Source organism: Musca autumnalis, unplaced genomic scaffold (genome assembly GCF_047663935.1).
Source record: "Musca autumnalis isolate F117 unplaced genomic scaffold, ASM4766393v1 scaffold_1, whole genome shotgun sequence".
NCBI lineage: Eukaryota > Metazoa > Arthropoda > Insecta > Diptera > Muscidae > Musca > Musca autumnalis.
Window position 1 is genome coordinate 9,937,763 of NW_027411644.1, and position 72,089 is coordinate 10,009,851.

The window sequence follows — 72,089 nt, forward strand, 5'->3', positions numbered from 1 at the left end:
CACAATACTTTTCGTATACCTATGTATGCATGTAGATGTGAATTTTAAATAATTGTCAGCATTTCTAAAGATGTTGCCAATCCAGTTCATTGTGAACACAGCTTAATGCCTTTTGCCAAGTCATTTCAAGTACAAAACCTAAGATTTACTTTCAATCAAAGAAGCGCCAATGTGAGTGTCCATTTGAGCATAGCGCTAGACAAATGTTTGTTGGTCTATTTTAACTAGACGATTGTATCAATTTCAATTGAAATGCAGAGATTTTAAAGCATAACAAAAACTCATTAGTTGTGGTATTTATGTATGTAACAAAAACTAAATTTTGCGGTTTTTCATAATTGGACGGAACAATTATAATTAATAGAATAGACAAGCATTAAAAATGTCTTTTCTGAGGGACATCAAAGTGGGTATTATCTTGATCAGATATTAAAAAGGAACAAAAAAACTGCAAGTCATGTTCATTACCTATTTATTTCAAGAAGGGCATTATCAATGAAATGTCATTGGTCAAGATGTTATTGGAATGGAGTTATGGAAATGCCACTAAAATTTTGTCAATGCGTACAATTGTCTTTGTTTTATTCTTTCGTTTATTAAAAAATAGCATTACACTTGTTTATGCCTCTTAGGAACAGCCTCGACTTCTTTTGGTATACGTAAAATGATTTAATTTTGTCATTGGAAGTATGCGATAGTTGCTATGCTACATAGAACTATTTTTAATAATGCAAGATTTCCCAAAAACATATAATTATAGATCATATTTATGTCTGTCTGACAAAACTAAACAAACATTAACATTAGCATAAAATGGTAAATTTTTGGAAAAAAATATTTGCGAAATATTTCAAAACGAGAAGGCTATTTTATTATGTTTCATAATAAATCATATTTCTTCATAATAAAGATGTGAAGTGAAAAAGATTTTCAGTTAAACGAAACATTAATCATTAGTATTATGTTAACGATGTTTTATTTTAATGGGGGAAATGAGTTATGGGGAAATAATCAAATATGTGTATACGTATTATAATTTTATTTAAGTTCCAATACATATAATGTCATGCATCACTAAGAAGTCTCTTAGCCAGAAAACATCTCATTATCAAATAATGGGTTTTTATGGTATTTTATGGTAGCTATAAGCACTTTCGAAGCATCTATCCCATTACATTAACAGTAATTAAACAAGTTCATGTCGGAAAAAATAATTAATTATGAATCGAAATACTCATAACACTGTGTGAAATTTTTTGAGTCATGTTTTATTATCCATATTCTGACTTTACAGTGTGATAGAACACAAAAAACGAGAAGACACGTGTCTCGCCGGTTTTCCCTATTTCATCAACTTTCGCGGTTATAGGCCTCCAAAGGTTTAAGACTTTGATGTAAAAAGGGTCATTTAGTCAGGACTATATCTTCCAAACCGTTAGGAAATTTGAATTTATCTCAGAAGGAAAGTTGTAGCTCTTGTCTTCAAGAACAAAAATTGTGAACACATATAATCCATCAAACTTCATCGCCATGGTCAATCGCCATGGTCAAATTTCTTTTAAAATTTTTTCTCTAGTTTTGTTATACAGCTATCAAACGGATCAAATTTGAAGCAAACAAGCAACTACAAAATGTACCTCAGATCTCAATTAACATCTTTGTAGAAAATACGAACTCTGTAGAAACGGATCTTAATGATCAAAATAGCAAAACAATTGCGATTTTTATTCTCTTTTCTCGGCTTCTGCTCCTTAGATACTAAACCGTTCAAAATTCAAGAAAACAATCAACCACAATATTGTAGCAAAGGCATCAATAAACAACTTTCTGGAATACGCGAAATGTCTATGAACGGTTCTTAATGGTGAAAATAGCAAAAATTTTTTGAAAATATCCAATTTTTATACTTTTTTCTCCGACTCTGGTCCATAGAAACGCAACCGCCCAAAAATTAAGGATACAGTCAACTGCAAAAATGTACCTCAGATTTCAACAAACAAGTTTCTAGAACAAATGAAGATTCTAGGAACGATCCTTCAAGCTCTAAATTCGATTATTTTAGATCATTCTTTCCTGTTCAGGTCCGTAAATAACAAACTTTTCAAATTTCCTTGAGTTTTTGATAGTTTGTTATTTCCAAACCTGAGAGGGGGGAATGTTAAAAATAATTTAATTGTTCGTGAATTTCAGCCCTAAGAATCATTCCTAGAATCTTCATATGTTCTAAAAAGTTGTTTATTGAAATCTTATATACATTTTTATGCTTGACTGTATCCTTAAATTTTGGGCGGTTGTGTATCTTTGGACCAGAGTCGGAGAAAAAAGTATAAAAATTGGATATTTTCAAAAGATTTTTGCTATTTTTATCATTAAGAACCGTTCATAGACATTTCGCGTATTCCAGAAAGTTGTTTATTGATGCCTTTGCTACAATATTGTGGTTGATTGTTTTCTTGAATTTTGAACGGTTAAGTATCGATGGAGCAGAAGCCGAGAAAAGAGGATAAAAATCACAATTATTTTACTATTTTGACCATTAAGATCCGTTTCTACAGAGTTCGCATATTCTAGAAAGATGTTTATTGAGATCTGAGGTACATTTTTTGTAGTTGGTTGTTTGCTTCAAATTTGATCGGTTTGATAGCTGTATAACATAACTAGAGAAAAAATTTTTTAAAGAAATTTGACCATGGCGATTTTGACCTTGCAGATGAAGTTTGATGGATTATATGTGTTCCCAATTTTTGTTCTTTAAGACAACTTTGCCTCTGAGACAAATTCAAATTTCCTAACGGTTTGGAAGATATAGTTTTGACTAAATAGCCCATTTTACATCAAAGCCTCAAACCTTTGGAGGCCTATAACCGCGAAAGTTGATGAGATCCGAAAAAACGGCGAGACACGTGTCCTCTCTTTTTTGATCGTATGTATATCACGCTGCGGTGTCACAATATGGTTAATAATTTTCGTGTTGCACAGTGTAATGCATAAAGAAGCCAGTTTATATTACCTTGTAATGGACTCAATTGTCTCCCACATTTTGTAAATTCTTCATACATGTTATTTCTTCCTTCCTTCTACCAGACATACTATCTGTTATCGTATAATTTTTATTTTTCATGGTCAAGTTCATCCGTCTTTTGAAATCACTTTGACATCCAAGATAGTTGAGATATAATCAAACATTTTGCGTAAATGTGTCTTAAGAATGCTGGCAAACACAGCCTATAGCAGAATTTTTGAGTTATTGGCCATATTTCCTGACCGAATTTGCTGTAATTTGAATAGTTAAAAACGTATCCTCACCACGGTACAATTTTTTTGGGTCCATACTTCCTGAGAATTTGGCACTAAAAATTCAAAAAAAAAAAACTATAGAGGTCCGAGGCTGAGAGTATATCTCTGTCGGCAATCAGAAAGAGATATTTGCTCTACTTTCCCCAGGATCCTTTGAACCCCCGTGAACCAAAAATGGACCGGGTGGATCCCCTAAAATAAATAATTACGATGGGGAAGTCTAATAAATAGACAACACTTACGGTGCGGATCCTGATGGACCCAGTACCAGTGGCAAGCTTTGGTGTGACAACAAGCCATGTACATTAGGGTTATGACTTTTTGACCATTTTTCTGAAAAATTCCTGTAGCGAGAATGAATGAACTTTTGCCTATTAATGCCAAAAATAATCTCAAAAAATTATTTCCTGTTGCACGAATGAATGACCTTTTGCCTACTAATAACTAAAATAACTTTTATTCCATTTAAATATTGGCAAGTAAAAAGTTCGGCCGGGCCGATCTTTTTATATCCTCAACCATAAAATAGTCTTAATTAAAATGGGATAATTAGTTTCCCAAATACCTAAATTATCTAATCAAATCTAAAAAATGTGTTCAGCCAGGTGGAAGGTACCACCTACGGGGCTATATCAAAGTGTGAACCTATCTTTAAAATTTTTGGTAAAAAAAGTTTTACAACTACAGGGACCTCAAAAGTCAAATTACGGGTAGTTCCGTCAAACAATGTAGCTAAGACCTTGAAAATACCGAAAATCAGGAGGTACCGTTATATAGGAGCTATACAAAAACATGGACCTATGTTGACGATTTTTAGTGAAGAAGTTTCGCGACCTCTGAGAACCTCAAATGTCAAATTACAGCGGTTAAAAATTGTCGATTAAATGTTCAAAATACCGCAAACCGGAAGGTAGCGTTATATGGCCGCTGTACCAAAACGTGGACCGATATAGCCCATCATCGAACTTGACCTGCCTGCAAACAAAAGACACATCTCTTAACATTTCAGCGTCCTATCACCATTTTTGTGGATGCTAGAGTGATTACCACAGACGGACGGACGGAAATTGGTGAGAAACAAAAGCGTATGTAATTTTGGTTATGTCGAGTGGTTTTAAAGCTTGTTCTGATTTATATATGTGCCTTAAGTGCCTCCAAAAATGTTTAAAAAATCTATATGAAAACTTTAAAAGCTTTTTGTGCGTGAGCTTTTTTATTGTATCACCTCATAAACATCTGTACCTGATTCAAATACATTACACATTAGTGATACAATAGTTGACGATCAGGCGATCTCTTTAGACAATGATAGAGCTAAGAATGGTTTAAACGACAGGATCGAAATTATGGTCGGGTACGACCTACACTGGACTCTAAAGACTATTTAAAATAGTTTAGAAAAGCAAAGTAGGGAACTCCTCTACCAACTGAAAAAGCTTTTCCAGAAATTTTGAACCAGGAAGTATCCTCGGAGGACATGTTACCTAATCTGACCTAGAACGACGACGAGCTGGACACCACAATTATTCTGGTTAAAAAAGATTTCTTAGGTTGGATGTCAAATGCCATTTTTTAGTTAACGTTTGTTAATTTCGATATGGGACTCGATAGTAAACATATTGAAACTAACTAGGCGTTTACACACAGACAGTATTGGCAAGACAATAGCTAAGTTAAAAACCATTTTCACCAATACATTCATAATTTTCTCTATACATATCAAGGCATATCTAACAGGTAGTTGCATCGACATATTTGTAATATGTTATTTCAAAATTTTCTTTATGTTCTTGGGGAAATTACAACAAAAATAATTATTTTATAAAGGGGTTTGACAGTTCATATTCGAACAGCTCGTGTGATACCACTACCTTGGTAATTGTGCCATGATATATATTTAAAAATTTATAAATTTATTTGTGAAAAAGGTTTGTATTTTTGCTATTGTCCTGCCAATACTGGCATTTGTAAACGCCGGGTAAGGAAATCGAAAAAATTAGGTCAAAATATTGGAAGGTGTGGGCGTGGTGTGCTCCTACAGATAACAATTTCCCCATTTTGGAAAATACATACAATATATAGACTATTAAGAAGCCAATGTGGCTGGGCTGACTGAGAATCAATTATCTTTTGAGAACACGGGCTATGATCTGCAACAAAAAGCTGTGAAACATGTTCGGTCCATCACAAGCCCACAGCCTTCGGCCAAGAAGGTATTGAAGGCAAATCTACAGAAACAGCTCTTCATGATGTGGTCGGTTCTCCCCCGTCGCTGAGATCAATAATATTTTGATGGAATTGGGCAATAAAGGTGTAGGCTATTTGGACTGTGTAGAGTTCCTCTCTACAATTTCGGAAATTATGCAAAGAGCCTAACAAGGCAAGGAAAAAATCCAGCGAAAACAGAACTCGTATCAATCACTACAAACCGTAAGTCCAATGATTTGTGCTATAAGAACTGGACGGATTGACGTAAGCTAAGAACAATTTACGACTGACAACTGCGATGGAAAAGGAACATTAATGGGCGAACGAACTCGATTGGGGAAAATCTGGGGCTGAGTCCTGTGGCAAGGTCCATATTATCCAATGGGTATCTTGTCTGCTGGCACTCATTATGTTATAAATCAGCTTCAATACAAAAACCGTTTTTAGAAGTACTCCACAAACAGTTCTGAATGCAATGCTGAACTTCTGTTCTATGCCACTCAATATTAAATGCCAGGCAAGCACTTAGGGACATTGATGTATATTAAGGAAGTTAGAAGGAAAGGTGATCGTGGGAATAGCGGGTCGAAGTTATCGAAGTCGTTATCCCAAGTAGAGATGACTTGAATCGAAGTAACCAGGGTTTAAAAGCCAGCATCTAAAACCATTAGCATTAGCGGTACACTTCAACTGCTACACAATATTGACACACACGGCTAAATAAGCAACCGAACGCATATTTATTTTTGTGAATTTTTGCTTATTTCGTTTTCGACGCCTAATCTTTTTTTCGTTAGCCATAATCGACAACAACGCTACATATTTAGCAGTCGGCTGACCATACGTCGCAGGAAAATAGCAACACAGTGTGTTTTTCTGATTAGAGTTGCCAACGCAGTAATAAAAAATGTAGCATTTAATGTCAAAATGTGTCCATCATATGGTAGAACCTAAAGTTCTACTAATAATTATTGTTTAAAAATAAAAAATAAATATATTGAACGGCTTCATTAACAATTCACATGACCTTTGAACGAAAAATTGGAATTAATTATATCGTGATTTTTAATGCATTACACTGGTAACCCTGATCTCAAAAACAATTGTTTGCTGAAAATCTGGCTAAGCCGTTGAAACTTTGTTGCTTATTGTCTTTTCTGATATGTGTTGATCTTGTGTGCTGCAAAATATGAGTATGCGTGTATGATACTATTTTATGACAGCGGCGATATCAAATAGCATCAGCATCGCTAGCAATATTTTTGTGAAATTTGTTGCTACATGTTGCCGTTGTTCATTGTTGCTAAACATATTTCGAAGAAATTTTAGCAGGCAAAGCTGCAAAAATTCGGTGCTTTTGCTAATATGGCGTTAGCATTTTAAACCCTGGAAGTAACCTTTCTCTGGACGGTCGGGCTTTTGTACAGACGCTTCAAAGATGGAAGAAAATACCGATTCTGGTCTACTCATATAATATGGAAACCGATTGAATTTAATGAAAAGTATGGAAGGTGAAATCTTTAAACCGGTGACTATCTCGATGGATAGCCAAGCTACTCTTAGAGCCATCGAATCTTTTAGCATTAAATCTGAAGCCGTTCTTGAGTGCATAACAGCCTTGAGAAACCAAACGATTATGTTGGTTAAACTATGCAACACGAAAATTATTAACCGACACCGCAGCGTGATACAAGACCAAAAATAAGAAGACACGTGTCCCGGCGTTTGCCCTATCTCATCAACTTTCGCGGTTATGGGCCTCAAAGGCCTGAGGCTTTGATGTCAAAAGGGATAATTTTGTCAGGCACATATCTTCCAAGCCGCTAGAAATTTGGGTTTACTCGTGGAAGCAAAGTTGTAGCTCTCGTCCTAAAGAATAATAATTGTGAACATATAAAATCCATCCAACCCCATCTTCAAGGTCAAAATCGTCAAGATCAAATTTCATTATAATTTTTTCCCGGATTTTTGTCTGCAGATATCAAACCGATCAAAATTGAAGCAAACAACCAACTAGAAAAATGTTCCTTAGATCTCAATAAACAACTTTCTAGAACATATGGACGCTGTAGAAACGGTTCTTAATGGTCAACAAAGCAAAACAATTGCAATTTTATCCTCTTTTCTCGGCTTCCGCTCCATAGACGATGACTGGACTGGAGTCAGCCAAATACTAGTTTGCAAGCTGTATGACATACTAGGTGCTCAGTTTCCTCAAAGTATCACCTTTTATTTAATCATGGAGTTAGTTACCATCAGTAAGAGTTTGAAGAGACGGAGACGCCTGAAGTCGCAAACTTCTTCTCCGAAGAATTTCCTACCTTCACCATTCTAAAATTCGTTTATAACTATACAAAATTCCACCGTTTATACTTTTATTATACCCTCCACCATAATATGGAGGGTATAATTAAAATTGTCATTCCGTTTAAAACTCATCAAAATATTCGTCGGAGACCCTATAAAGTATATATTTTCTTGATCAGCATCTTGATCAGACCGATATAAACATGTCCGTCTGTTGAAATAAAGATACAGCTCGCAATTTTTAAGATAAATCTTTGTAATTTGGTACAGAAGTTTCTATTACCCAGAAGAAGTTTCTATCCCCATAGAACGGCACCTCCCGTTTTCAGTATTTTTAAGATTGTGGCCTCGATATCCCACCGAAATGGCTGAAATTTCGTATTTAGTGTTCTTTGGGGTATACAACTTTCCATTCGAAATGTTTCGATATATATTGGTCCTCATCTTCATCCCGATTTTCGGTATGTATTGCGGCCTCAATATCCCACCGAAACGGCTGAAATTAGGTACTAAGTCTTCGTTGGGATTATATATGCTTCGAAATTAAATTTTTCGGTATTTCTAGCGGTCTTCATATAGCCCCAATATAAATGTTCCTCCAAATTTTCGGTATTTTGAAGATTTTGACTCCAATATACCTCGAATGTTTTAAAATTGATTCGTTGGGGGCATAAAACTTTCCACCAGAAATTTGTCTTACAGACCTTCGTTCTGAATGTTTTAAATTTGGTATTTAGTCTTCTCTAAAGGTGCAAGACATTTATACAGGTACATAACATCCCTTGCAAAAAATCAGATAGCGTAGGTTCACGTTTTTGTATAGCCCCCATATAAGCGTAGCCACCATATAAGTTTTTTTTTTTGAAGAATTTTGTCACATTTTTCCACCGAATTGGTCGTTAATTGGATTTTTGTGTTCCCAGAGGATAGAAGAAGATTAAGATTGTCAGGTGTTCAAAAGCTAAATTCGGAAAATTATAAATATTGATCCAATGTTTGGAAAGAATTACGATGACGCCCCATATGATCTCTTTTGAAGGGAGTATTACAAGTTGGGATATACTACTCCTGCAATAAAAGGTAGAGCTTAGCTCTTTCATAAACGAAAGGAAACTAATTGTTCTTATTCGCTTCAATACTGTTCGGGGTGGAGGGTACAAAAAGTTCGGCCCGGCAGAACTTAAGGATGTCCTTACTTGTTTTCACAGTTTAAAAGTTTTACATGTCCTTTTAAAATTTTACATTTTTTGTTCCAATTAGAGTTAAATTCAATACATTTTTTATTTCTACAAAAAATGCGCACTTCACAAATTGCGACAACAATAAATTCCTATTAGAAATCCCCATAACAATTCCAGAAATGTTTTTATCAGAAATACCATTATCATGAAAATATTACAAAATATATTTTTTAATTTTTATTTAGTTGTTAATTTTCTTTATAAGAACAATATTTTCTTTGATCGAATTTTAAAATATAGATTATTAATAATAAATTAAGTCTTAAATTTGCATTGCGTGGCAAAGCAAGAATCACATATTGATTAGCAGGAGATTAGCCTAAACGACGGGGAAATGGAGTAATTGTGGGTAGGCCATATTTAGGAGGACGAGGAGTGGTGGAACCCAAATAAATATCAAATCCACTCAAGCTGTAATTTACGGTTGAGCCGGAGGCAGCGGTGGAAATTGTGTTCTTTGCCTTTTTCTGGGCAACCTTTGAAATGACTTGATTTGTAATTCTCTTTTCAATGTTGCTAATGACATGTTGTGGAATTGGTTTCGTTTTGCCGGCATCTCCGGCAACATGTTTGTTGGACACCGATTGTTTCGTGTATTGCTTAACAACATCCTTGGAAGGTTTTTTCGTTGGTTTCGATAGTTCAGTGGGTTTTTGAGTGTAAGATGTAGTTGTAGTTTGTGTGGCTGTTGTTGTTACGGTGTTGGTGGTTGTAGATTTCGTTGTTGTCTCTCCGGATTGTTTATGTTTATCCTCCGCCTTTTCAATTTTAGCCTCAAATAGAGGTGGCAATAAGGCTTCAATCGATAGTTCAGGTACTACGACATTATTCACAGGCTCTGCTGTCGTTGTTGTTGTTGGTGCCCTTGTTGTTGTCGTTGGTTTTCTGGTAGTAGTCGTGGCAGGAGTCTTAGTCGTTTTAACAGCATCTTGTGGCTTATCTTCGAGTGGCGGTAACAACATATTGGATGGTTCTATAACCGTATTGGTGGCAGTTTTGCCATTTATTGCCGTCACGAGACAATTTACAGTCACAGCTGCGATTAATACCTGGAAAAAAGTAGAGAAAAAAAAAATAAATAAACTGAGAATAAGAAACCAAGGCAAAAAGGAAGACAATTTTTGTTTTTAAAATGGCATATCAGTGGTAAGATGTGGTAAATTTTACACAACAAAATTGTAATTTTCAAAAGAAGAAAACATAAATATGTTGAGGGCCCAGATAACAGTGGCTCAAGGCCAAAACACAGAAATTGAACATAAACATTAATGACAAGCCGATGTATGTGGAAATGTTTGATAAACTAAAGGGTGTTTTTTTAAGCTAGATAGAACTTTAAATTGTAAAAAGTATCACAAAAAATTAAATTTTGATGAAACTTTTTTTATTTGTTTCAGTATACTCTGACAAATCATCATGAATGGACTCACGCTTGAACAACGCTACGAAATTATCCAAATTTACTTTGAAAATCAGTCGTCGATTCGCGCAACTTATAGACGACTTCGTCATTTGTATGGCGTTCAGCGATGAGGCGCATTTTTTGGCTTAACGGGTTTGTTAATAAGCAAAATTGCCGCATATGGAGTGAGACCAATCCACAAGAGACCCTACAGACTCCATTACATCCAGAAAAATGCACCGTATGGTGCGGTTTTCACGCTGGTGGCATCATCGGACCTTATTTCTTCAAAAATGAGGCCGGAGCTCGCGTTACGGTCAATGGAGATAGTTACCGCACCATGATCAATGATTTTTTGTTTGAAAATATGGATGACATTGATCCGGAGGAGATGTGGTTTCAACAGGATGGCGCTACGTGCCATACGGCGAACGCAACCATCGACTTATTGAAATCAAAATTTGGCGATAAGTTGATTTCGAGAAGTGGACCTGTCAATTGGCCTCCAAGGTCGTGCGATTTGACACCTCTCGATTATTTCCTGTGGGGTTACGTGAAGTCACTGGTTTATGCTGATAAACCAGCAACAATTGATGCCTTGGAGGCCAGCATTGTTCGTGTTATTCGTGACATACGGCCAGTAGTGCTCGAAAAAGTGGCCAAAATTGGACGTCCAGAATGCACTTCGTCAAGAACAGCCGCGGTGCCCATATGCCCGAAATCATTTTCAAATGTTAATGTCCCGTATTGATCTTTCGAATAAAAAAAAAATTTTGATTACAATTTAATTTTTTGTGTTATGTTTTACAATTTCAAGTTCTATCGGGCTTAAAAAACACCCTTTGAACATTAAAACAATTTTAAATGTCATTAAAATTGTTTGTTTCGTTTATTGTTGAAGATTCAATCTCATTTTCGATTGTTTGAGTGGAGTATTCCCCCATTGGCTCAACTTCATTTATTACCCTCTATTACAGAGAGTAATGTTTTTCAAAACGAACTGACAGTGTTGCAAAATTTTACTGATCGCTACCAATATCATGATTTCATCCCGGCGAAGGGAATTATCAATTGGCTTCTCAGTTTTTGAAATGATGCCTTTTTAGCGAAAAACCGAACTCTTTAAGTGTCTAGTATTCTCATATGAATGAGAATCACACTCACTTTTCGGCTTTTCCAAAGAAACACCAAAATCAAAATATTTTGCAACATGTCAGCACGTATCAACTAAGAATTCTTCGAATTCTGTGAGTTGAAAAGAACACCAACACAGTTGCCTGTGAGGTTGTTATTGGAATTTTGTTTTTTTGTTTTTAACAAAGCTCCATTCATTCGCCCGTGCCTCGGCTGTTTTTTGTTTGTTTTGTTTATTGTTGAAGATTCAATCTCATTTTCGATTGTTTGCCGGGATGAAATCATGATATTGGTAGCGATCAGTAAAATTTTGCAACACTGTCAGTTCGTTTTGAAAAACATTACTCTCTGTAATAGAGGGTAATAAATGAAGTTGAGCCAATGGGGTCATTAAAATTATTAGTAGAACTGAGTTAAAGAAAAAACAAGTGAGCCAAGGCTATAGTCGGGTCGGGGCCGACTATGTGATACCCTACACCACTACCCCTGTTCATAAGCTTTTGACTAATAAAATTCAAAATATTAAAATTGGGATAGCTTAGCGCCTTTGCTCTGAATGTCTTCATTAACGCAGGTCTATTTTTTGAAACGCATTTAAGTGCATCGACAGTACAACCCAAATAAAAAATGGAAAAGTGGGATGTATGCCAACCATCAATAGGCTTCTTTCTGTGTTAGACCCCCAAATTTTCGTGAGGATCCGATCAAAATTTCGTAGTGTGATTGCACAAAAATGAAAAAAGGGATTCATTACCGACTATTGCGATATCTCTGTTGTTTGACCACCTATGACAACCTACTTCATATCGTTGTAAAGGTGATATTTTCTACTTTCCTTGACAGGTTTTGCTTTCGATATACCTCCTACAGAAGGGAGATATTAACTTTGAAATAAAACGTTGGCCTTTTTTCCAAATATTTTTTTTTTGTCACATTCCGACCCCTGAATAATATCCGACCATTATCAAAAATCAAAAGGTTTTTTCCTCTGTGGGACCCCCAATAACACCCAAAATTTCGTGACGATCCAATTAAAATTGCGACCTGTAGCGTGATTTCCAAAAAAGTGGAAAAATGGGATGTATTACCGACTATTGCGATATCTCCGTTATTTGGATACCTACGCCAACCTGCTATACATCATTGTAATGATGGGATTTTTTACTTTCGTTATCAGACATTGCTTTTGGAAGGTCCGGAACCAAAGCTGTGATATTCGTCATTATTATTAAAATCGCAAAAATGAAAAGTTGTGTTCTATTAGCGGCTTTTGCGATATCTTCGTTGTTTGACCACCTACGACAATCTACGTAACATCGTTGCAAAGTTGATATTTTCTACTTTCATCACCAGGTTTTGCTTTTGATATACCCTTTTTAGAAGCAGAGATATTCGCTTTGAAATAAAACGTTGAGTTTTTCTCCAAATAAGTTTTTTGCCCATTCCGACCTCTGAATATTATCCGACCATCACCAAAATCAATAGGCTTCTTTCTCTGTAGGATCCCCATTAGCCCCCAAAATTTCGTGACGATCCGATTAAAATTGCGACCTGTAGCGTGATTACAAAAAAATGAAAAAAATGGGATGTATTGCCGACTATTGTGATATCTCAGTTATGTGGCCACCTACGCCAACCTACTTTGTATCAATGTATAGATGGGATTTTCGACTTTCATAGTCAGACTTTGTTTTTGGAAGATCCCCAACCGAAGCTGTGATATTCGTCATTATTATTAAAATCGCAAAAATAAAAAGTTGGGTTCTATTAACGGCTATTGCGATATATTCGTTGTTTGATCACTTACGAGAACCTACTTTACATCATTAGAAAGGCGATATTTTCTACTTTCATGGCCAGGTTCTGCTTTTGATATATCCCATGTTGAAGCTGAGATATTCGCTTTGGAAAAAAACGATGTCTTTTTCTCCAAATAAGTTTTTTGCCCATTAAGACCCCTAAATATTATCCGACCATCACCAAAATCAATAGGCTTCTTTATCTGTGTGACCCCCATTAACCCTCAAAATTTCGTGACGATCCGATCTAAATTGAGACCTGTAGCGTGATTTCCAAAAAAGTGGAAAAATGAGATGTATTACCTACTATTGCGATATCTCCGTTATTTGGTCACCTACGCCGACCTAGTTTACATCATTGTAAAGATGGGATCTTCTAATTTCACAGCCAGGCTTTGCTTTTGGAAAGTCTCCAACCAAGGCTGTGATATTCGTCATTTTAATTAAAATTGCAAAAATGAAAATTTGGATTTTATTAGCGACTATTGTGATATCTTCGTTGTTTGATCACCTACGAGAACCTACTTTACATCATTAGAAAGGCGATATTTTCTACTTTTATTGTCAGGTTTTGCTTTTGGTATACCCCGTACAGAAGCTAAGATATTCGCTTTGAAAAAAAACGTTGTCTTTTTATCCAAATAAGTTTTTTGCCCATTCCGACCCCTAAATATTATCCGACCATCACCAAAATCAATAGGCTTCTTCCCCTCCGGGACCCCCGTCAACATCCAAAATTTCGTGACGATCCGATCAAAATTGCGACCTGTAGCGTGATTACAAGGTTTAGATGGACAGACGGACAGACGGACAGACGGACGGACGGACGGACTGACGGACGGACACACATAGCCAGATCGACTCAGCTCGTCGAGACATTCATTTTGATATATATAAGTATGGGTCTACGACCATTATTTCGATGCGTTACAAACTTTTTGGCCAAAACCAACTTATAATACCCTCCCCACATAGTGGTGTAGGGTATAATAAAAAATTAAAGCGTATGACAAAAATTTAGCATGGGAACAAATAACCTATGGAATATCTTAATGGTGATATTTTATACATAAACTTATATTTTTTTAATTGATATTTAATAAGAAGTTTTAAAAGACAATTTAGATCAGAACATTGTTTCCGTTTTTTTACTTTCTCAAAATAGTATGACTTAATCCCATTGCTGTTGTTGTAATATTTTAAAACAACGAGATTATTAGTGGAGAAAATTTGGCATTATTCGTCAAGGGGTAAACCAGGGACTAGATTGATGTTTGCACAGGTTTTTTTTTTTTTTTTTTTTTTTTTTTTTTGTAGAAATTATTGATATATTTATTACCTTGGGCGGAGAATATCCGCAAACAAAAAAGAAGGAAACTGATGAGTTTCTGTTGCAAGAATCGAAACTGTAGTATTCGCTGTCTTACTCCTTGGAGAACAATGCCAAATTTAGTCCACTAATAAATTCGTTGTGTTATAATATTAAGACAATTTAGTTCATTATACAGTTTGAAACATAAATATTTTAATACTCAACATTAACATTCGTTGTCGCTAAAAAAAAGTCATAAAATTCAAAAATTAAAAGAAAAAGTGGGACGAATCATACTTGAATACTTGGTATAATAGGGAACGGGGCCGACTAAGTGATACCGTACACTACTACACTTGTGCAAAAGCTACTACATATTTTCAAGCTATTTCCTATAGAAAACGAATTGGGCAGAGAATAATACACTGATGCCCCTTGCTATATACTTATGTACATATATTACATATGTGGATTTGTGAGTGAAATCGGACACTTTTTCAAAAAGTGGTTTTTGACTTCCTTTATTTTCTGTTATGTTGATGCTGCTCATCAGCAAAACATTTTAGTATACACATTTTCAGATTTTTAAGTAGCTGTTCCAGAGATATCGCATCTTGAAAAAGTCGAATTCTGTAAAAACTATATGGAAATAAATACTCATAACTTCTTTAATATTGGTCCAAATAGAATTTTTTTTATCAGTTATCTAATAGAACATAGAAAAATAAATTACATAGTGGGCTTAGATGCTATTTTCGCGATTTAATATTTAAAATCAATTTTTATCAGTGATTGCACTCTTCGATTTTGCTGATTTTTCTTATTAAACAAAACTAAACTAATACTAAAAATTATAAGTGCTATTTGGTAGTGGGACTCGAATAATTAATTTTTTTCTTAATTTTTTAAAATGTAACCACAGTTAATGTCCTACTTTGTGCCGATTGATATAATGATCTGCCTTCTTTGATTAGCAGGTTATTTTTTAATACATCAAACGACGGTATATACACTTTCATACGGGCAAAATGTGTCTCATCGATATAATGGTCCGTCTGTCTGTCTGGCTAGCTGGAGCGCACGATAACTCTCGAACGGATAAACCGATTCGGTTCAAATTTTGGCTTTCGTAATATTTTACCCAAACTTAGTTTAAGTTCGAAGATGGGTTACATCGGTCCACTCGTTCCAGTACCTCAGCCACAAAAGTTCGAAAATGTTCGGAAAATTTGTGTGTACGATAACTCTTGAAGGGAGTAACAGATTTGGTCCATACTTTACACATCCTAATATATTTTTGTTGAAGCAACTCACATTCCCTGCCAGACTTAGATGGGGTTCCAATATAGACTCAATCGGTCCACTCCTTCGGGTACCACCCACACAAAATTTCGAATAAGTTCAGATTAGGACCTGTTTTCGAATCGCTTTGATTTTTATTGCAACAACTTGTATTCATTGCCCCCCATACGACGGTACAAGTTCAATCGGTGGTAAGTCCATACTTCCTGAGAAAATAGCCTGAAAGATGCAAAAAGCCCCAATGACACCGTGTGTAGTGGATGGAGCGCAAGATATTTCTCGGACAGATCTGCCGATTCGGTCCAAATTTTGCCTTCGTAATATTTTGTCCAAACATAATTTAAATTCGAAGATAAGCCATATCGATGCACTCCTTCAGGAACCTCCCCCACAAAACTTCAAAAATGTTCGGAAAAATTGTGTGCACGATTACTCTTGAAGGGAGTGACCGATGTAATCCATACTTTGCACATCCTAATATATCTACCAGTTAAGATCAGGTTCGAATATGGACTATATTTGTCTACTCCTTCTGGTACTTCTCACACAAAATTTCGGATAAGTTCACATTAAGACCTGCTCTCGAATCACTTTGATTTTTAATTAATTCTCTTTCGAGTTGAGCTTATTAGACCTATTATATACACTGAAAAATTAGGAGTCTACCGAAGTCCCACGCATTCAACCATTACTCTACGTTTCACGGGTGGTTCAGCCGATCTTCAGGCGTATCGAATGTTGTTTTTGTGGCAGACGAAGGCAAAGCTTGGGAACTAGTATATATAATCGCACTTCATTAGATATGTAAATGCATATGCGAAATTATGTCAGTTAATTGAAACTCCAAACTTTTCCTATATCCTGCTTGGTAATCCCATTTTACAGTGTTTTATTTAACTTGCCTTGGTGTGTGTTTAGTTCAAATCTGGTAACTCATTTTTAACACGGTTGCACACTTTTCAGATTTGGATGACAATACACGAATATGAAATCAAAACCAATATTGGTCCATTTTTACACTATTTTACAGTATTTTATCTAATTTGCTTTTCAAATCTGGCAACTATTTTTTCACACAGATGCAGTTGACCAATCAAACCTAAAATTTTCACACATTTCAGATTTGGATGACAATACATGAATGTGAAATCAAAACCAATATTGGTCCATTCTTACAGTATTTTTACGGTGTCTAACTCAACCCCTTTTTCAAATCTGGTAACTGATTTTTAAGACGGTTGCAGTTGACCAATCGAAGTAAAACTTTGCCCACTTTTCAGATTTAGATGGCAATACGTCAATATGAAACCAAAATCAATATGGGTCCATTTTTTCCTATTGCCCCCATATAACGGTATCACCCGATTTCCGGTATTTTGCTTTTCAAATCTGGTAACTCATTTTTAACACAGTTTTAATTGACCAAACGAACTAAAACTTTGCACACATTTCAGATATGGATGACAATACATGAATATGAAATCAAAACCAATATTGGTCCATTCTTACAATGTTTTTACGGTGTCTAACTCAACCCCCTTTTCAAATCTGGTAACTGATTTTTTAAACGGTTGCAGTTGACAAATCGAAGTCAAACTTTGCACACTTTTCAGATTTAGATGACAATACGTGTAAATGAAACCACAACCAATATGGGTATTTTTTCCTGTAGCTCCCATCCAGCGGTATTTTATCGTAATTTTAAGCCCGTATTGGTTGTTTTTTGACAAACAGGGTTTCCAATGGTACAGAAACGTACCCATTAAAAATTGTTGACATAGGTCCAGGGTTTGGTATAGCCCCCATATAGTGGTACCACCCGATTTCAAGTGTTTTAAGGACTTTATCTTCATTTTTAGCCAGAATTGGCTGTAACTCGGCATTTGGAGTCCCCAATGGTACAGAAACTTCCCCACCAAAAATTATGGACATAAGTCCAGGTTTTGGTATAGCCTTTATATAACGGTACTACACGATTTCAGACATTTTAAAGTTTTTATCTAAATTTTCGGCCTAAATTGACTATAATTTTGTTCTCAGTGGTCAAAAAAATGTATTTACTAAAAAGTTAAAAATAAAATATAATTTAAAAAAATTAAGTTTCAGTGTTTTATTTAGAAATGCACTTAAAACTAGGAAATAATTCGTCGCTTAGCCTTAATAAATATATTCTTTCTCAGGATGGAATCTCTCAAATAAAACGCTTGCATTTAAATTATAAATGGTGGCAAAATTAAACGGCAAGCGTTTTGAGAGATTCCATCATGAGAAAGAATATATTTATTGAGGCAAAGCGACGAATTATTTCCTAGTTTTAAGTGCATTTCTAAATAAAACACTGAAACTTAATTTTTTTTAATTATATTTTATTTAACTTCAAGAGGCGAATCATTTTGAAATATTGTTTAATCATACTTTTTTAAGAATTATATTAACATTACGAGACACTTTTCTCTAATTGTGCAACAGCTGAGAGAATATGTTCATTGTTCCTAATGATGTGCTATGATTGCTGTGGTCTACTGTAATAGTTGATGGAGGTCATGGACTAGAGTAACATTAGCACGTGTCTAAAAAATTAAATTAAATTTTTAATTTCGTTATCGGAATAGAAGTGACTATTTTTTGTAATGGAAAAGAAGTATGTAATTTATTTTTTTTTTCATAAGATAAATATATAGATGTACATACATATGTATGAACGTACATACATTTGTATCTATCGATGTATTTATGTTAAAAATCTTGGAAAAGATACATTAAACATGTAGTATATACACATACATATATACATATTCTGTTTAATATAAAAGCCATCTAAGTATATACATATGTATCTATGTATCCATGTATGTATTTTTAGCAATTCAATCAGAAATTACCATATACATATTTATGCTGTTGTATTATTTATTTATTTATTTTTGCCTCTATAGTTTATTGAACCTTTGTCGCTGACACTAACAAAAAACACTATCTCGGCTTTCTTTGGTTTTTGTTCTGTTATGCTTTATTAATTGATTTTATAATTTGTTGGTCATCTGGTTTTCTGTTCATTGTGTTTTTCTTTTTGTGTGTGTCTATTTCTTTTGACAAGTTTCCATCTGAATGCTGTCTTCTGTTCGAATGCATTAATTCTCCATTTAATTTATGCTAAATATCAAAAGATAAGTTTTATTTGTTTTTGTGTGTTTTTTTTTCTTTCGCATTTCCATTTGAATTGATGATGTTATCGATTTGTAGAGAAAAAGAAGTCAAAACAACAGCAATAATACACATCACATCTTGGTAGCAATCATTTGTCTATGTGATTCGTACATTAACCTTTGACGCATTAAAGGTCGTCTAGCAAATGACAGTAAATATCAAAAAACTGCACAAAACATCAAAATCATTCTTAGTTAATATAAATATTTTTCACCAATAATGTTATTAGGGTTGTTGTTGTTTGTATTATACTAATGGTTATGATGACTGATGAAATGCATAGTGGGGTTCTGTGTGGTTCTGTTTTCAGCTAATAAACCTAAATCATTGGTATTGGTTTTCGATTTTCTTTGAAAATCATTACCCAATTTGATATGAAATTAATTCTTTTGTATTATTGCCAATAGATTCTTATAAACTATTAGTATAAACTAAATAACGACTTCCTTAATAAATAAATGATGCTACTTAAATCGAATTTAACTAGAATTTGAATTTTATTAGTTCGCTTTACAGACAACAACATAAAAACTAAAATCGCATGCTCGCCCACATAAAAAAATTATCTGATCAAAAATGGTAACCAAATTAAAATTCAATATATAATTTATGAGATATTTATCTGAATACAATTCTCAAGACAATAATACTTTACGTCCGCACGATAAAAATTTTAAGTTGAAATGTAGCATTTTAATGGTTGAAAGAACCTAAAACCGAACATTCTGTAGAAGAATTCAAAACCAATAACAAGATTTCAACATGTTTTATATCTGGCCGAGAATATTTACTTATAATTGAAAAATTAAAAAGAGGAATTTTCTTAATTATTTAAACATTTTTATTTACTTTTTTAATAGCGACGATATATTATTTTTTATCTAGGGCTGCAAAAATTTGTTAGACAAATCACATAATTTAATAAAATTTTGTAATGTGCAACATTATGTAACTGTTTTGATTTTGGTTTTAAAATGACAATACACAATGAATATGTTTTGCTTGTCTGGATTACAGCGTTGTCCGGCTTATCGAAACCATACTGTACTTATTTTAGTGTCCAATAAATAACCATTTATATCGAGCGACATACCCTTGTTAAAATAATGGGACAGTAAGGGGTTTTGTAACGAGTATCTTTTTACTGGGCAATAATGTTTATTACATAAAAATATTGAAAAGAAAAGATCAAGCATGGACTTCTTTGAAATTATGTTTTTATGAATTTTTTCTTTTTCGATTTATCCATATCCATCTGTCTTTCCATGTATTTCAAAATATATTTTCGGCCAATTGGATGTAACTGATACACCAAACACGCTAAAATTGTTCAATTTTGATGAAGTTTTTCCAGATTATATCGGGTCGGATTTTGATATAGCACACATATATACAGTATCGGACAAAACATTTGCAACAGACGCATACAATTTAGTTTTAGCGCTATAATATTTGTAAAAAATAATTATTTGTTCAGTTTTTTAACATTAAAATGTTCTTCATACTCCGAACAAAACACAATTGGGGTTTGTACCTTATAACGGTGTTCCACTTTTAATAGCGTACTTATAAAATATCCCATATTTTAGCAAGACAAAACAATTGCAACTAACTCCGTCGGTAGATAAATGAGGCTCAAAATTATAACTTTTTACATTATTTTTGTGTCATATCCAGATTTTTATTAGTTAACACTGTGCAACCTTTTTTAAGGTGGTCTTGTGCAAACAATTCGAACTGAGGATTTTTTGTAATTACAGACCCAAACGACAAGAAGCCCTAGTTGGGTTTCGTTGTGTCAGATCCAGCTCGGATTTTATGGCCCTATCTAAACATGGTAAAACATTAAGTTTTTAAAGAAATTCGGGACTATATCTCTGAAACCAATGGGAATCTTCTTCTGACCTCTGAAGCAAATTTGTAGATAAGGACAAGAATAAAATATTCGGAGAAATAATGAACTCGAAAAACTACATTTATTGCCTCAAATTGCAAAAAAATATGCAAAAATTCCACAATTTTTATACATTTCGCACCGTATCTCCAAAACCGTTAATTTTTTCTGAAAATTTTCTTTTGGGAAAATATTCCCTGGAATGTAAACTCGTCAGATCATGTCATTGTTGTAAAATGCCTCTATGCAGTTGTTTTCAGTACATTTTCAACGACGATTTAATAAAAATGTCAATAATGTAGGGAAATCCGAAATGCGAGAATAAACTGTTGGTGTGAACTGTGTTTTATATACGTGTTGTAAAAGGATTTTAGAATTTCAGAATTTTCTAAAGAATTGTTGAGAACTTTATTTGGAAGATTTTTGCAAAAGGTTACTTGGTTCAACTCCCAACAGTTTAGCCGATACTGACCAGAATTTCAGCAATCATGTAAAATTTTCTATATTTTATAGATTTTGATGCCCCAGATGGAATTTTTGTTGTGTGGTTTTTGCGAAAGATAAGTTCTACTAGTTTAGGGCCACAATATTCCAAATTCCAATTCGTTTCTGAGATAAAGGCCTGATAAGTGCAAAAAAGTGTAGATTTAGCCCGGTTTAGATGAGGCCATAAAATCCGAACTGGATCTGACAGGACAAAACCCTACTAGGGTTTTTGTAGCCTAAATATTTACTTTCAAAAAATGCATACTAGAAGTTGTTTCCATTTTCAATGTTGCATAGTGTAATGGTCACGGTGCGCCTTAAATAATTTTAAATGGAAGGTGCTTACACCTGGGTAGTTTTTGCAGATTCTGAAACTACAATGCTCATAGATGAGAAATATCAAGAAACAAAAAATGGTACAACCTAGGAAAAAATAAATCATCCAGTCTTGTAGAGAATTCTCACAGCCTCAACATTTTCTTTAGTCCCATTTTGAAATTACTTGCGGTTTCCAAGCAAAATCTTGAAGACTTAAGATAAAAACCTAAAAATTTGAACTGAACCTCTATATCTCAAAAACGGTAAAACCTATGAAAAAAACCCAAAGGTAAGTCTTGCAAACAATTTTCAAAGCTACAACATTTTCTTTAGACTCATTTTGCTACGACTTACGGTTTCCAAGAAAAATCGTAAAAACCTAAAAAAAACCTAAAATTGTGAAATTTTGATCGCGATTTATTTAAAAATCCCTCCGGCGATTTTTTCTGTTTTTTTAATTTTTCTTATCTATGAACATTGCTGTTTTAGAATCCGCGAAATCTTCCCATGTGTAAGCGGTTTTCATCAAAAGTTAGTTAAGGCGCACCATTCATGACATTGTTTTATAAGGAGGCGATACAGTCAGTGCATTGTCTCAATTTGAACTACTATATCCCAAAAACGGTAAAACCTACGAAAATATAATAAAGGCCAATCTTGTGGAGAATTTTCACAGCTACAACATTTTTTTTAGGCCCATTTACATAGGCCTCGCGGTTTCCAAGCAAAGTCGTGAAAATCTAAAGAACCCCTAAAAATGTGAAATTAAATCGCGATTTATTTGAAAATAAATCCCTTCGGCGATTTTTTTGTTTCTTGATATTTCTCATCTATGAGCATTGTAGTTTCAGAATCTGCAAAACCTTCCCAGGTGTAAGCGCCTTACATTTAAATTTTGTTAAGGCACACCGTGTGGTATCTTTAAGACTGAATACATCAATGTATAAAACCAATTGAAATATTCTATTGGAGCAATATCAAAATCTTACCCGATTTTCAAAATTTTTTGTAGGATTTGTTTTCTAACCACAGCAATGTACTGGTAAAAAATTCTCATTGATTGGACAATTTCGTGAAAATTCACCTTTGTCCCCATACAAATTACAATGGAAACTTTGAGGCCCCAGTGGCAGGAATTAACATATTCCATATGAATACCGCTAAAAAAGATAGGCCTTATAGTTCGACTGCAGTAAGTGCTCCAATATAATGGTCAACTCGCAGCCAAGTTCACCAGTTGTCAGCATCAGGTGATGGATCCCGTTCTACGCGATGTCATGGAAGATGAGGTCCATGGGTCGAATAAATCACCAAACATAGAGTACTTCATTCTTCAGGATATGATGATCAATTGACAGAATTTGTCAGCAATGGAAAAACTGAAATAGTATTTTCAGGACTTAAGCTACATTTTTGACCGAACTAGCTAAAATTTGACATTTGAGGTTCCCAATGACCGAGAAATTTCTCCACTAAATGTTGTCAAGATATACCCACATTTTGGTATAACCCCCACATAACGGTATCTCCCGATTTAAGGTATTTTGAGGATTTTAGCTATATTTACCGAATAAATTGGTTCCAATCAAAAATCCTTTGCACCAAAAATGGTGTAGGTAGGTCCACGTTTTGGTATAGGCCCTTTATATAACGGCGTCTCCCGATTTCAAGTAGTTTGAGGCTTTTAGCTACATTTTCTGACCGAAATAGGTGAAATTTTGACATTTGATGTTCCCAATCACCAAAAGACTTCTTCACTAAAAATTATAAAGATAGGTCCATGTCTTGGTATTGACGCCATATAACGGTACCTCCCGATTTTCGGTATTTAGAGGATTTTAGCTACAATTTTTAACCGAACTAGCTGCAATTGAGGTTCTCAATGGTCATGCAATATTTTCACCAAAAATCGTTAACATAGGTTAATGTTTTGTTATAACCCCGCATATTACGGTACCACCCCGATTTTCGGTATTTTGAGGATTTTAGCTAAAATTTTTAACCGTAACCGTAAAATGACTGTAACTTGACATTTGAAGTTCTCAGGTCCAGAATCTCATCCACCAAAAATCGTCCACATAGGTCCATGTTTTGGTATATTCCCCATCTAAAGGTACCAACAGATTGAAAACATTTTTAGATATAATTTTTGCCCTAATTTAGGCATTTGGGGTATCGGTGATCGAACAATTTGTACACCTAGCAGGTAACTAATTATTCCATTTTAGTTCAGAATATTTGTCTCTCGCCAATATATAAATTCTCTTACTAAAATCTCTTCAGGCCAAAAAGATTCGTTGACTATAGTATCAAAAACTCTGGCAGGGACAAAAATTTTAAAGGACGATATGTCACGGGTTTTTGCCGAATTAAATTTCAAAATATGAAAGTCGTTATCTGATAAATTTGTAACTTTACCTTTTATGCAATTACGAATAATTTCAGTTGATGTGTTCGCATGTAACCTAGATATAAATATTGTTTTACGTCGTGCAACGACAACAAGCTGCATATTAGGTTGCAAAGAGGAAGAAGCCGTAGGTTGCTGAACTTCTATTAAAGGAGTATTTTGAACAATGCATTAGGGTGGAACTGTGATATTTTAACGAAATTTAAAAATTGCAATGTATTGATATGTTTCGGAAGTTAGCCATATCTCGCGCTCTTGGTGGCCACAGATTGTTTACGGCTTTAGGGTAGATATCTCACGTTTGTTGGCGACGTACATAAAGTAGTGAACCGATATTGTCGAACTTCGAAGCTGGTCTAACATACATATTACGAGAGTCAAAGTCGAAAACATGATCAAATATACAACAATATATGCAATAAATATCCAAAGTATACGAGGGGAACTAAAAAAGACCTTCGCCTTAATAAGCAAAACAAAAAATTATATCTGCATGAGCCAGACTGGGATTCGAACCTGGGACTCCGACAACCAAGTGACACGGTTGCCGGCGTCTTAGCGTTCTAAGCCACCATCAACTGGTCAAAGTTTCCGATGACAAATATTGATGATCAAAATCTTCTGATACAGAAGGACAAATATAATAAAGGTGGAAAAAAGCTGCCTTAGTATTTGGAATAAAGCATTGAAAAATAGGCTACCAGCCAAGTCGGACTATAGGAAAGGTTTGGAATTAAATAACTAACATTGAAAAATAAAATATATCGAATATACAATTTTCGAATGATTTGTGATATAAATGCTAGTTTCTAAGCTTAGCCTTCGTCCACCCACTAAAATAACATTCTAATATGCCTGATGATCGGTCTAACCACCCGCGAAACGTAGCATAATGGTTGAATGTGTGGGATTTCGGTGGATTCCTGATTTTTCAATGTACCTCTAGGTCATTAAAGCTCAACTCGAAAGAGAATTAATAGAAAAGTTTTTGGCCTAGGCAACAAATAGTGTTGTCAGACGCCATTTGACATTTTTTAGGAAAGTTTGACAGTTTTTGGCCTAAACGTACTCAGACTGTTCGACATACGACACTGCCGATCATTTTTCACAAATTTCGACGTGGATAATCACCCGACGAGGGTGCATCGATGAAATTAAATCTTTGTGTGTCGATAAAATACCATCCTATAGCACTTTGAAAAACTGGATTTATAAATTCAATCGTGGTCGACACACGCTAAAAAACGAAGGTCGTTAGGGTCGACCAAAACAGGCCGTTGTTCCAGAACAATGAATAAAGCAAAATCACCATGTTGTATACTGTGTGATAGAGGCATCCATGATCCAGCACAATTTGAAAATCGCTCAAAAAAACTCCTGACTGGTGCAAAGAAATTGTGAATAAATCAATCGCGGTGCTTCAAACGAGCTTTTTTTAGTTGTTGTTCATGGAAGAAGCACTACGAAGCAAATTGTCGCGTGTTTCTTCGGCAAGATTGAGGCGACTATACGGCTTGAGCAAAGTAGGACGGTTAATTCTAAGTGGTACACTACAATTTGTTTGCCTGAACTCTACTGACAAATTTGAAAAACGAACAAGAGAAGAAGAATCATTGTGCACCATGACAATGTGAGATATCAAACTTCGATTCAAACTAGCGCTTTTTGACCGGACTAAACTTGGGATTGATGGGTCATCTGCCGTACAGACTTGACTTGGAACCCAATGACTTCATTTGATTCCCGCACATCAAGAAAAATACGTGGTCAACGATTTTCGTCGGCAGAAGATGCTGTTAAAGCTTTCAAAACTCTTGTCTTGGAGGTGTCTTAATCGGAGTGGAACAAGTGCTGCAACGATAGGTTTAAGCTCATGAAAAAGTTTATAAATCATGCTGGAGAATAACTTGAAAAATAAAGTTTTGACGATAAATAGTCGCTTTGTCACTATTAAGTCAGCAACTTTTCTAGTTCCCGTCGTAAACTCAGGCTTCAATGCTATTTTCAATAAAACTAATTTTGATCCAGTTAGAATTTTTCTATTTTAATTTTTAAAAGGTACGAAAAATCCCGCATCAAATTTTAATGCTTATAGCTTTGGCCATCAAACAATCAGAAACAAATGTTCTGAAATAGCATCCTTCCAACCTTACACATTCCACATTGTAAAAATTAGAAATTTCCTACTACTAAGGCCCAAAATACAGAACCTTAGCAATAACTTGTAATAATATATAGACAGTAATGTACAAATAGAGAATAATTTTTGAAATACTCTCACTTGGAAGATTATGGCATAAACTCCTTATGGCAATTCTAAACGATTATAAATACATTTTTTTCTCCAAGTATAATTTAGATTTAATTTACTTTTAGTTATAAGGTACTTTTTGTCTGAAAGGAAATGTATGAATTCCATAGACTGAATAGATAAATAAATAAAAAAATAAAATAAAACTTTCATAAAAAAACATGCACCCCGTTGACTTTCACATGCTTTCGCTTATTATCCACAAATGCAGCTTTTATTCTTTCATATCAGTTCAATTGTTTCCATTATGCAAATTAAATATATTTTCTATTTTGTTTCGTTTTGATATCATTGGTATATGCCGTCACAGTAGCGGCTAACTTAGAATATCTCATGAAGTCACATTGTAAAACCTTCACTTTGTTGCATGATATTGTCCTTGAACAACAAATTGTTGTGTACTGCAATTACTGGTTTATATGGCTGGAGGTCAGTTTTCTATGAATGCATAAATAATTACATGCCACAGCAATTCGGTTGATTTTGTTTTTTTCCCAACATATCTAAATACAGCAACGACACCTATCAAAACTATTTCAAAATATTTGCCATCAGTTTGGTGTTGAAGTCTATCAAAAATATGTTCTGGTTTATTAAAAACATATTAATTGTTTTTAATTTTATCATCGACACGAGCACTTCCTGGTTTCGGTCACTTTGAGACAGTTTCTGTTTCACAAGTTTTGTTGTTCTTTTTGGGATCATCTAATTTCTTAGATTTATGAAGAATTTAAATTAGAAATTAACGCCCATCTAATCAAGTTTTCACTAATTTATTAGCACTTCTATGTCGGCTTTGGCCTTTCATTAGAACTTACTGCACAACACAATCTCATTTTTAGGTTTTTGTGTCTTTTCCGCTTTGAAGGGAATTTTTTCACGTTCCGACAACAATCAATTGCGACAACGAACCGAAACGATTTAAGAATTGGACTGAAAAGATTTTCGAATCTACAACATGATTTTATAAGAAAAATTCATAACAAACAGCTCCACATAATGACAGCGGACACTGTATGAAGTAACAAACGGGTATAGACAGACGACGATGCTTTACGCTGTGACGAATTTGTTGTGCGCTATTCAATACAAGCTCAAAAAGAGATGATCAACAGTAGTGAGTATGAAGAATACAAATAAGGAGAGAGGGTTTAAATTAAGTTGTATGCAAAATACTACTGTTATGATTATTTATATCATGTGATGCAAAATATTGATTGTTTGAAAACTGTGGTATGCAGTTTATGTCAAGTAATGATTAATAATTGTGCTGGATTATTAGGTGTGTTCCTTTATATTTTTAAGTTGTAATAAATAACAGTGAATTCCTGTCATTTAGTTCACAAGTAGCTTTTCAAGAAAAAAGAAGCAAAAATTTGTAATTTTTGCTTGTCTTTCTCATCATATCTGCACTAATTAGATATCTTGAGTTCTAAGCGGCTGTAATTCAATAACTACTCAATTTAATTCATTTAATTTAACACGACTGCGGGGGAAGTTTTATAACTCGGTGATGGCTTAAAAGTTTATAACACATCAATATATTTTATCCATCTATCCATGAACCTTTATCTGTTATCCAATTTGTCTGTTCATTTAAATTTTGCAATTGCGCCACAGATCGCAACGATTGTCTGATAGCAATGAACAAGGTCGTGTTACGTCTGACTCTCTTTATCCTTTATCTCAAGAGCTACATTTCGATGAACTCCGCAAGCATTTTACGTCCAATGTTCCATTACTACGGCCTTAACAATTTCACATTGCTTATGGAGATTATGCTGCTTAAGCACTTAGAGAGCACAAACGGCTAAATCTGGCTTAAATATATGTCATCACAACCCCAGTGGTGGAAATCGTCTAACACATTCTGGAAAGCTTCTGTGATTGTTAGAGCTTTCCATTCTTTCAATTTAAACACTGTCAAATAAACTTCATTAGATTCATTCCTGAGGACAACGGCCTTATATTCAAAGCTCTCAAGGTGTTTCCCGCCAAAGTGCATGTTCCACTTGTATGCTCAGCAAGTAGTCCTTCAACGAAGCAGTTTCCTTGTAGGTGGTTCTGTGGATTTCTGACTGACATGGGGGTTGGGATTTCAATGCCTTCAGCGGAAAGATGTTGGAACATAGTTACTGCTTTATTAGACGACAGCTTTGAGCTTGTAACAAGTCGGCTTGTTGTGATTGTTGGGTTATGTTCCTTTTTGATCCTTGATTCTGCATATGGGGATTTCTGAGTGAAATCGGACAATTTTTCAAGATGAGGTTTCTGATTTCCCTTATTTTTTGCTGTGGTGATGCTGCTCATCAACAAAACATTTGAGTATATTTTTAGAATTTTTTTGACTTACTGTTCCAGAAATACCGCGCCTTAAAAATGTAAAATTCTGTAAAAACTATGTGCAAAGATATGCTTATAACTTCTTTAATATTGGTCCAAATATAAAAATTTTTTTTTTTGTATTTTTAGTTGTTTTATCAGCTATTTAATAAAAAATATAAAAAAATTTTGCACAGTGGGCTCGGTGGAATTTTCGCGATTTAAAATTTAATATCAATTTTTATCAATTATTGTACTCTCCAATTATCTTGAATATTTTGTATTGAACTACGATTAATTACAACAATTTTAAGACCTATTTGGTAGTGAGATTCGAATGATTACTATTTTTTTCCTATTTTTTTTAAAAATTTCTTAAAAACTTCTTCATTTTGCGATTTTAAGAATGGTGTAGCAATTAGTGTACCAGCATCAGTGCGTATTACTGAATGAATTTTTTGTCGTGCCCATGATAGGCTTATCCGTTGAATATCTCAAATTCAAATCTTCCTTCGTATTTAAAAAGTCATCTTCTGATGCAAATATCACTTTAATATTTGGTAGATTATTCGTCTCGGATGCCCATGCAAATAGTTCCTAAGCTGCAGATATTTCATCATCAATTTAGTTAGTTTTTGTCCGGCTGGTACAGTAACTGCTAATCCATTTTCAAAATCGAAAAATGACTACGTTTCTAAGATGTTTAAGTCAAACTCCCAAATAAAAGTACAAAAAAATGTTGAAAAATTTAATTTTTTACTTTTTTGGTGAAATACCAAATGTTTCACACTGGTATAAAGGAAAAATTGTATTGACAAATTTAAAAAAAAAAAAAATTAAGAAAAAATAGTAATCATTCGAATCCCACTACCAAATAGTCCTTAACATTTTTGTAATTAATCGTAGTTTAATAAAAAAAAATTTCAAGAAAATCGAGGAGTACAATCATTGATAAAACTTGATTTTAAATTTTAAATCGCGAAAATTCCATCTAAGCCCACCCTGCAAAGTTTGTTTATATTTTTTATTAGATAGCTGATGAAACAACAAAAAATACAAAAAAATATTTTTTCTATTTGAACCATTATTAAAGAAGTTATTAATGTTTCTTTGCACATAGTTTTTACAGAATTTGACATTTTCAAGGCGCAATATCTCTGGAACCGTCAAAAAAAATTCTGAAAATATACTAAAATGTTTTGGTGATGAGCAGCATCACCCCCTCAAAAAGTAAGGGAAATCAAAAACCTCATCTTGAAAAAGTGTCCGGTTTCACTCAGAAACCCCGATATATTGCTGTCGAATGAGCCCATGTCACTTTCGGAACAATGACACTTTCGGAACCATCTTTCGATGGGTGGATGGTATCGACATTAGCAGGTTTGCCGCTGCAGTATTCAATGCGGCCTTTGCTCTCAATTCGCAGTTTTAGATGTTGTTTTCCTGTCTACACATCCATTCACCTTTTACCCTGAAGATGTCGAACAGTTTATTAAACAATTTTTATCTGTTACCGTTCATAATCTTGGTTTCTGTAAAAAAATCATCCCTAACATGTAGCCAACGAAAATCTACACATCAGTAACAAATCCACTTTCCTTTTCTCCCTCACCCGAATATACCCTTGATACGATCAAAAGTGTACCTCATCGAAATAATTGTTTTTGATCCCAAGTATTTTTGGACGAAATTAGGTTCAGTCAATTTGGACCAGATTTAGGTTGGTTCGGTCGAATCCCTGGGATATTTCCCCCACAAATTTAAAAAAAAAAATCAAACAAGAGCAGTTTAAAGACATGTGTCGGATCGTTATACATTTTTTTTGCAGCATTTTGTCTTTGCAACCCTTATTACGACAGTATAATTTTTTTAGCGAGTCCGTACATCCTGAGATAATGACCTAAAAGCTCCTACAACTCCTATGACTTACGAATTGAGTATTTGATTCGGCGGAAATAATTGGTGACCACGATAACCGAAAGAAATGACTGACATCTGTCCAAACTTAGTACATCATCAAGTTCCAAGAAGGACATTTTGGTCAGCACCGCACGTTTAGAAATTTTAGTCAACGTGTCAACACCGGAACGCTGCATTCATCGTATTCCCGAACACCGATACCCGAGCGTTGAAAACCTCTGCTGGCGGCGCATCAACAGTAGAACGGCGAATCCATACTGTTCCCAAACATCAACAGCCGAACCCAGAAACCATCGTATTCCCGAACTTCAACACCCGGACGCCAATTCAATAGGCTCCGCCAGCCGAACGCCGAATGCATAGTGTTCCCGATCTACAACAGTCGTCACCACCGTCATTACAGCAGGTTCCCGATCATCCCAATTATCTGCAAACCGTCATCAATGCAGCAGGTCCCGGTCATCTACAAACCGTCATCCAGATTATCAACAAACCGTCATCAATACACCAGGTTTCCTATTATCTACGAGCTGCCAACGAAACGGCCGGGTTCACGATATCCAGCAAACCCATAAAAAATTAGCGATTTCCGCAAGCCATCCTAGCAAGTGTAACCACTGGCAGAACACGCCCACTTACCACGCCTGACAATCATCAGTCCACATAGCCACCTTCACGCAAACGATCGATCAATAGTCCATACCCATTGAACATATTCTTTATCGTTTTTAACACCGAGTAGATTGTAAACTAGTTCCTAAATCAATAAAATCCAAATTAACCCCCCATAAATGGAAGAATACAAGTCTTCTCATTTCGTAAGGTTTAGTGGGTCCTTATGGGGAGCCTAAAAGTGACTGAACTTACACCAGTCGACGAGAAAACCACGTTATAGGTGGCCACGATAATCAAAAAGAGTGACTGACATTGATCCACTTCGTAATAATTATCTCAAAAGTACATCAAGTTCCAAGAAGGTCCATATCGTACAACTTAGGGCACTTCCCAAACAGAAGTTAAAAATGTTCGTTTAAATTCAGTTTAGGGTCTGTTTCAGGAGTGTGAAGAAATTTTCGTCGAAGGTAGTAGAAGTCCAAGTAATTTATATTTTTCGTGGGCAAATCCATACCTCCTTGTTACTCAAAATCACTCAAAAGCTCAAAAAACCCTACGGTAAAATTTGAAGAGCGACTATCAGTGCCGATTTCGATATAGCTCCCACATATATTAATGTTTATGCATAACACGGTGCTCTTGAATGAAATTTAAATGGAAGGTGCTTACACCTAGGAAGTTTTTGCGGATTCTGAAACTATAATGTTAATAGATGAGAAAAATCGAAAAACAAACAAAAAATAGCCGGAGCGCTTTTTAAGTAAATCGCGATTCAAGTTGACATTTTTAGGGGTTTTTTAGGTTTTTGCGATTTTGCTTGCATATCGCTAATTCTATCAAAATGGAAATAAAAAAATTTGTAGCTATCAAAATTCTCTACAAGATTGGCCTTAACGAAATATATTACAACTTTTGAGATATAGAAGTTGAAATTGGGACAATTCAATTCTGTATCGTCTCCTTATAAAACAATGTCATGACTGCAATTTCCCAACTTAAACTTATTTATCTAAAAAATGGTACAACCTAGGAAAAATTACATAAGCCAGTCTTGTAGAGAATTTTTACAGCTATAAGATTTTCTCAGGTCCCATGCCGATAAGACTTGCCGTATTCAAGCAAAATCGCGAAACCCTAAGAAAAAAAACCTAAAAATGCAATCTGAGCTTCTTATCTCAAAAATGGTAAAGCCTGAGAACAAATCGTAAACCTCAGTCCTGTAGAGAATTTTCACAGCTACTACATTCTCATTAGCTCTATTTAGATTGGACTTGCGGTTTCCAATCAAAATCGTGAAAACCTAAAAAACACCTAAAAATGTGAATTTTGACCGCGATTTATTTAAAAATCCCTACAGCGATTTTTTCTTGTTTCTGGATTTTTCTCATCTATAAACATTGCTGTTTTAGAATTCACAAAACCTTCACCTGTGTAAGCGGTTTTCATTGAAAGTTAGTTAAGGCGCACCTTCATGACATTGTTTTAGGGGGCGATACAGTCAGTGCATTGTCCCAATTTGATCTTCAATATCTCAAAAATGGTAAAACCTACGAAAATACCGTAAAGATCAATCTTGTAGAGAAGTTTCATAGCTAGAACATTTTCTTCAGTCTCATTTTGATGGAGTTTGCGGTTTCTAAGCAAAATCGTGAAAACCTAAACATCCCCTAAAAACGTCAACTTGAATAGCGGTTTTTTTAAAAAGCGCTCCGGCGATTTTTTTCGTTTTTTTGATTTTTCTCATCTATGAACATTATAGTGTCAGAATCTGCAAAAACTTCCTAGATGTAAGCACTTTCCATTTAAATTTGATTCAAGAGCACCGTGATAAATAACCAATTAAATTGCTCTATCACAATTTTTAGTTTCATGCGTATTATATCTTCAAATTGTAAATCTACGGCTATTGACCCTCAATAAAATCACCTCAAATTGAAATCGACTAATAAAATGCCAAGAAATTCATCGCCTTTTCTCTGAAACTTTCACACAATCATACATTGTACAAAGCAGAACTTTGTATCGACATAAAACAGACTGTCATCGTTTTAGCTAAACATGCTAATAAATATCTTCTAATATGACAGACACACACCCATCTTCTTCTAAGATAATCTTTATAACGTGTAAGAGTTGCTGGTATTTAAGACTAAAATCGCTAGTGTGAAATCACCACAATCGATTGATTGTCTATTTGTTGGGATTCCAGAGAAAAATCGTGTTGTCATGGTGAATGTTACTAACATTAAATCGAACTTAGCATACCCGACTATCGATTCTATCAGAAATGCGGTGAAACGACTAAAAAGTAAATAAAGAAAATAAGAGAAAAAAAAAACGAAAAAAGAAACACCATATTAACTATGGTTTACAGCTTGTTTCAATAGGGAGATTGAAAAAAGAATGAAATTGATTTCGCACAGTGATAACATTAAAGAAGTAAACCAAGTTAAATTTAATAAAGGAGAGAGGGACATTTCTTTTTGAACTTAAAGCTTTATTAAAGGAACAATTCTCGTTTGCCGTTCATTTTTTTTTTTTTTCAACATAAAAAATATGTCTTGTACCGCACTTTCAAAGTTATAGAACAAAGTTATTTTTCTCTTTGTCATATTAATGGAAATTTTTCACTTGATCTATTTTCTGAGATTTTTATTTCATTTTCCTATACACGTTTCATTGTTATCATTTAATAGGTTTGTCCATCCACTAAGATTTTTTACTAGTTAAAATTCAAATTCAATTCATGTTTGCCATAAAACACAGTGTGCATCATAAGACTTTTATAACCGGATTGAGTGATCACTAAAACATTCCATCCGTTCGTTGTGTGTCTGTCCCCTTAGAAGCGCATGCACATAGCCAGCAGTGGTGGTCGGTCGGCTTTAACCCCGTCCACTGATTGTTATGATGACCATAACGCTGCAGCCAGTAGCCGCAACAAACACACAGATCTACCGACAACAGCAGACATGATCAACAACAAACACTTAGCGTTACCTGTTCATGCCGGTCAACACGTTATGTTGTTGTAATTTATCTACTCAACACAACATTTACAGAATCACATTGAAGTGAATTTATTCTGCTTCAATCCGTTATGGTTCAAAAGGTAATGGTAACAAAAAAAAAAAAAAAATAAAAAATAACAAGTTTTATGTTTTCAATTTTTAAGAAGAGGGTGACTTTATCAAATCCATCTTAACACGAGAATCAAAGCACACTTCATGCTGGGCTGGTGCAAAAAATGTCATTCGTACTGCGTGTGGAGTCTTGTGATAAATGTAATTCACTTTAAGTGATTGGTGTGCTGTGAAACAGCAAGCCAGCTGCTTTACTTAATTGTAACTATTGACCAATTAAGAGTGATGAGTGGCTAAATTATGCTTGTGGTTTCAGGGCCGTGTATTTTTTGTTTTTTTGGTATAGGGCCGTGACTACTTTTGGAACGAACACCTACGTAGAAACGTTCACACTTCAACTTAATTAATTTAGACACTCTGAAATAGAAGATTTATTATGAGAAAACCGCCATCTATTTCGAAGATATAAACAAAATGATAAAATAAACGTTTCTTAATGGAATTTTTTGTTGTTGTTGTCGTCGTTGCGGAAATGTTTGTTTGTTTAATAACGGAAGATGTTTATCATTCTTTGGATGTACCCTACCGGCGGGCAAAAAATGTTTTATGTAACTGTAGTAAAATGTTGGTATCCATTAATGCTTCAAAAAATCCGAATAAAGGCTATGTTGATATAAACCATTAAAAAATACATACTCAGCCGAGGGCCGTCTTCCCAGCGACTACATACATGTTCGTATTCGTGTGTTTTTATACCCTCCTCCATATAACCATGTCAGTCCGTCCGTCTGTTGATATCAAAATACAGCTCACAATTTTTAAGATAGAGCTTTGTAACTTGGTATAGAAGTTTTTTTACTACTAGGATGTTTGGTATTACTTACTTACCACGGTGTGCCTTAACAAATTTAAATGGAAGGTGCTTACACCTCGGAAGTTTTTGCTGATTCTGAAACTACAATGATCATAGATGAGAAATATCAAGAAACAAAAAAAATCGCCGGAGGGATTTTCAAATAAATCGCGATTTAAGTTCACATTTTTAGGGGTTCTTTAGGTTTTCACGATTTAGCTTGGAAACCGCGAGTTCTATGTAAATGGGTCTAAAGAAAATGTTGTAGCAGAGAAAATTCTCCACAAGATTGGCCTTTATGATATTTTCGTAGGTTTTACCGTTTTTGAGATATAGAATTTCAAATTGAGACAATGCACTGACTGTATCGCCTCCTTATAAAACAATGTCATTGCCTCAATTTCCCAAATTAAACGTATATATCTTGAAAATGGTACAACCTAGAAAAAAAATAAATCATTCAATCCTGTAGAGAATTTTCACAGCTTCACTATTTTCTTTAGTCCCATTTTGATATGACTTGCGGTTTCCAAACAAAATCTTGAAGACTTAAGATAAAAACCTAACAATTTGAACTGAACCTCTATATCTCAAATATGGCAAAACCTACGAAGAAACCTAAAGGTCAGTCTTATAGAGAATTTTCACAGCTACAACATTTTCTTCAGACTCATTTCGATACGACTTGCGGTTTCCAAGCAAAATCGTGAAAACCTAAAAAATCCCTAAAATTGTGAATTTTGATCGCGATTTATTTAAAAATCCCTCCGGCGATTTTTTTTTGATTCTTGATATTTCTCATCTATGAGCATTGTAGTTTCAGAATCGACAAAAACCTCCGAGGTGTAAGCACCTTCCATTTAAATTTGTTAAGGCACACCGTGTTACTTAGCTGGCCCATTACAGAACATTTGTTCCATAGACCGAACTAAGAAAAGATCTCCAATTCTCTCCGTTTTTCGCTTCGCTTTCTGGAATACAGCGCCTTTTCATTTCTTCATCCACTTGTATGCTCCATCGAAGCTTAGGCCTGCCGATTCTGCGTGCACCGCCATGTGGCATGTATTCATACGCCTTTTTAGCGGGTTCATCATCGCACATTCTTATGATATGGCCTAGCCAACGCAACCGTTGCATCTCGATACGTTTAACTATATTCATGTCTTTGTATAGCTGATATAGCTCGTGGTTCATACGACGTCGATATTCACCGTCAACGCAAATCGGCCCGTAGATCTTTCGAAGAATTTTCCTCTCAAACACACCAAGTCCTGCCTTCGGAGCCATACATTAGCACGGGTAGTAGCAGCGTTTTGTATAGAGTTATTTTTGTTTGACGAGATGTGGCTTTGTTTTTAAATTGCTTACTTAAACCATAGTAGCATCTGTTGGCCAATACAATTCTTCTTCTTATTTCACAACTGATGTTGTTTGTTTTGTTTATGGCAGTGCCGAGGTAGACGAAGTCTTTAACTACCTCAAAATTATAGGTACCAACTTCCACAGTTGGTCCAAGCTCTACGGACGCTTTGCGCGTCGACACCATCAATTTGGTCTTTTCACCGTTTACCGCCAGACCCACTTTCGCAGTTTCTGCTTCGACATTCTTAAAAGTATCAGTTACTTCCTTTACTGACCGGCCCATGATGTCTATGTCATCAGCATAAGCGAGTAACATGTGGCTATTGGTGTAAATTGTGTCATTTCTTTTGACATTTGCATCTCGTATTACCTTTTCCAGCAAAATGTTGAATAGGTCACACGGTTGAATAGGTCACACGGCTGTCCCCTTGTCTGAAACCTCTTTTGGTACAAAATTTTTCGGAGAGGGTTTTTCCAATTTTAACTGAGGACCTAGTATCAGTTAAAGTCATCTCACAAAGCCGGATGAGCTTTGCGGGGATACCAAATTCAGACATGGCTTGGAATACCTCTGAACGCAGCGGGCTCTCGAGAACTGATTTATAATCGACAAAAAGGTGGTAGGTGTCGATCTACATCTCTTGGGTCTTCTCCAGGATTTGCCGCATGGTAAATATCTAGTCAATGGTGGACTTGCCACGTCTAAAGCCGCATTGGTATGGTCCAATTATGTCGTTGACCATAGGCTTTAGTCGTTCGCACAATATCCCTGACACGATCTTGTAGGCAATTCTTCTTGTGGACGGGGCACAGGATACTCAGGTTCCAATCGTCGGGTACTCGCTCTTCCTGCCAGATGGTGCTAACTAGCTGATGAATACATCTTATCAGCGTGTCGCCTCCTGTTTTGAACAGCTCGGCTGGTAAGCCATCGGCTCCTGCTGCCTTATTAATCTTCAGCCGATTTATTGCCGTCTTTACCTCATCTTGGCTGTGCGGTATATATTCAATACCATCTTCTGGCATTGGGTCTGTGGTATCTTCGTCGTCTTCGCTGCTATTGGATACCAACAGTTTTGAAAATTGTTCTTTCCATATCCTAAGCACACTATATGTATCAGTTACCAAATTACCCTGCTGGTCTCCAAAGGAGAATGTGCCTGTACCAAAGCCATAAGTTTGATGATTCACTCTTTGGAAGTATTTTCGGACTTCATTCTGGTTACTGTACATCTCGATTTTTTCACACTCCAGCTTTTCCATCTCCCTCTTTTTCCTGCGGAAAAGACTTTTCTCCTCTTTCCTTTTCTCCCGATATCTCTCTCGTGCGCTACGCGTTGCTACGGATTGTAAATTGGCCCTATATGCCGCATTTTTCTCTTCTATAGCAGCACGACTCTACTGATCATACCATATATTCCTTGGTGGAGGTCTCTGGTATCCAATTATGGATTTTGCGGCTGTTTGCATAGAGTGGGCAATACTTTGCCATTGCGCTGATGTGTTATCGGGATGAGGTGTGCTTTGATTAAGCAGTTGGACTAGTTGAGTGGAATATGCTGTGGCCATCTGATGTCATTGCAGCTTACCGATGTCTAACTTTCGTGTTGCTGTTCGTACTTTGTTTGCTACGTTTAACCGGGTGCGTACCTTTGCTGCAACAAGGTAGTGGTCCGAGTTTATGTTTGCTTCTCGGAACGAACGCACATCCAACACTCTCGATGAATGTCTTCCATCTATCACAACGTGATCAATTTAATTTTTTGTTTTCTGATCTGGAGACAGCCAGGTGCCCTTTTGGATGTCGAGATGTTGAAAACTGGTGCTGCTAACTACCATGTTTTTTTGCCGCTGCGAAGTCTATCAGCCTCATACCATTGTCAGATGTTTCACTGTGGAGACTGAATTTTCCAACTGTTGGGCCAAAGATATTTTCCTTTCCAATTTTGGCATTAAAATCGGCCAGAATAATTTCATGGGCAATACAACGGTCATATGTTTCTTCTAAGCGCTCATAAAATATATCTTTGCTCAGTTCGTAATTTTCTTCAGTGGGAGCATGAGCGCAAATAAAGCTGATGTTGAAGAATTTTGCGAATTGTAGCAAGTCTTTCATTCACTGGTGTGAAGCTGGAGACCAGGTGTTTTAACCTCCGACTAACTACAAATCCGCAAACAAACTCATGCTTTATGTCATGGCAGCTATAATACAGTGCGTCACCTTTAGGTGTTGTTGCGACGCCTTTCCCTTTCATCGTATTTTTTTTTTTTTTGTATGGCAGTAATGTCGGCCTTGTACTTTTCAAGTACATCTGAAAATGCGTAAACTGCAGCTTCTCTATAAAGAGTGCGAACATTCCAGGTGCAGATTCGCAGATCATGGTCCTTAAAACGTTTGCGGGGGTCGTCAACTTTAGAGGGATTTGTGTTTCATTTCTTTTGTTTTTTCATAGTAGGCTGCTTTTTCTAGGGGAGGGTTACTAACCCTGCACCCAAACCCAAGTTTTTAACGTTCGTAGGGGTGAACGCGCACATTTTAGCTCACTAGCTTTAACGGGTGTTAAAGGCAGCTACCCCAGGTGACACCACGGGGAGGTCAGTGTCCACTTGAGATGAAAGAAGGATCAAGATAAATCCTCGACTTTGCCATGTTAAAGCCGATCAGGACCGTTCCTTGGTATCTTTCATCCCCTACGTCACCCAATTGTTTTATAAGTTTCGAGCTTAATTTTCTGACGACCAAAAGAGTTAATTCATATATTAGACAATTTCAGTCTTTCTACGATGAAATATATAAAAGTTCGAAAAGTTCGACGTAGCCCAACATAACGTTTTTTTTTATACCCTACACCACACTGTGGTAAGGGTATTATGTATTTGTGCATTTGTATGAAACATGCAAAAGGAAACGAAATAGACCCATAGTTCCTTTTGGGGATATACATATAATCACTTTCTGAGTCGATTTATGCATGTCCGTCCGTCTTTCCATGTATTTTTGTTCGCAAGGTACAGGTCGCATTTTTTGTCCAATTCAGCTGATAATTGGGGACTACAATTTTTTTAGCCATAGGAAGAACGATTTCGCTTTTGGTGAAAATCGGTTCAGATTTGGATATAGCTCCCATATATATTTTCGCCCGATTTCACGTATTTGCTGCACCAAACACCCTATATACGTCCGATTTTTATACAATTTTGAACGTGTGACTGAATTCAGTCTACAAATAAGTGTGCCAAATTATATCGAAATCGGTTCAGATTTGGATATAGCTCCCATATATATTTTCGGCCGATTTCACGTATTTTCTGTACCACACATGCTATATATGTCCGATTTCGATGAAATTTGGAATGTGTGCCTGAATTCGGTCTAGAAATAAATGTACTAAATTATATCGAAATCGGTTCAAATTTGGATATAGCTCCCATATATATTTTCGCCCGATTTCACGTACTTGCTGCACCAAACACGCTATATAAGTCCGATTTCAATGATATTTGAAATATGTGACTGAATTCGGTCTGGAAATAAATGTGCCAAATTATATCGAAATCGTTTAAGATCTGGATATAGCTCCGATTTATATTTTACATATTCACAGTGGGTTACGGTATCAAATAATCGGCCCCGCCCGACTTTGATCCTTTCCTTACAGGTTTTACTTGTTTTATTTTAAAGCGGAATGTTCTGAAAACTTAACACGTACGTCGACATAATTCCGGTCCATAATATAATATTGGTTCCATCTCTGAAATCGTCTAAAATTATCTTTATATGAATGAATAAAAGTTCAAAAAGAAATGCCCACAACAAAGTGCTGCATTTTAAGAGTTACTATTACAATAAAGGGTACTACTATTATAGGGTTATGACAAGTCGACTTATTCTATAATGGTGTTATTCTTTTAAATTGTATGTTTTATAAACACTTAGGCAGATTGTAAATAGGTATAATAAAAATTATCCACTTTAAATTGGTTACACACATTAAAAACAAACAAAATAATTTTTCTCAGAGCACTTGCCTTAGGTTTTTTAATATCACCAGACATCCAAGTGAATGATTATTGTGAATGACATTGAATCAATACATTTGAAACGCTTCTCTGATAATGATACCTAAACCTTTGTTTTATTTGTTCAATATTTACACCTATCGTCATAATGTGATGTTAATGTGTAACACAGTTAAAGCCCTTAAGCTTGTTTTGGCGGTATTGTGTTTGTCTGTCTACACAAGGTCGGCTAAATTATATTTTTAGAATAGTTGTTTTTACATGGTAGAGTGAATCTTGGATATTTTATTTCACACAGGGCCATTATTATATGTGTTCTTTTACTATCTGATGGATTTCAAAACGCAAAATAAACCAATATGGAGGCATTACAAATATAATTTTTACATTGAAAGTTAATGTTAAGAAGCTCCTCCTTGAAATTCAATCATCACTTTTAACTTTAAGTTAACCGGAACGCTATAAATCTGTTCGGTAAATGCAAACTATAACAAAAGAAGACTTGTAATAATAGGGGACAAAAGTGTAGACACAGAAACTTTAAATTTATGTTTTATATTTTGTCTATGAAAAAACATGAAGTTTTTTATAGACGAAATACATAAATTAAAGTTTATATATTCTGAGTTTTTCGTTGACAGTTGGCGTGGAGAGAGAAAAGATTAAAAAAAAAACGCACATTTCTCTCCCACCAACTGTTATTAAGAAGAAATAGAAATGCTTACACGTTTCTGCTTGAGAACTTCTATAATCTTGATCTCAGCTGGATATATGAATGTACACATTCACATTTATGTTAATATATTGTTTATAATACGGTTGTAAAATTCGGCATAACATTACCTACATATATTACAAATATTTATCATTTATGATTCTAAAGAGTTATATTTATTATAACTCACTATTTAAAATTTCATTGATTTTGGTTTATGATGACATAAATAATCCGATTATCAATGAGAAAGGCACAACAAAAGCATTCAATTTAATAGTATTATAATTTCTCAATCTGATACAATTTGTTGTTGTTTTCTATTATCTATTATCATAAAATTTGATCTCATAAAATATAATGAGTTCATTCGTGGGTCAACCGGTTCCTTAAAAAGGTGTGTTTAAGACATCTTTAAAAAAGAAATAAATAATAAAATGTTGCTATTTTACACATATTGCCAAAAAGAAACGAAGAAAACGGATGATCCATGTGTATATGTATGTTCAAAATAAACATGTATGACAAAAATACCTTATAATTTGAATTTTAAATTTTAACGTGCTTTATGCAGATCTTACGTCATTTAAGATGGTTATTAATTTCTTGTGCCAAGAATGATAAGCTTAATCCGTTGCTTGTGAAGTTTTTAAAAAAAAATTTCGATTTGCTGTTGATTAATTTCGAAAGTTTTCGCATAGCCACCATTAGGAGGGAACAATAGATAGATGGTAGAGAAACTAACGGGAGACTTGGAAACATGGATGAAAGCGGAAAACATACTTACTGACACATCTTGAAGTCAAATGTAGATAATACCTCTAACCTCCTACTTTGACATGTTTTTCGTAAATTCTAAACGTATGAATTTACGAAAAACTACGCCAATGTCGGCGTATAACTATTAATACTTACTGTTTATTTTGGATGTCGCCGTGGTGTACACTAGGGATATGACTTTCTTAAAACCTGGTATCTCTGTATCATTTTTAATGAGTTTTTACCTAAGATTATATAAAATCTTAATTAAAAGGTGACTAGATAAAAAAGCTCAGGCACAAAGTAATTTGAAAATTTTTTCTATATGAGTTTCTTTTACAAACTTTTGAGGTCACTATAAGCAGAAAATAATCTTTGGAGCCACACGACATAACCATAGTGGCAGGACCTCTTGTTTCTCACTAAATTTATTATCATATCATTACATATATGTATATCATATTATATCATATATAATTTAATTTCATATATTATATCAATAAAAGTGGTTTGTACGGAACCTTTTCAATATTTAAATACAACAAAATTTATTATAGACAACTAGCAACCCATAAGTATGACTTTCTAAAACCTTCACAATGCTAAGTCCAACAATAATCTGAATTCCAAATTTCAGGATTTCAGAATTATCCAATCTCTCAAATCCAAATTGTATCACAATTGGTACCGTTTAGTACCTTACGTACCTATAAGTACGAATTTTCGAAAAAACGTCTATCCTACACTTCGACGGTAATCCTAATTCAAAATTTCAAAATTCCAGCTCTCTCCGTTGCACACTGGTCGAAACCACTGATCTAGCGGCGCAAAAGTCAAAAAATCGAACTATAAAATTGCGAAATATTTTCCATTGTATCGATTACAGACTCTTCGCAGACAAAGATTTTGTTTTTTAATTTTTGTTGTTGTAAATATTCACTCAGTTATTCACCATCAAATGCAAGAGTTTTTGTTGCATCAGATTTTAAAAAATTGTTGCAAAAAAATTAACTTCATATTTGTTTAAATGTTAAATGCATTCGTAATGAAACTGGACAAGATTTATATTCAATTAATAGCAGAGGGTGAGATTTAAATTATAAAAATTAGTTTGGGGTCTGGAGGTACTTAGTTATATAGCAATAAATTTTAAAAAAATTCAATTTTTTTTGTGTTTTTATGGGTTGTACGCGCTTGTTCCATAGAGTGCATCTTGTAAATTTAGCCGAACTTAGGTTCGATTATTTTTTGGGGAAAGAAATTGGACTCTCTGGATACGGAATAACCACATTTGGGCTGCAAATATTTGTAAATCTTTTGATGGCTGCACTTAAAAAAAGGGATTTTGCATGAAATTCATAGAAATTTAGCTGTGCATTTGTATGGGAGCTAAATCAAAATATGGACCTATCTTGAGAAATGTTTGCAAGGAGGATTTCTACCCCCGGAGACACTATAATAGCATATTATAGCTAAATATGTTATTAAATATGGGATAACAAGTAAAAATTCAACGAATCGGCGGTACCATAAAAGGGGCTACATCGAAACATAAATCTGTGTTGAAAATGTTTTGTAAGAAGATTTTATTCGCAGTGAGAACACGGAATGCAAAATTACAGCCAAGTTGGTTTAAAAATGTGGTCATGATATTCAAAATACCTTAAATTGGGAGGTACGGTTACATGGGGGCTATATCAAAACGTGCACCTATGTCCATAATTTTTAGTGAAATTATTTTTTGACCACTAGGAACCCTAAGTACCAAATTACAGGTAATTTGCTACGAAATTGTGGCTTAAATCCTCAAAATACCGAAAATCTTAAGGTACCGTTATATGGGGGCTATACCAAAACATCAGCCGATATTGTTCATATTTGGCCCATTATTACCCACAGGTACAAGCTGAGTTTGTGCCAAATTTCAGTGACGTATCTCAATACGTTTGCAAGTTATTAATTTCGCGCCGCTAGATCAGTGCTTTCGACCACCGTGCGTTGGCCCAAATCCAAATTGTACCAAATTTTTTGGTACCATTTAGTACTTTTCGCACCCATAACCAAAAATTTCCAAAACTACCTCAATCCTACACTTCAACAGGTATTTTAATTCAAAATTTAAGAATTCCTTCTATATCCGTTCACCCAAATCCAAATTGTACAAAATTTAGTACCACTAAGTACTTTTTGTACCAACAAGTACACGCCAACAGTAATCTTAATTCCAAATTTCAGGATTACAGCTGCATCCGATCACCGTAATCCAAATTGTACCAAATTTAGTACTTTTTGTTCCCATAGGTCCGAATTTCCAAACCTACCTCTATCCAACACTCCAACAGTAATCTTAATTTCGAATTTCAGGATTCCAAATGTATCCGATCACCCAAATCCAAATTGTACCAAATTTGGTACCATTTAGTACTTTTCGTAGCCATAAGTACGAATTTTCAAAAGTAGTCCCATCCCACACTCCAAAATTTCACTATTCCTTCTCTATCCGATCACTCAAATCCAAATTGCACAAGATTTGGTACCATTTAGTACTTTTCGTACCCATAACCAAAAATTTCCAAAATAACATACCTCAATCCTACACTCCAACAGTAATGTTAATTCCAAATTTAAGAATTCCTTCTATATCCGTTCACCCAAATCCAAATTGTACAAAATTTAGTACCACTAACTACTTTTTGTACCAACACGTACGAATTTAGTGCTTTTCGTTGCCATTAGTACGAATTTTCAAAAGTATCCCAATCCAACACTCCAATAGTAATCTTAATTCCAAATTTCACTATTCCAGTTCTATCCGATCACTTAAATTCATATTGTACCAAATTTGGTACCATTTAGTACTTTTCGTACACAAAAGTACGAATTTCCAAAATACCTCTATTCTACACTCCGACAGTAATCCTAATTCTAAATTTCAGGATTCCAGCTCCATCCGTTCCCCCAAATCCCAATTGTACCTTATTTGGTACTATTTAGTACCTTTCGTACCCATATGTACGACTTTCGGAAACTACCTCCATATCTCAAACCTACACTCCAACAGTAATATTAATTTCAAATTTCAGAATTCCAACTTTATCGGTTCGCAAATTATACCAAATTTGGTACCATTTAGTACTGTTCGTACACATGAGTACACATTTTCGAAACCACCTCCTTATATCAAACAAATCTTCTAAACCTTGATTTTCATTCCAAATTTCAAGATTTTAGCTCTATCCGTTCACGTAATACCAAATGGTACTAAATTTAGTAACTTTTAGTACTTTTCGTACACTTATAGTTCGAATCTCCAAAAACCCTTTGGTACACCTTTCTAACTCTCCTCATTCCAAATTTCAGAATTCTAGCTCTTCGCGTTTGCCTAATACTAAGGGTACCATATTTAGTACCTTTTAGTACTTTTCGTACCGTTCTGGTTCGAATTGCCTTATCTTATCTGACACCTTGGGACCAAGAGTGACACTCCCTCAAAATTTCAAGATTCTAGCTCCAGCCGTTTAGCCTTATGAATCAGTCAGTCAGTGAATCAGTGAGTCATCATTACTGAACTCTTTTATAAGTATAGATAATAGGCAAAAGGTCATTCATTCGTGCAACTGAAAATATTTTTGAGAATTCTATTTTTTCAAAAAGAAAAAAAAAGAAAAATCAATAAACGTGACCGTTTTTACAGTGTTTTATTTAACTTGCTTTGGTTCCTGTCTTCTTTGTTCAAATGTAGTGACTCATTTTTAGCACAGTTGCAGTTGACCAATCGAACTGAAATTTACACACTTTGCACACTGAATATAAAACCAAAACCAATATGGGTCCATTTTTTCCTATAGCCCCCATATAGCGATACCACCCGATTTCACGTGTTTTGAGTATTTTGTCTTCATTTTTGGTCCGAATTGGCTGTAACTTGGCATTTCAACTAAAGCGCTTGCATTTAAATTAAAAATTGTTGCAAAATTAAACTGCAAGCGTTTTATTTGAGAGATTCCATAATGAGAAAGAATATACTTATTGAGGATAAACGACAAATTATTTTCTAGTTTTAAGTGCATTTATAAATAAAACACTGAAACATAATTTGTTAATTATTCTTTATAAATTCTGAAATAGAATAAACGTTATTTTAGACACTACTAATGAAAACCAATTGTTGAAGTACTTTTTCCACTGCGATTGAGGCACCTCCACAACATGTTTATTGAATGCTGGCGATTGCTGGTATTTTTCGGCTTCATACGCATAGTTCCATGATGCGTCACCTGGGACCGTCATATAAACGTCTTTTGACGATGTATAACATGGCGATATTGTATTGAACTATGCAACACTGAAAATGCAAACAACTTCTAGTATGGATTTTTTGAAAGTACATATTTAGACTACAAAAACCCTAGTAGGGTTTTGTCCTGTCAGATCCAGTTCGGATTTTATGGCCTCATCTAAACCGGGCTAAATCTGCACTTTTTAGCATTTATCAGGCCTTTATCTCAGACACGAATAAGAATTTGGCCTTGCTGTCTTTAGCAGTAATGTAGCCCTTAACTAGTAGAACTTATATTTTGAAAAAACCACATAGAAAAAACTCCGTGCTTTGATGCTCTACAAAATCTATAAAATCTAGAAAATTTTACATAATTGCTGAAATTCTGGTCAGTATCGGCTAAACTGAGGGGACTTGAACCAAGTAACCATATTCAAAAATCTTCCAAATAAAGTTCTCAACAATTCTTTAGAACATTCTGAAACTCTAAAATGCTTACTTCATCTGTAGTTTACATCATATCTTTTACAACACGTATTTCAAACACAGTTCACACCAACAGTTTATTCTTTCATTTCGGATTTCACTACATTATTGACATTTTTATTAAATCGTCGTTGAAAAATGTACTGAAAACAACGGCATAGAGGCATTTTGCAACAATGACATGTTCTGAAGAATTGTGTATTACATTCCAGGGAATATTTTACCGAAAGAAAATATTCAGAAAAATGAAAGGTTTTGGAGAGACTGTGCGAAATGTATAAAAATTGTGAAAATTTTGCATATATTTTGAAATTTGAGGCAATAAATGTAGTTTTTTGTGTTCATTATTTCTCCAAATATTTTATTCTTGTCCTTATCTACAAATTTGATGAGAAGATTCGCATCGGTTTCAGAGATATAGCCCCGAATTTCTTTAAAAACTCAATATTTAACCATGTTTAGATGGGGCCATAAAATAAGAGCTGGATCTGACACAGCAGAAACCAACTAGGGATTCTTGTCGTTTGGGTCTGTATTTTCAAAAAATCCTCAGTTCGAATTGTTATCCGTTCACACACGGCTTATATTTTTTCTGACAAAACGGCCTCTTTTGAACGTCAGGGTCGTTTTTGAGCAAGCGCCGACCACTATTGGATTCATTAAACCAGTTTCTCACAGTGCTATAGAATGATGCTTCATCGCTTTACAAAGATTTAATATGATCGATACCCTCTTGCCGCAATAATCCTCGTCGATAGCTGTGAAAAATTATCTGACGAAAATGTTCACAAATAAATTCCACACCGTGCTCTTGAAGCAAGTTTAAATGGGAGGTGCTTTTGCGGATTCTGAAAGTACAATGTTCATAGATGAGAAAAATCAAAAAACAAAAAAATCGCCAGAGCGTTTTTTAAATAAACCGCGATTCAAGTCGGAATTTTTAGGGGTTTTTTTTAGGCTCTCACGATATTTTTTTGGAAACCGCAAGTCCTATCGAAATGTGACTACAGAAAATGTTGTAGCTATGAAAATTTTCTACAAGATTGGCCTTTATGATAATTTCGTAGGTTTTACCGTTATTGAGATATAGAAGTTCAAATTGGGACAATGCATTGACTGTTTCGCCTCCTTATAAAATAATGTCATGACTGCAATTTGCAACTTTAACTTAAATATCTCAAAAATGGTACAACCTAGAATAAAATTACGAAAACAGCTAAAAGATTCTATCTAGTCCCATTTCGATAAGACTTACCGTTTTCAAGAAAATCGTGAAAACCTAACAAAAAATCTAAAAATGTGACCTGAACATCTATATATCTAAAAAATGGTAAAACCTAGGAAAAAATCATAACGGTCTATCGTTTAGAGAATTTTCACAGCTACATTATTTTCATTAGCCCCATTTTGATATAACTTGCGGTTTCCAAGCAAAATCGCGAAAACCCAAAATAAAACTAAAAATGTGAATTTTGAATGCGATTTATTTAAAAATCCCTCCAGCGATTTTTTCTTGCTTTTGGATTTTTCTCACCTATAAACATTTCTGTTTCAAAATCCTCAAAAACTTCCCAGGTGTAAGCGGTTTTCACTTACAGTTAGTTAAGGCGCACCATGTATGACATTGTTTTATAAGGTAGCGATACAGCCGATGCATTGTCCCAATTTGAACTTCTATATCTCAATAACGGTAAAACATACAAAATTATCATTAAGGCCAATCTTGTAGAGAATTTTCATAGCTAAAACATTTTCCTTAGTCCCATTTCGATAGGACTTGCGGTTTCCCAGCAAAAACGTGAAAACCTAAAAATCCCCTAAAAATGTCAACTTGAAACGCGATTTATTTAAAAGCGCTATGGAGATATTTTTTATTTTTTGATTTTTCTCATCTATGAACATTGCAGTTTCAGAATCCGCAAAAACTTCCCGTGTCCATTTTCATAACATCAGCCTAAAGATGGTACATAAACTTTGATACGATGAAAAATGTGCCTCATCGAAATAATGGTTTTAGACGTCAAGTATGTTTGGGCGAAATTCGTTTCAGACAATTTGGAATATCATTTTGCCATGCCCGCCCGTCTGTCTGGCTGGTGCGCACAATAACTCTCGAACGGATCAAACAAAATTTACCACGTAATATTTTGACCAATCTTAGTTTAAGATCGAAGATGTTAAACTTATATGGGGGAGGTACCTATCTCCCCCATATAAGTTTAACATTTTCCTCTAAAATGGTGTGAATGATAACTCTCGAAGGAAGCAATAGATAGATTTGGTCCAAACTTTGCGCATCCTAAAATGTTTATAGACTCTATCGGTCCACTCCTTCGGTCTATATAGGTGAACTATATCGTCCCACTCGTTCAGGTACCTTGCCCACAAAAGTTCAAAACAAAACGGAGTAACCGAGTTAGTCCATACTTTGCACATTGTAATATCTCGGGAACCTCCCACATTAAATTTCGGAAAAGTGTATTTTAAGACATCCTCTCGAATCCCTTTGTTTTTTGTTGTTAAAAGTCCGTACTTCCTGAGAAAATGGCCCGAAAGCTGTAAAAAACCCCCTATGGCAGGAGCGCACGATAACTCTCAGCCGATTCGGTCCAAAATTTGGCAATCGTAATATTTTGTCCAAATTAAGTTTAACTTTCTCCCCTACAAATTTCAACATATTTATTAAGTGCAGTTTAAGATCTGTTGGAAGATCCGTTGGAAATTTATATCTATCGAAAAAATAACTCCAAAAATAAAATCCACTTCCAAAATGGTACCTACTCCGGCAAGTTCATTTGTACGTCCAAAAATGGTCAACTAAAATACACGATAAGTATCAAAAAGAATATTGAGTTTTGTTTTTGTTTGGTCCAATAGATGTATTTTTATATACTGTTTGTTTAGCTAGGTATACATAAGTTTGTGGTGTAAATAAAAATTCATTTTTATTGCATTCTTCCCGACGTTTCGCCAATATTTGTTGAAATTTTCAGGGGATTCGTCTATTTTATTAATGACTACCAAAATTAACTCCAGTTCTATTCCTTTTTCATGCAGAAAAGTTGGAAATTTTTTCGTTTCAATCCAGTTCAGTTTTCGCTTGAGGGTAGCTTATGGGTTGTTAGTTGGTAGTTTTGAAATGTTCACTCAAGGTTGTCCCTGTGGTCTTAATTGCGATGGGCAAGCCCATAATTTCTGAGTATTGCTTCCCGAAACCTTAAAAAACTCCTACGGAGTTAGAGTTTCTGATCCTAATTAGAGTGGGATTTTTTTCTGAAAATTCCATACTTCCCAAGATACGGGCCCACACATGTCCCAAAAGCTTGAAGGCACCTATACAAATTGGGTTTTTGTAAAAAATTGTTTATTACAAATTGTTTACCTTTTTTAGTTATGTATGTATTACAAAAAAACTAAGAATTGATTTTTGACTTTAAATCAATACAAATCTTATATGTATGTAGATAGCTTAAATCAGAATACAGATATACATTTACAAATAACGTGGAATTATGGCAACAACTGGTTTACTAACTGGCATTATAGATGCAAATTATATATACATTTTTAAAGCATACACTCACGCATTCACACATACAAATACGGCTTTATTAAAAATTTACTGTCAATATTTGGACCACGTTTCTATATTTGGTATATAAAAAATTATATTTTTACCGAAACCAAATTTATAAACGGAAGACAACATTCCAGTGAGTTTTTAAGAATTGTGATATTGTTTCAAAAATTCAATATAAGCATCAATAATTTATGATAGACATGTTTAAAACAAAACTATGGAACTTATACTTATATAGCGGATATGTTAATAAATATATTGAGTTCGTATCAGTAAAAATATTGCGTTCAACGTTAGCTGAGAAAACTTGAATGTATCAAACAGGAATATGTTCAATCCCGTTAGAATTCAGTTAAGACACTGTTCAAATAAGTTTTTCTTCATTTGGGTCAAACCAATTTAATTGCAGGACATTGATTAATAACATTTCATCCTTTCTAATTGAGATGACGCATTAATAATGCGTGTGATTGTGTGCTTAATAAATACATGTATGTATGTTTTGTGCTGAAATGTATGTATGTTTTGTGCATATGAAATTTGGCAGTGGGTACTTATGCAACATTAGAAAGTTAAAAGCATTTCGAAATAGTATTCAAAACTAGTCTAATCAAAGAGTACAAAAAATGTTAATGAATTTCCAGTTTTATATTTCAAAATAAAAACACAAAACAAAAACCAATATTGAAAGTTAGACAGCCCAGAATATGCTGAGCCAAATTATTAAACATTTCAAGATATTTGTTGACGTCTGAAGTGTTAGATTTTAATTAAAATCTCATGTTTCGGAGTAGAACTTTATTGGCATTTCTATTTCATCTTCTTCGTTTCCATCTGCGTGATAGAAAAACAAATAAATTAGTAAATATATAAAAAAAGTAGATTGATGTCTTTAATGAGTTTACTTTGTAATTAAATAAAAGAACATACATTTAAACTTGGTTTCAATCATTTCTCATTTTATGGACACCATATCGAATCAATGACCTTGTAAACATGATACTTATTGATGTTTCCGAAAAAATGTCTAAAGATGTTCCCTTTAATAATACAAATCGGCAAAAATGTTTTAAAAGGAAATTGGCTATAGCTTAATTTTAGAGGTCATATATTGATTAGTTTGTGGTTAACATCCTATCAAACGCAAATGGATATTCTTGCAATTTATTGTTTTTGTGCCCATCATTGCTATATTTTGATATATCCACATTTAAATGAGCGATTTGATCCGTTTTAGACTTTTTTCCACATTTTGAAAGAATTAAACTTCGGTTTGGTTGGAAATTACAACCGGAATACAATGATATATTATATTAGAGTGACTAAAAAAATATTTTCCATTTGATCCAAAAAGCTTATATAACCATAAATAATCATATTTTTTGTAGAAATCGATTTTAGCTACAAAAATGAACTGGTAAAGTTTGCGGCCTTTAGATAATTTTCGTGAAAATGCATCGTTGGACCCATACACATTACTATGGAAACAAAGAACGCTATGTTGGCACGGGTTAACCTTAACCGATCGGCATAAAAGTTCATATAAAACGGTTTTGGATCAAATGGAAAAAATTTGGGTCTTTTGGAGTTCCAAACAAACTTGGTTTTTGGGTCACTCTAATCAGGATACTGATAAGACGCTTGTAACGTGACAAATGTATGTGATATACAACAACATATACTGTTCTCCCTTACCATCATAGTTACGGTGACCAACCGTACTCTATTATAGAGTACAGTACTCTATTTTGGGTGACCGTCCTCTATTTCTTGTACTCTATTTTCATTGGACGTACTCTATGTCCTCTTTTTATACCCTACACCTCAATGAAGAAAGGGTATAATTTGATTTTTCCGAAAATGTATGTTACACCGCGAAATATTCGTCGTAGGCATCCCTTTTGGTATAGCAAAATTCATATAGACGAGATAAAGCAATTTTGAGACGTGTGTCCGTCTGTCCATTAACAATTGTAATCAAACTCCAGACCTCAATTATGGATCGATCGTCACTAAATTTTGTATGGAGGTCGGATTCCCACCAGAACAGAAACGATTATTTTTTGGTAGTAATCGTGAAATATTTAGGGAGTGAAGTGGAACAAAAAACAAATTATCCGATTTTTAAGAGGCAGTGTAGGTCGCAATGATGATCTGATTGACGCAAAATTTTAAGTAAGGTTTTGGTTTACGACAAGGTCAAGGAAAATGCCAATAATTTTGAAAAATAATTGGATGGTATTTGTCGTTTTAAATTGATCATATCCAAATTTTGGGGGAATATTCCGACAAATTGAAAACCAACTCTTGACCTTCCTTTGATGCAAATTATATCATTTATAAATGGAGAACCCTAGGCAGAAATTAAACAAAATATTGTCTTGGTTTAAACAAAATCACTAGTTTTTCCGTTGATTTTAAAACTTTGTAAGGTAAGTTTTTAATAGCAAAAACATTTAAGTTAGTTGAATATTTTATTAAAGCATTACAAAATACCCGTCCTCTTTTTCAGCCTTTAACTTTTCATCAATCTGTATGTACTCTATTTTCATCCGAAAACATTGGTCACCGTAATCATAGTAGCAATGAATCAACTTGCACTTAACGGCACCTCCAGCTACCCCAGCCATGCAATTAAGTCTTCCACTTGTTGTATTCAATGCAGAATAATTCTCATTCACTTTATACCAGCTGAGCCTTAAATCGCCATAAAATTTCATATGGGGAAATTTTATTTAAAATAGAGTTTTAAACAAATCCAAAAATTGTTTGATTCTACATCAATGATTTGTTGTACTTAGATAAAGAAAAAATTGTCATTCCAAATATGTTTTTGTAACTAACCTTTATCGTTGAGCGTAAATATATGGCGAGTTTTAATTTTATTGTTAAAAAAAAATCTAAAAAGATCGCGGGTTGACATAATAAGCTGTTATATCTTGTTACTGTTAACTGAATTTGTCTCAATGGATTCGCGAAAAGATCAAATTTATTACAAAATTGTACGTATTCGCAAATATATTTTTGAGACAATAGCGCTTATGCTTACATTGTGAGAAATAAAATTAAGTCAATGGCGTGAACGTCAGAGCTATAAAACAGGCGCTAGCTCGCTCAATTTATTTGAGTAGAAACGACACATCCAAAACGCATTTTATTATGCGGTATTTTAAAAAACATTTTTTGCATATTTTCGACATTTGAGGGGCCTCATATCAGCCGCAGGGCTGCCAGATTATTTTTATGAAAATCGGGAAATGACGATTTTATTAAAAATCGTCAAATCTATTTTATAAAATCGTCAAAAATTAATACGCAAATTTAGATATATTTAAAATATTTTCTTATTAAAAGGAACATAAAATAGGTATTCATTTTATTAAACATGTTTATACTTTAAGTTAATCAAGAAAGTTATTTATTTTATACATAAATATTTGAAAAGACGAAATGCTTTAATTAAATCATCCATTTTGTAAATAAATATTTGAGATTATCATTTTCTACAAGTCGGTTTTAGTTAATGTGTCATAACAAGTTGTTTATTAAGTTTCAAATAATCTTTGGTATAAAGTACACCCTCTATTGAATCCTTTTCATTATTTTCACAAATTTGATCAAAATCAAAAAATCCTTAAATCGTCAAATCTGGCAGCCGTGATCAGCCGATCTACTTGACCGATTGGGACGCTCCACGGCTTTTTATATTCAGAACGCAAAAAACTAATTTTACGGGGTTTCCACGGCAACTGAATGACAGTTGAAAATTTTGAATCCAAAAAACAGTTTTTTAGACAAATTTACGCATGTTGAATTTGGGTGCAGATTTCTGCGATTATATGAAGACTATACACTCGACTTATACACTAAAAAACGCGAGTATTATAATCGCATAATAATATTATTGAAAAATCTAGTTGCGCGTCTGGATAAGAGCAAAAATTGAAAAACCACCTGTTTTTTGCTTCAAATTGTCTGCATCCTTTTGACACGATTACAGTGAAAACTCGAAAAAATTATAAATAAGAAACTTAATGTCTGAAGTGTATTCTTTAACTTTTTTCTTTGAGCATTAAACAGTACATTACATTTTAAAGCGAATGATTGGGACAATAGGTGTTGCTTCAACACATTTTCCCCTATTTTTTACCTTAAAGTTAAAAAAAAACTCTCGGTAAATTGTACTAAAACAGTTCACTTGATCGCAAACGTTTCGCGCGTTACAATACTCCAACCGTGCGCTTGAACATACATATATTAACCCCCAGTTTATGTATTTCGAAACGAAAATGTGTGCGCATGAAAGACACCCAAACTTTAGTTTTTTAAATATTATTTAATTTGCTTTTGCTTCAAAACAAAAAACATATTTGAAATACACACTCAAATTTGGTAGTTTTTCTTTCGCATTCGTTTTCTTATCGACATACATAAACAGGCCCTAAATTCCTACGTAATACGTATATAAGGATTTTGTCTGCCGAAACCAAAAATTCACTATGGCTGGACAGCACTTTAATTGTGCTGAAAGTCCAGAAACAAATAATACTCCACAGAACATAACATTTATATTATTTTTAGGGAAAAAAACTTTGTTGTCCTCTATATAAAAAAGTATTACTAAGCATTACCGACAAAGATGAAACCTCGTTTTCCGACTATACAAATAAATTAATAATAATTGAACATAATTGTGCTAATAACAGATAAATAGTGTTTTCGCAGGTGACAGAAGAAGATTTGGATGTTTTCAGCGTAAATTTTTAGGCGCTTGTAAGTTGGTATCAAAAACAGTGCGCCTAATTATTCCTCTGAGAGACCAACTCATCACAGTCCACACAGAAAGCATTACGGTGAGAGAAGTTTAAAGGCGGGGCTATAAATGTCTTAAAAAATAAGATTTTGTAGTCATGACTAGAATGATTACGCACTATTAAAATTTCGACACGCCATAGTCTTTCTTGAAAATATATTTTAGTGGTTACAATAGGATTTTTTAGCTTGGGGAACTTATGTTGGTAAAGATGGATGTCCACCAAAAAAGTATATCGTTTTAATCACATGTATTACGTTCGATGACAATTTACCCAGCAATTGGTGTAGACATTTAGAATAAACTTAAGCAATATTTTGAACTTTTTTGAGGGAGATACCCGAAGTTGTTGTTCGACATAGACATCCATGGAGCTTGATGTACGTGTACGGAAGCATGGACTTGTCCATGAAACACATTATGTCGCTGTAAAAGGGATCACAAAAACAACCTTTGAACTGTACATCAGCGAAAATTTTGAACTTGATGTACGTTTAGAAGAAATTTTACGATATGCAAATCAAATACTCAATCGTAAACATAAACTGGAACATTTTTTTCTAAACACATTATTATAACGTTATATTTCTAATTATATTTTTTTATTCCATATTGACTTCTCACACAAATCTGTAACTTTTTACTTTGAACATCCCTTAGGTTGTGATTTTAAAAATTAACTTCAAAAACATCATTATTTAATTTATACACTCAAAATATGTTCATATAAATTTATCTTTGTACAAGCTTTAGTTTAAGTTGGACGTGATATTATTATAATTATAATCCTGAACTGTAATTTATAAGACCTTGTCTTGTTGTTCAGGCATAAATAAATAAATAAATAAATAAATAAATAAAAATAGTGCTCATCAGTCATTTTATTTGGTCATTTGGAATTTATAGGTAGGTCATTAGCCTAGAAAAAATTGACATGCAAACACAAACCGATCCAAAAAAAGTCGTTGTAATTGGGGCCGCGAACCTGCCGCAAACAATTTCAAGACGATACGAAACATGTGTTTAAACTGCACTTGTTCGAGAATATTTTGAAGTTTTGTGTAATAGGAGCATGCGTGTCCGGAAAAATAATATTACGAGTGCAATGTTTCGCACCAAATAAGGTTATCTGTTCGAGAGTTATCGTGAGCACCATGTCATCGGAAATTTTTAAATTTTTGTGAGGAAGATATTTTTATGAACGGACCTTCGAACTTGATCTAAGTTTAGACAAAATATTACAAAGGAGATTTGGATGATTTTAAAGGCTTTCCAAAACCCTTTGTCTGCTTGAAACATCTTCTGAGTAAATAAATTTTTCAAGAGTTTGTACAGCTAAACACGCATCCGACACAGATGGTACATGAAATTCAGGATCTGCAGTATCCTCGAGTGTATTTGCCATAAGTTACAAGAACTTCGCTAAACCGTCAGATATCCGCTAGAGTTGGTGGTGTTGGATTATATGTTTCTAAGGGTCTTCAATACAAGTTTGTTTTTAAAACCGCAGTTCAACATTGTGAGTCTCTTTTTCTAGAGTTGCAATTTTCTAGTACAAAACGTCTTTTTGGTGTTGTATATTTGCCTTCGGGTAATATAGATGTTTTTGAGAGCCGTCATTGTGACATTTTTTCTGAATATACTAATATATTGACTGTTGGCGACTTTAATTGTAATTTGTATAATCCTTCGAGGGCGAATATGTTTCAGTCACTATGCACTAGAATGAATCTGAGTATCGTTGACAACTCGAGTCCTACACACTTTGATTTAGCTAATCGGACAACATCTCTGATTGACTTCATGTTAGTCAGTGACTGCGCTCTTTTAGACTACACAAATCAAGTTCAGTGTCCTGCGATTTCCGACCATGCGCTTATATTTGCTTCCCTTTCTTTTAATTATAATCCTTTACCTGATTTTATTGAATTCCGTGATTATAGGAACATTGATTGGAATGGGTTATTTTCTTTCCTTGTGTCTTTTGATAAAAACTTAATTATTGGAAATGCTGATGTGGATGTTAAATCTTCCTACGTCGCACATAGCTAGATATTAAGTATTTAGGCGGCCAAAAGTAAAAATTTCTAAATACTAGCTAGGCACAAAATTTTGAATTCTAGGTATAGTAAACACTTCCGCGAATTACCCCCACCTTTTTTTAAAACTATACGTCACCGATTCCGTGCAGTTAGACGCAATTTGATTGTTGACTTGATACGTATTTCTATTTGGGCGCCCAAATTATATCAAATTTTGCAATACGCATATATTTTTTTTTTAAGTTGTGTAGTGAAGTGAAAGTGATAGTGATTCCTATAGCTCAAGTAAGCTTCTATTAAATAAATAATAGTTTTATCTTTAATTTTTAACTTTCGTTATATTTTTCGGTAGTTGAACCTACCCTCTTTTTCACAGAAAAAAATTTAATTTTTTTAATTTCAAAAGCAATTTTGTTATGGATCAGGATTCGTCCGGGTCATATTTTTTTGTTTATTGAATACGTTACACATTCAGCTTTTCTATAAAGACAACAATAGCAGCCGAATACCGCCTATTTCTTAAATACAGCAGTTCAAAGTATTTTGTTAAAAAAAAAAATTAAAAAAACATTTTTTTATTTTATGTTTTTTGTTAACTATGGAGATACCTAGTTCGTCGGGGGTGAAAACAGTGACCGGTAAATGTCTGTTTGAGCAAATGCAACTACAAAATTTACCAAGTTTGGATGAGAAATTGGAGTTTTTAGAAAACCACTTGCTATTGTCTTGCGGAGACTCTGTGGAAAGAAAAAAGAACCTTAAGCATAAATTTTCCTACATCAAACACGAATTTAAAAGGAGATGGCTAAAAGCTCATAAATTTGAAGACGTTTTTATGAAAAACAACCAGAAGTGGCTGGAAGGCACCTTTGAAATACCAGTGTATTCGCTTAATCAACCAGGTCGTCCGAGCAAATCATTTTCGGACTTCAATAATTTAAGCAAAAAGAACGAGATAAGTCGAGATGCTCTTGAGTTTGGAATTTCGGTATTGCACGCAAAAATACGTATTTTTGAAAGCATTCTGCATTTGGCATATAAATTGCCCGTGAAGAAATATGGAAATAAAAGGACCCAGGAAGAGAAAACATTAGAAGAAGAAAGGAAAAAAGAAATCAAAGAAAGATTCCGCTTAGAAACTGGGCTGTTGGTGGACATGCCTAAAGCTGCAGAAGCTCGATATAAACATTTTCGGTCATACAGACAGAATTTTTCAAGAAAATTTTCAAGGGAAGAATGCAACCGTGATATTTATCAAAGATTGCTTCTTACTTCAGATCCACTCATAAGTAGTGAAAGATCGTTAAAGAAAACTTCACACAAGATGTTTTCCAGTGAAGTTATAGAACTATTAGAACCTGGCGAACTCCACACACAATCATGCATTGAGCACGAAGAAGTCGAGATAGAAACATCTTTTAATAAGACAATTTAATTTATTTAGGGTCTGTTTATGTATGTCGATAAGAAAACGAATGCGGAAGAAAAACTACCAAATTTGAGTGTGTATTTCAAATTTGTTTTTTGTTTTGAAGTAAAAGCAAATGAAATAATATTTCAAAAACTAAAGTTTGGGTGTCTTTCATGCGCACACATTTTCGTTTCGAAATACATAAACTGGGGGTTATAATTTTTATTTATTTATGATTTATGAAAATAAAATGTGTTTTTATTATAAAATATATGTTTTTCTTATTTATTTTGTTAAATAAATACATATTTTTTAAAAATACTGTCTTTCGAAGCCATTAACGTCCAAAAATATTTTTGGCCGCCTAAATATTTCAAATTGACCACTGTGCGTCGGCTCACTTTTTGATCGCCTTTTTTATTTTGTTCCTGTAGTGAGGAAAGAAGTAAGGTATTCTGGTGATCCTTGGATGGAGTCTATATAAGTCAGGTTTGCTACTTCGATGAGGGATTTGTCCTTCTTATCATTCCAAAGAGACCCTACTCAGCAAAACTGGCGAGTCTATTGCAAATATAGGAATTTGGCAAAATCTGTAATTCGCAAAGGGAGAATACTTCATTATACAAAGCTTTATGGTGGTATGAGTTCTACTAGGATTTGGAAGATTCTTAAGACTCATGGTTGTGCGGGAAATGACAGCGAGGGGATCGATATCGATGTAAATATCATCAATGAGTTCTTTGCTAATGCTACTGATGAGTCTAATGGTGCTTTAGTTAATGTTAATGACTTCATTGACTTTGATTCGTCATTTTCATTTCGATGTATTTATTAATGAAGATGAGCTCATTGAAGCGATGAGTAAGGTAAGATCTAAATCTGTTGGCAGTTTTTTCGTATGTCTCGGATTTTATTTTGAATATTGTTAATACTACATTAACTACTTCAGTTTTCCCATCTGCGTGGAAGATAGCTCGAGTAGTGCCAATTCCCAAATCCAGATCTGTTAGGGACTTGGATGACTTAAGGCCCATTTCAATTTTACCAGCCATATCTAAGATTATGGAACATATCATTAAGAATCAAATGCTGGAAGTTTGTTCAAGTCGTATAAATGAGTGTCAATTTGCTTTTCGCCAGGGAAATAATACTACCCACTTATTGCTTCAGCTAACCGACTCTATTCGCAAATCCATCAATGATGGTATATTAAGTGTTCTTATATCTTTGGATTTGTTCAAAGCATTCAATTCTATTGATTTCTCTTCCCTTGTAATAAAATTAAGGGATGAGTTTAACTTCTCTAAATCCTGCCTGCAAACTAATTTTTTCTTACTTGTATGATAGAAGTCAGTTTGTTGTAGTGAATAATTGTGAGTCTAGTTGCCTTCCCTTGTCCTCTGGAGTACCGCAAGGATCTGTTCTAGGCCCACTTCTATTTATTTTATATTGAATGACCTTCCTCTTTACACGAATTCGTCATGTTGTTCAACTTTTATTTTTGCAGATGATCAACTTACTTGAATGTAATATCAATTCAAACTTAGATTGTTTTGTTCGTTGGGTTACAAGGAACTTATTGAAAGTCAATCCTTCTAAGACCAAGGCATTAGCTTTTGGCAATAACCGTGTTTTACCACCTATTGAGGTCTTTTTGGGTCACACTAAGATAGACTTCGTCCAACAGCATAAGTGCTTGGGAGTAATTGTTGACAGCGATCTTTCATTCAAAAGCCACATTGATGCTTTGTCTGGTAGAGTTTGGGGCATTGTGGGCAGAATTTATGGTTCTAATTTATATCTTCCTCACAGAATAAAGTTAATTCTCTATTGTTATCTCAAGTTTTGTATGGACTAGTGGTATATTCTGGTACTATTGGTGTCAATATTGATAAAGTGAGGCTGATTGTGAATACTATTACACGTTTTGTGTATAATCTTCGACGAAGTAGTCATGTTTCTGACCATGTCATTCATTTTCTAGGATGCTCCTTCTATATGTTTGTCAAATATCGTTGTGTTATTCTTTTTTACAAATTTATTAAAAGTAGAGAACCTTGTTCCTTAAGAAGTATGTTTACATTTTTGCATTCTATTAGGAATCCTCAGATTTTTATTCCAAGGATTTGGGAAAACATTTATTCCAGATCTTTCTTAGTTAGAATTGCATGTTTTTGGAATTTTTACCTGTAGAACTACGTGTATTTTCTCATACCAATAACGCATTTCGATTGAAAACTCTTAGATACATTCAAGGATTAAATGGTTAAAATAATCTACTTTTTATAATATACCACTATTTTATGAATCAGTGTAGAGCGAGTTACTACACATTGGATTTGTGTTTTTGTTGTTTTTTCTTTTCTTTAACCTATTTTTTAGGCTGGGGAGCCAAGGAAATATAAATGCAGTTAAAAAAAAAAAAGATTTTTTTTATAATGATACATTAATGTAAGTTTAAATAGAATTTATTATATTATAACTCAGTTTTTTGTCTTTAGATACGCTTATTTGGCCATTGAGGCTTTGTATTATGTGTGAATCTTGAAATAAATAAATAAAATCATGTAATATGAATGAAATGTTCCGTGACCCTCGTTTCACAAGAGTTATTATTGAAAAGAATTGTGTTTTAGTTTCTCACACAACGTTGTTCAAAGAAAGAGTTCAGTTCAGAATATCACTTGTTCCGCCCCTCTTCGAACATGTTGTACGTATGTTGGTCGTTATAATCGATAGCAAAAGCAATATTTATTTGTGTGGGCTATAAAGGGCAGAAATTTGGGACTTTTGGATTTCGCCGTTATGAGCGATATGACGTTATAAACGATGGCGTTATAAGCGATTTCGACTGTATTTTGTATTTATGCTATTAAAATATTTGTCCATGTCTGAATAAACACTTTTACAGCTTTTCCAAGACAACATTTATGAATACTATTCTAACAATGTTCTTCACTATATGTGAATACACACAAATACCAAATGCTTTTACACTCTAGACTTGTTTTTATTAATGAACGTTTTCGAAACACCCTGTATTCCAGTGATGATTGGTAGATCAACAAAAACCGATAAACAGTATCCGTTAACACAGACGTATAAAAAGCCTTGCATATTTTATGGCGAAAAATAAATTTCTAACTTTAATGAACCAAAGATTTCCAACCACATAAATCGTATGCATTAGTAAAACTTAAACAATAAATCGTATTAACAAATTTCAGGCAACCAAGTATATTCCAAGTGAAATCAATTCTACTCATGAAACTTTTAATAAGAATACACTCGATTTGTTTTGCTTTAAATAAAACTAATTCATAAATTAAATGTAGTGTAGTTTTCATTTCTTTTCGCCCTGTTGCATTCCAACATGAAAATCTCTATTTAAGGTAGCTAGGTGGCTGCATGCCTAGGATGGCCATAGATCTTTTTCTTTTGCTATAGAAACGCGATTGTTCTTCGATGCAACTTTGGTGTGGCCTTTGCCATTTGGTATCCGGCTGCTGGAGCAAGCAAAGTTGCTGGAGTTGTATATACGTCCGTTTACACATCCTGTTGCCGTGTTCTAGTTGTGTAGCACCTTCAATAACACAAACACACACACACACACATAGACACCAACAGACATAGTGGAGTTTCAACCGGTTACGCACCCATACATTACAATGCATTATTTCCTGATTTGTTGAAGTTCGTGTTTCTTTTTCTTTTCTCTCTATCAGGCCTTGCTGGTGTGTGTGTGTGTGCGAGTGCCGTTATTGTCGAATGAATAGAGCAGAAAAGAAAATCGCTGAAAAGGAAAATAGAAAGTAGGAAAAATCGTTTAGCTTAACAAAGTCGAGCTGTTTGTGAAATTTATGATTATAACTTTTAAAGTAAAAGTAGTAAAATACTTGAGGTACTTGAGAGCACTACAAAAAAGCAGCTCTGAACCCTGCATCGAATTGAATGAATGAATGTTCGTTCGCATAATATAAAAATGCATATTTAGAACGAGGCAAGTACGGTTGTGTTTGTGGGAGTGTGGTTGTTTGTTAGTTTGAACCTATTTAACTTGATGTTGTCTGAGCAAGCAGAACAGATGTAAACGAAGGATTATAAGAGAATGGGCAGAGTGAAAAGCAAATGTAGACTAAGAACTCCATAAAAAGCTGCAAATATAAAAGCCCGGTGCGTAAATGCATTCTAGTGTCCGCATTACATTGCATTTAGTTTTGAACAGTGGAATGGCACAGTAGTTTTCTATATGGAGGCTGAATAGAACTCCGAAGAATGTGATCTTGATTACTATGTTATACTTTCTTGGGCCAATCCATGCTTACAGAGATAATTGCCAAAACGACCTACAACTCTACCGGCACAAACAAAAATAACTGATGAGCACGACTATATTTCTATATATGTATTTCTTCCAAACATAAATCAACCTCAAAGAAGTTTTATATCGGACAGTTTCTACGGGTACCACTTAATATTTAAAGATTTTGGCTCAAGTGCAGTGTAACAACAAGTTATATTTAAGAAATTATATTTGATAGTGAAACGATTGGGTACGAATTCTGTCGGAACTTCTTTATTGAGAATGTTTGAATGTCTATGTATGCTATTCTACGGTGTGCTAAGCGAATCTTGCTCACTGCTTTAACTCAGGAATTAGTGTGAGTCCAGGTGGTTAGGCTTACCGCTTCGGCGTTGGCTGTAGGCGTAATTATACGAATGCGTTGATGTCTGGCTTTGTCCGCTGTTCGTGCTCGGATAGATCTCCGTTGATGTCGGTGAAGGACACTGCAATATTCACTGCTCTAGAACTTCTAACTGGTATTTATTTACGTATTGGTAACTACTTGTATATTCTTCGTCTAGGTCGGAACAGAGACTTGCGAAAATTTAATAAAATTTGATAGGTTGTAGTCAATGACTTCGTTAGCACAAAGACTCCCGAAAATTGATAAATTGTTATGTGTTACACGTCAATAACCAGGGATTTGCGAATATTTCATAAATTTTTATTTCCTTCGATATCCTGGTTATACCCTCCACCATAATATGGAGGGTATAATTAAATTCGTCAATCCGTTTGTAACACATTGAAATATTCGTAGGACACCCTATAAAATTCTAAGTCGAACTAGCCATGTCCGTCTTTCCGTCCATCTGTATGTTGAAATGAAGATTAGGGTCGCAACTTTATACACTCAGCATTTATGCTAACGAGGGTATATAAACTTTCATAGGGATAAAATGGGCCTCATCGAAATAATGGTTTTAGACCCCATGATTGCTTTGACGACATCCGTATCAGAAAATTTGAAGTCGATTTAGCAATGTCCGTCCGTCTATCTGTGGCTTTGCTTAAATTTTGTCCAAACTTAGTTTAGCCATATCGGCCCCCACAAATTTTATTTTTTTCCCCAAAATTTTGCGCACCTCGTAATATTTCTACCAGACATAGATGAGATTTCAATATTGACTATATCGGTCCACTCCTTCGGGTACCTCCCATACAAAATTACGGAAAAGTGCAGTTTAGGACCTCCTCTCAAATCCTTTTCAACTTGTATTCGCTGCCCCCATTACGACGGTATACGTTTTTCAGGGGCAACTCCATACTTCCTGAGAAAATGGCCTGAAAGCTGTAAAAAAATCCGCTAAGGAACTATGTGTTGTGGATGCAGTGCACGATAACTAGAACGGATAAACAGATTCGATCCAAAATTGGCAGTCGTAATATTTTGCGCAAACTTAAATCAAGTTCTTAAATGGGTTATATCGGTCCACGTCTTTGCTACGGGTACCTCCCACACAAATTTTCGGAAAAATGCAGTTTAGAACCTCCTCTCGAATCGTCTTGATTTTTTGCAACAGTTTCCAATCAAGTCCCCTGATACGTTGGTACAAGTTTTTTCAGGGGCAAGTCCATACTTCCTGAGAAAATGGCCCAAAAGCTGTAAAAAAATCCGCTAAGGAACCATGTGTAGTGGAAGGAGCGCATTATAACTGGAACAGATAAACCGATTCGATCCAAAATTTGGCAGTCGTAATATTTTGCGCAAACTTAAATCAAGTTTTTAGATGGGTTATATCGTTCCACGCCTTTGCTACGGGTACCTCCCACACAAAATTTCGGAAAAATGCAGTTTAGAAAATCCTCTCGAATCGTTCTGATTTTTTTGCAACAGCTTGCACTCAAGGCCCCAATTCTTTGAGTGGCAAGTCCATACTTCTTGAGAAAATAACCCGAAAGCTGTAAAAATCTCTACGGCCAAAAATTTTAGTGGCTGGTGCCCACGACAACTCTCGAACCGAATACTGCGTTGGCCCACATGCAAAGGTGTCGTAATATTTCTTCAAATATTAGATAACATTCGAAGATGTTGCTTATAGATCCACTTCTTTCGGTTCCTCTCCCCCAAAAGATCGAAAATATTCCCTAAACTGGTACGCGAGTTATCTCATAAACGGAGAAACCGATTTGGTCCAAACTTTGGATTTCGAAATATTGTGTCCAAACATAGTTTATGTTCAAAAGTGGGCCCTATCGGTCCACTGCTTGAGGTACCACCCACACAAATATTCAACATATTTGTTTAAGTGCGGTTAAGGGTCTATTCGAGGATCCTTTGATTTTGAAATTTTTACCGAAAGTACTCCTAGTGTCTATGTTTACAGCGATAATATGATTTTCGTGGGCAAGTACATGTTTTCTGAAAAAATGGTCCAAAGGTCTAAATTATATGGTGACTTGTGGACGCGATATCCATATAAGCAGAAAATTCTAAAAACCCCCTAAAAACATTTTTTTTTTTTTTTTTTTTTTGGAAGGATGTGTATCAATTCGTATTTTGTCTCCATTATATCTCTGTCGGCAAAGCCGACTGATAGTTTTTTACTTGTTAAGATATAGCTTTATAATTTTGTATAGAAGTTTATATTACTCCCAGGATGTTTGGTATTGAAAATGGTCTATATCGGTCCTCGTTTTGATACAGCCCCCATAGAACGGTACCTCCCGATTTTCTGTATTTTTCAGGTTGTGACCTTAATATTCCACCGAAATGGCTGAAATTTGGTATTTTGTCTCCATTATAAAACTTTCCACCTGAAATTTTTAGGTATAGGCGCACGCCTTTATATAGCCCCCATAGAACGGTACCTCAAGATTTTAGGTATTTTGAAGGTTTTGGCGTCAATATCCTACCGAAATGGCTGAAATTTGGTATTTTGTCTTCATTGCAGATATAAAACTTTCCACCTGAAATGTTTCGGTATAGGTACACGTTTTCATATAGCCCCCGTAGAACGGTGCCTCCGGATTTCCGTTATGTTGCAGGTTGTAGCCTCAGTATCCCACCAAAATGGCTGAAATTTGGTATTTAGTCTTCGTTTGGGGGAATAAACCATTCTACCTGAAATTTTTCGGTATAGGCCCACGTCTTCAGATAGCCCCATACGCTACGGTACCCCCGATTTTCTCTATTTTGAAGGTTGTGGCCTCAATATCCCACCGAAATGACTGAAATTTGGTATTTTGTCTTCATTGCAGGTATAAAACTTCAGGTTGTGGCCTCAGTATCCCACCAAAATGGCTGAAATTTGGTATTTAGTCTTCTTTGGGTAAATAAACCATTCCACCTAAAATTTGTCGGTATATGCCCACGTCTTCAGATAGCCCCCATACGGTACGGTACCTCCCGATTTCCTGTATTTTGAAGGTTGTGACGTCAGTATCCCACCGAAATGGCTGAAATTTGGTATTTAGTCTTTATTGGGAGTATAAAACGTTCTACCTGAAATTTGTAGGTATAGGTCCACGTCCACAGAACGGTGGACGATTTACTGTGTTTTAAAGGTTGTGGCCTCAATATCCCACAGAAATAGCTGAAATTTTGGGTTTAGTCTTCGTTGGTGGTATTAAACTTTCCATCAGAAATTTGTGTAGGCCTTCATGTGGGTATAGGTCTTCCACGTAGAATCGCATTCATGGTTGGTAGAAAACCTACACACAGAAAGTTTTCAGTATAAAGTGATTATGATTAGATAAAATATTATTCTCCTCCAACGAATTAGACTTAACGCATATGAAGAGCTTAGTAATTACTTATCGATCATATTTACTTCAATAAAGTTCGTAGTGGAGGGTATAAAAAGCTCGGTCCGGCCGAACTTAACGGCGTTCTTACCTGTTAATTTTCCAATTGTAATTCACTCTTTATTCTCCACTTCTCCAACTCATCTCTGGATATTTTGTTTCACCTACCGACTGGTCTGTCTGACTTGCTTGGCTGACCTGTGACGACTGATCCCTTCTATAGTGTCAGTATTGCCTTCCAGTATTTTGCATCCACCATCCCGACCTCATCTATCTGCTGCTATTCCCATCACGTAAATTTTCGAGTAACGGGAGAATATCGATGCCACTGCTGCACATTTATGTAACAATGAAAACAACTTAATTCCGTAAAGATAAATGCAAAATGGCCGAATCATGTACGGGCAAAAACATTCCACAAAATTACAATACTTTTGCCTTAAATCCGCTTTAAAGCTACTTTTCGGACTGTGTTGTACTTTTAATAGCTAACATTCCGTACAGTTTTTAGAAAAGGTAATATTTCCGGAGATATAGGCTCCGGCCAACCTAAGTACCTTACTTAAAATTTGTTCTCCCTTTCGAACGTAACCTCTCCCATTTTTATGGAAAAAGTGTTCTCTTTTTGTCCCACTGTACCACAATTTGATTTGAATGAAAATGTTCACCTTTTATCCTTTGAATGTATTAAATTGTAATAGAGATGTATGTGTGTGTACGTTGCCACACAAAGAACAACAAAAAATCTACTCTAAAATGCGGGCGTGAACCTTAGTGGTATGTAAATGAAATGGGCGGCAGTCGGTTACTTGTTTACCATGACATTAATGGAAGACGGACGCCGCTTGAGAGATGCTTTGTTGTTTTACCGGTTAGTTTTTGTTTGTTCGATGTCGGCCAGACACCGTTAACAAAAACACATAAATGGAGAGGAAAAGAAAGGAAGCAGATCACTGGGAACTACACTAAACTAAATAGACATGAACAGACATGTATTGTTGTTGTTTACACTCGGTAATGCACTCGACCACTCTTTTATGACTAATTACTTAGTGTTGTCCCTTAGAAGTAGAGATAGCAAGCATACTTTGTTATTGGAGAATTAGTTGCAGTGCAGGTATAGCTCATCCTTATCCTTTGTCACGTTATTGCATCTGGCATTTTAGAAACTTTGTATAAATGAGAAAACGCCATTAAAAACACTTGATTAGCTTACACAACTTAAAAGTGTATATTCATTGATAAATTATGCAAATTATTTTTAAGTTTCTTTCTCCTTGGAGAACCTTAATCTGCAACAAAGCACAAACTGCACCTTAACGTTGATGGTGGCATATCAGAACTTCCAGACCTGTCCAAAACCGTGGATCACAAGCAAATAATTCAACAATTTGCATTAATTCAATTAATTATTTTAGCTAAAATATTTTTTTGAAGTTGTTGATCAACTTTGTTTCGTTTAAATTATTAAAGATGTACTGTTGTGTATGTGCGGGTATTTCTTCAGAACTGTATGGCAGACTGGCTAGAATTCGCGAAAAGTTTTCCATTTGACAATTTTTGCAAAAATATATATATCTTCGTTTGTTGTGTTGGATTGCAAAGCTTACGAAGACATAAATAAATGAAGCCATTTGTTAGCAGTTGAGGTGCTACAATTGTCGTTTCTTTGTTGGACAACAAACTATTGTTTGTTAGTAACGAAGGTAACGAATGCCAAAATAACCCAGCAAACAATTTTTATATGAAATAAAATATTACGCTTTAAGTAAGAAAGATGCGTTTAACTTGTATACCTATCAATAATACTTTGACTTTACGGCCGCTGTAAAGGTTAAAACCAGATTGGGTATTATGAACTGGGTTTGAAGGTTTATACCGCGTAAGATTAATTTTTGATCTTACATTCGTTGGACGTTATGCCAGGTCGCCATTTGTTTGTACAAGTAGTTATAGATACTACCCTCTTAATAGCAATTATAATCCCATTCTTCAAACAGATTCCTCTCTTAAACGTTGCACTGGGATGTACCGCTAAAACTTTCAGTTGAATGGGTGTTAAAATGTTATGCACCAGAGTTGTACATTTATTTGCAGTGTTATGCTGTTGCAATAGTTTTATACCTGGTGGTTGTATAGGATACGCTGAATGGTACCGGGAACGCTGCTCAAAAACTTCCGCAAAAGAAATTGTTAGCAATTTCCATTAGTTGCTTGTCATTATTTTTTGTTGGTGTTGTTGTTTTTTAGTTTTTATTTTTTATAACATTTTATTTTAGTTCCACTTTGGTTTTGCAGTGTTCATCCTTTGGTGACGTATTTTCTTCTATGCAATTCCGAGCGGCCAAATAAACTTACATATACATACATATATTCTTTCGCTCAAGGGATAACTTTTTCTGACGAACAAATAAGCAACAACAACATGAACAACAGCAACAATTGAAATGAACGTCAACCCACTCCTGTGAAAACGTCCCGTGTTTTTGATGCAATTTTTCCACATAAATTTGTTTGTCCTGACACAAATGATGATTGTGTGTATTGTTATTTGCAGAAATAACACTTTGTCGTCGGTGGGGAGAGAAGGGAAAATGGACGCTATGGAACGCTATTTTGCAAAATAAATAGTAAACAATTTACATAATCCAATAGATCAAGAGATTTTTACAATTGATAAGACTTATAGCGTGCTATAAAATAATTTTGTGCTACTTGACGGCTTGCGGATGGCCAGGATAATGATGTGAGGATGGTAGCAACACTTTTAAATAATTCATTTGTTTGTTATTTCGAAAATGCATGTAACATTCGTCGAAGACCCCCCATGCGGTATGCCAAAATTAATATCTCGACGAGATAAAGCGATTTTGAGATGTGTGTCCGTTCGTCCGTCCATTAAAAATTTATAATCAAACTCCAAGCCGCAACTATAGACCAATCGTCACGAAGTTTTGAATGGAGGTCGGGTACCCATCAGAATAGAAACGATTAGTTGTTGGTGGTGATCGTGAAATATTTACGGGGTGAAGTGGACAAAAACAAACTTTTTATTCGATATTCGGACATCGCTTGGAATTCCGGTTAACGTATAGTGCCGTCGAAGGCTGCGTTATAATCGACAGAGGGAAAGTGTCGATCTACATTGCTTGGGCCTTTTCCAGGATTTTCCGCAAGGTAAATATGTGGTCAATGGTGGATTTTGCAGGTCTTAAGACGCATTGATATCACCAAAACATTTCAGTGACCATTTTCTTTAGTCGTTCATACAATATCGGAGACAGCAGACATATGCCCCTTTAAGTAGATCACTCAGTCTAATCTCATTTTTTATGCACGGGGCACAGAATGCACAGGTTCCAATTGTCGGCTAACAAATGCATACACCTTATCAGCGTGTCGTTTCAAGCCTTGAACAGCTTCAGCGGTATACACTCAATACCAAAATCTGGTATCTTCGTCGTCCTCGTTACAAATGGATACCAACAGTTCGGAAAAAATGTTCTTTCCATAACCTGAGCACTGTGGCAGATTTCCTTGTTCGTCACTACAAGAGAATGTGCCTGTATCAAAGCCATCAATTTGATGTTTAATCTTTGGTAAAAGTTTCGAAATTCATTTTCGTTCCTGTTCCTGCATTTCCATTTATCTCTTTGTACTACGGAAAAGACTTTTCTCCTCTCTCTTTATCTCGCGATACCTTTCTTGTGGAGAGTAGCCCTATATGCCGCATTCGTATATTCGATAGCAGCACAACACTCCTGTTCATACATTGGGTTCCTTGGTTCATACATTGGATTCCTTATCCAAGTACGGATTTTGAGGCTGTTTGTATCGAGTGGAAACTAATTTGCCCCTGGACTACTTTGAACGAGTAGTGCTTTCATTAAGCACTTTGGACAGTTGGATGGAATATTCTGTGGCTATCTGTTGCGATTGCAGCTTTCAAATGTCCAACTTCTCTTTTTGTCTGTTCTTACTGTATTTGCTACGTTTAATCGTGCACGTTACATTGCAAAGTGGTACGTTTTTGTTCTGCTCTTTCTTGTCTTCGGGAAATTATTAAAAAAAATTATTTATCCTATATGTAGGATACATTTTCGTTCCTGTTTTTGAACCTTTTTTCTCAAAAATGATTTCCTGTTGGGGGAATGAATGAACTTTTGCCTATTATTAACTAAAATAACGTTTATTCCATTGAAATATAAAAATTTTCACGCACAAATCGATTTAAAAAATATTTTTTTTTTTTAAATGTATGAAAAAAAATCTCAAAAGTTATTTCCTGTTGCACGAATGAACAGTAACTAAAATAATGTTTATTCCATTTAAATATTGTAAAACGTGGCGCAGAGACCGCTTTGAAAAAAATTGATTTATTTTCTGTGCTAAAAAATTATATCTTTTAAAAAAAACTTTTACGATATTTAATTGATTCTCAGAATTAAAGAAAATGTGTGAGAAACAAATATTATGTAATGTTTATACCCTCAGCATTTATGCTAACGAGGGTATATACACTTTCATACGGGCAAAATGTGCCTCATCGAAATAATGGTTTAAGACCCCAAGTATGTTTGAACGAAATGTGTTTCAGACAATTTGGAGTCGATTTAGCAATGTCCGTCCGTCTGACGATAACTCTCGAACGGATGAACCGATTTGGTCCAAACTTTGGATTTCGCAATATTTTGTCCAAACTTAGTTTATGTTCGAAGATGGGTTATATCGGTCCACTCCTTCTTGACCTCCCCCACAAAAGTTCGGAAATGTTCGGCAAATTTGTACGCACGATAACTCATGACGGAAGTAACCGATTTGGTCCATACTTTGCACATGGTGAAATTTTTACCAGACTTAGATGAGGTTCCAATATGGACTCAATTGGTCCATTCCTTCGGGTATCTCCCTGAAAGGTACAAAAAAAGTTCTTTGACGCCGGGTGTAGTGGTTGGAGCGCAAGATAACTCTCGAACGGATCTGCCGATTCGGTCCACAATGTGGTATTTGTAATATTTTGTGCAAACTTAGGTTAAGTTCGAAGATAAGCCATATCGGTCCAGTCCTTCAGGTACGTCCCCCACAAAAGTTCAAAAATTTTCGGAAAAA

At 34.7% G+C, this 72,089-nt stretch overlaps 1 protein-coding gene across 1 annotated transcript; it reads right to left on the bottom strand.

Moving 5' to 3' along the window:
* Positions 1-9,215: 9,215 nt before the first annotated feature.
* On the bottom strand, positions 9,216-27,563 carry LOC141390333 (uncharacterized). Its single transcript, XM_073963250.1, has 2 exons — positions 27,447-27,563; positions 9,216-10,102 (listed from the first exon to the last, which is right to left on the bottom strand). Exons 1-2 carry the CDS (start codon positions 27,462-27,464, stop codon positions 9,368-9,370), a joined length of 753 nt encoding a protein of 250 aa, XP_073819351.1. The 5' UTR covers positions 27,465-27,563; the 3' UTR covers positions 9,216-9,367.
* Between the last annotated feature and the right edge of the window lie 44,526 nt (positions 27,564-72,089).